Below are 72,089 nucleotides of genomic sequence, written 5' to 3'. Positions count from 1 at the left end.
TTTGTAGTTATTTAGTTGCTTTCATGAGCAAAGAAAAGAGGATTCCTTTAGCTAATCAACTTTCTATTAACTCTTTTCTCCAGGCTTATAGTAAGACTGTGCATACTACTGCATAGAGTATACCTTTTATTTTGTACATATCTCCATGGTTCAGAGCTTTTTATAGAAATATATTTATTACATTCTTTATTAGCTAATGTCTAGTGTAATTATAGGTTACATGTTACCTGCTTACCAAATAAAAAAGACATGTGGCAGAGTATTTACATTTTCAGTGGAAATTTTGAACCTGAGAACTTGTTTCTAGCTCTTCATTTTTTAAAGTGATGTTGTAAAAGTGAAAACAGGCCACTTTTGCAGGAAACAAAATCAGAGACTGATTTCAGTTGTCAGATTAAAGCACTTCTAGAAAGGTCTTGTGTCTTAGTGCTGTTTTGTCAGCTTTGAGCTGTAGGGAGGGCGGACTTGGTTCCTTCTCAATCAGGCAAGGTGCTGGGCACCTTCCATTCCCCCTCATTGCAGGGACTAAAAGAGTCTACGTGCCATGATGCTTTTTGTGGTTGTGTAGTTTGACAGTAACTGTGGTATTTCAGAAGTTTATTAGGAATATTTCAATGAGCTTCAGAAAAATAGAAAATTACATATTCTATGATTAATTTTATGTACATATTTAAATACATATAAAATTGTAATTTAAATGTAGGTATCTGAGTACAGTAGATTGGAATTCTAAAGCTAAAGAGGGAGTACAGACAAAAAGCAGAAAAATGTCAGTAGCAAAAGCAGAAAATACGGAGCTTCTTTTTTCTTCCTCCACAGCAATTATCAAATACCTGCTCTAACCACTTGGAAGCTGTTTCAGAATGCAAGCACCCTCAGTATTACCAAGTTATAGCAGTATTACCATAACCCCCCTCACTTATGGTAGGTAGAAGAGTCCAGTGTAGAAAGTCACACCCACTTTATATGACTGAGAAACATCCCAGCATGAATCCTTTTTTTGATGGTCAATGCTTCTATTTTCTTTCCAACCCTCTTGGAAGTCAGAAAACAAATGGATGCTGATATCAGCAGAAGCAGGCATACCCACTGAGAATAAAACTTACTGTTTCTCTAAGCCTTGGGAAGCTAGGGAGCATATTTGCATTCTCTGAGTAAAGGGCTACAATGTGCAGCCTCACAAGCTGCATACTGAAGCCTGGTTGTTCACATAAACAAGATGAAAACCAGGTAAATAAGTACTCTCTTTGTGGTACATTTCTCTTTGAATCGTCTAGTAAATATTTACTAATTTAACTCTCAGTGGGGAAATTAGGGTAGCAATTTTGTTTGTTTGCTTTGGTGCAGAGGCTCAAAGGAAAAAAGTCAGTTTAGAGCAAGTGATTCTCTTAATTATATGCTTGGGCCTGTTGCTTTGAGTGTTTAAGTTACCAGTTAATTTACACAGGTCAAGGCTTGTTCTTACTGAGTTCTGTGTTGTCTGGGAGGGTCTTGGCATCCAACTGTTTATAAGGTCATGTTGGGACACCTAGCCCCTCATCTGGCTGGGTTTTTCTTTGGATTTTCTTTCCTGCTGAGCAATAATAGATTTTAAATTTTCTTTTGGTCACATACAGGTTTATCACTGCTAAAGAACAGCATTTTCAATTTGAATTAATCACAGTGATAGCTAACTATCAAACAAATATTAATGATTTACAACACATCTCTGAAACAATGAGTTATTATTTCTGCAGTACAGATAAAAGGCTTAAACCAGAGACAGAAAAATGCTAATTTTTGCCTGTGCTTATGCAACTTTAGAAACTTTAGACCACCTCCTGCTCCTCTTTCTAATAGTTGTAAGTGTCCAGAAGTTTTGAAAATAAGTTCCTTTGTGTTGTGAGTTGAGCAATGTTATACAGAAAGTTTGGGACAAAACATAGTTTTCTGGCTAGTGCATTAGTCACAAGACCATCCTTTCTTAAGATGTAAGACTGAAAAGGATCTCAGATGATCAGTGCATCTTTCTACAGTAGATTGTCTTGTTATGTAAACTGTTCCATAAAATGATTGATTTGCATCTTCAAATTGATCTTCAAATTGGTCAGTTATCTCTTCCCTTTCTCTGTTCCTTTCCTGTTTCCATAGAGGATTCTCGGCAGCAGGTGTGTTCCACTCTAGACTTCTCCTCCCTGATGGTTAGCACCTTACTGATTTCTAATCAGTAGATTAGAAGGTGCTAACTAATATGTACCTGGATTTTGTCTTACAGACTTTATCCTAAAAGTTTCCTTATTGTTGTTTGATCTCTGTGAGTATATGCAGGCACTACCACAGCTAACCTGATTCCCAAGCTCTTTCTGTCTTTACTTAGGGTGTAGAATTTAAATTCATTTGATTTAAAGTAATGGCTTTCCTCTGTGCCATTATCATTTAGATTTCATCTGCTTTGAATAAGGGTAGCCAGAATTATACACAGATGTGCTTAAACCCACACCTTATACTATATACCATTAAAACTTTAGATCTTTACTGGAAAGACCTTGCCAGATATAGCCTGTGTTCACATTAAACTGCATCTTCTATCTGGCTCGGTTCATGCTGTGGTTTACTATCACAGCCAACTTTTTCTCCTTCACTGTCATTGCTGACTAATGAGTTTTTCAGTACAGGTATGTTTATTAATCCCTAACAATAGGACCCTGCATATGTTAACTGTTTTCAACTGTATTTGTGGTTACAGCCTCCAGTGCAGTATATTTATTTGTGTAAGAAAGTTTGGGATTTGTTATATTTTGATTGCTTAATTTTATATTATTTGGTGCGATTGGTTTTAAACTTGGTTTATTGTCTAGAAATTTTAGTTTCCTAAGTTGCAAGTTTATGAGCCCAATAATAAAACCTGTATTTGAGGTTTTGGATCAAATGTCTGGTTTGTACAGTCATTCCATGAACTAAAATGGTCCAGTTCTGGCTGCTTACAGATCACCAGAGATAACCACAGTATTTGGATGCCTGGGTTGCATATATTCTTTCTAAACTAAACCAGGATTTTTGGATTCTGATTTTTTTTTTTTTTTTTTTTTACTTTGTTTTGTTTCTTTGGGGTTTTTTTTGTGGTCAAGAAAATGATATAGGGTAAAACCAAGACTGTTAAAAGTTTTAGTCTAAATCTCTCTTAAAACATACATTTAGGAGTATTTTGGCACTTCTTTTGCTTTCGATTGTGTGTTAACCACACAATACTATCAGGACTCTGGAACACTGGGTGCATTTCCTTGTTTCCTATTTTATTGCCTTGTTGAAGTGAATTCATTGAAATAGCTCCATTTTAGCCATCCCAACACAGAATTCTGAGATGTTCATCCTGGAAGCTAGTTGGGAAAAACTGATAGAATAAAACATTTGTCTATCATAATGAGAATCTGGGCTCTATTCCCCTCTGCTAGAATTGACCTTCTCCAGCTCTCTTGCCCCAAACACTCATTATCTCCTAAATGAAGGGGCTGTGACTTGTCTACCATTTCAAATTAAGTCAGGAGATTTTGCTCAGTGATGGAAACAGAAACTATTTAACATTAAACATTGGAAGAGATGACAGAGGGCAAACAAACACATACTTCAAGTAGTAAGGATGCTTCACTGTATGTCAATATAAAAAAAAGCAGAAATCACAAGACGTGTGCAAAAATTCTCTTTGTCTCTTTTCCCTTATCCTTGGGAATGTGTGTTAACATTGGTCCTGATTCATTAGGCACTTAAACACATCATTGAAACATTCTCTAAAAGTAATCAGATGCTGAAGTACTTCACCAAACCTTGGCTATAAACTTGGTAATTCCTGTTTTCAGCTTTGGCTGTTTTTTTAGTGTCACTTTTGAATACAGGGATCTTTTTGTCCAAGCCAGGGTGATTTCTGAAATGATAGATAGTGTTTCATTGTGCAACAGCCAGAACCCCATTAGGATGTAGCAATGTTTCAGGTTCTTACAAATGTGTTTTCAATAATAGATCTGAAAGAACAAAGGTGGTAAGTATCAGTGTCATCCTTCTAAAGACAGACTCAACTGATGTATGAGGGAGTTATAGCTCTCTGTTCTACAGAATAAGGGAGAAGCAGGCAGAATAGCCTTTTTAATCATCAATGCTGTTGGCAATAAACCAGTAGAGTGTCATTTTCCTTTATAATAAAACTGCTTTACTGGAAGAATTTTACAGTTAAATTTCCAAGTGGAAATAGCAAATTTCTGCCTTATGATGCCATCTTCTATCATAGGCAAAATAACTGCATTGGGATGCTCATTTGTATATTAAAATTTTAAGAACAATTAGGCAATAAAACAGAATCCCAAGGGAAACTGCTGAACTACCCCATTCTAGAGTATATATATATATTCATTAAAAGTGAGTTAGGTTAAAAGAAATCTGTTCTGGCATAATAGAAAGATATGGTCTTTACTTTCTCAGTAATTCTGTACAAATAGCTAGGTGAGGATCATGACATTTATGTGGTGTTCATTCTGTCTTGAAATAACATTGTAATTTTAAACAAGAAAGCATTTGTTTACAGTAACACATGATTGTAAACAAATGCTGTTTATGCTGTAAAGTGTTAGGATTACATAATATAACTAATTGATCATGGGTATTCAGCAATGTTGTGTTTAACCTTTGATCAGGCATCATGTATATGATTCACTGATTCTATCTCTTGCTCAAGTTGCCCCAGTTGCTTATTTTTATGAGAAGGAAATGATTTACTGTGTATCAACTGTTAAAGCAGGTATGTATTTATTGGACAGGGGGATTTAGAAAGCTATAGCCCAAAGATCTTTGCTGTTAGCACCATCTGGAACTGCATGTGTTTTTCACCACATGGTGCAAGACAAAAGCTATACATCCCTTCTTTGTCAGCATCCTGGTTGTATCCACTCCTTTTCAGTGGGACTATCTTTAATAGGAGCAAAGAAGGCACAAGAAAACATTAATGACAGAATAATGGAAGACACAGAAAGGAGAGGCAATTACCTGCATGACTTCTTCTATTGTACTCTATTTCTTGTTACAAACCACCAGTCTGGAGCTTTTCAACCAGATCCCACTCAAAAAGACTTGGTTTTGTAGTGTGAAATGCTATGGTATCTGTCTAAGCATGAAGCACAGGGAAACTGTGACTCTGAAATGATCTGTGAATTTAAAAGGGAAAAACAACTCTCTGAGCTCTCCCATATGGTCTAGTGGCAAAAAGACCTAGTAGAACACGGAGGTAGAGAAAATAAAAGGAGGGAAGTGATCTTACTTCTGTATGTGGCTTTGGTGATAGAAAACTTCGTCCGGTTCTTGTTTCCAAATTTTAGTATGGATTTTTTAAAAAACTGTAGTGACTAGAGAAATAAATCTGATGTGCTCTTAGGATCATAGAAAGTCTTTCACAATGGGTAATTGGGAGCTTTGTCTGCTTAGTTCATCAAAAGAAAGATTGAAATTTGTCAAAGTTACGCTTGGCAAGAACTTGTGGAGAAGTAAAATAACAGATGCAAAGGGGGTGGCCCAAAGCCATGTCAGAGCAATTAGCTAGAAGTTAAAGAGATTAAACAGGACATAATCATATATGTCAGCTAAAGAGAATGATTTTCATTATGATTATTATGATTATTATTAATAACAATCTTAATAACAATAATAATATAATGATCCTTTTTGATCTTATGATGTATCTAACCCCAAAAGGAAATCATAAACTAGGGAGGAAGAAAGAATACTTACAAACTTATACCCAGTTTATTCTACTTAACTTATGTGTATGTATATTTTTATTTATGCTTACCAGCTTGGCTGTTTTTTCTTCTTAGACAAATATGAGCTCTTCAAAGTCCAGAGGCTGAGTAGGAATAGTAAAATGAATGGTATTGTCTTGCAACTAGTGTCAATGTCTGTTTCTTCTACTTTGCTCTTCATTGTCTTTTTGACTACATCATTTAGCAAAGAAATCATTGCCTTGGGCTCCTTTCTGCAAGATGCTAGACTCCTTCTTTCCATTAACTTTTAGAGAGGGCTGAGGTTGTGAAATATCATGCAACATCCATCCCTAATTAATCATTTTGAAAACCATCATAAAAAAGGTTATGGTGACATGATATCACATGTCTACATGAAGAATATAATTAAACATTGAACTACTAGGTCAAAAAAGTATAATGTGAAAACAAGTTATGTGGAATGCAGGAAACCCTAAACTGAATAATGGGCTTGCCTTTAGTACAGTGACTGTGAAGTGTTCTACATCAAGCTAGGGAATTGTCTTAATACTTTCTGTCTTAATTAGATGTTTCTGGTATATTGACTGTACAGTGATTTCATGGGATGATACAAGTGTATGTAGATCTGGAATTTATTTTGGTATAGCATATCCTAGAATCAGAAGAATGTTTAAAATACAGTAAAAAACTGAGAAGTTACTTACCCAATGACACTGTATGAGCTCTGTGGCACAGATATTTTCATTTTTAATGCACACCATCTTGGAGTTACCCACAAATATGGTGTACAGTCAAGTTTTTCAATGGCCAATTGGTGCCCATCAAAGAAATTCTTCCCTACATCTTCAATTATATTAAATTGAAAGCCCTTACTAAAGGGAAAAGTTGAAACAGGAGTTAGTCCAAACTAGACCACTGGGACTGTGTTCATTATGGCTGCCAAATGACAGGCTAATCCTGCTTTGGGTAGGTTATAAAAACCTTTCTTAGGAGGAGTAGAGAAAAAAGATGTGAGATAATTATGGGTCTTCAACTATGATGGAGAGACCTTTGTCTTTATGTGATTGGCTAATGGAATGTCAGAGAAAACGAAATCTGCAAGAATCAGTTTAAGTCAAAGTTAAAGAGATATCATACTGAAGGATATTCCCATTCAGGAAAGCTGTAGGAAAGCATCTGTGAAGGTGGACACATTCACTATTGCACCAAAGTTTTCCTTGGCTCCAGCAAATGTACTGGCATTTTTGACATTTGTGGTGATTCTGCTTTATAATATATGGTGGACTTGGCAGTGCTAGGTTAATGGTTGGACTTGAACATCTTAAAGGTCTTTGCCAATCTAAACGATTCTATGATTGTGTGATACTATTCTATAAATAAGTCTGGTTCTTGGTAATTTCATTGCATTTTCTCCTTCCAGTTGCTTTCCTCTGTTTCAAATAATTGATGAAACAACCTTTGCAATTGTTCTTGCACACACTGATTTGTCTCTAGTTAGAAAAAAACCCCAGTGTTTTAAGTTAGTGTAACTGAAATGTAATGGATGTTACTGAGGTGCAATGGCAGTATTTGGAAATCTTCTAGCTTTTGTATGAGTTAAACAATGTGATAGGGAGTAAGCATTCCTGAATGTTCTCTTTTTAATGAAGTTAATCCTGATTTTACTTTGCAGTGTAAAAGGAGGCAGGGTCCATTTACTTTCGGCTTAGTGTTTGAACTGTGTCATCTGTAAAATTCTTGGCAACAGATGCACAGTAGTGCTTGGTATACTAAGTATACTAAGCATAACTACTCTTCTAGTAACTGCTAGCACTGCTAAAAAGTATCTTATCTTTGACCTATATAAAACTGAGCTATGGTTAATTTACAGTAAAGAATGGTCTCAGATTTCTTTCTGTGTGACTGAGACATAAGTTTCAAGTATATCTTGTTTATAAATATGCTGTGATAATGTGCCATCTACTTGCAAATGAGGATTACTGCTTACACTTGGAGCTATGATAGTCATTGCAGCCTGAAGAGAAGTTACAGAATATAGGCTTTTAAAAAATTGTTTGATATATTGTCACAAAAGCCATTTGGGACATTTGTCAGCTGAGGAGGAAATGGACATAAGGGTGGAATTACAAAAGTTTTATTTCATGATCATGAGATGCCCCCCACCACCACCGTGAGGGAAGGAAGGTATCCATAGGGATTTTCTAGGAGTTTATATACAGCTTGAAATAAAATGCTAAGCATAATTATCCAATAGTACACAGACACACTTTAGTCCTCTCCAGTCACATCCAGTTCCTTTGAAGTATTCTTAGGCATCCTGTGTTGTGCTGACTGTGCAGTCTGGTTGTTAACACATAACCTTCTGAGGTCCAGATGTTCCCCTTCACTTGCCAAACATGAGTAATTGTTTATTCATCTTCTCCTTAGGGCACCCTGCTTATGTCCCTTCTCAGGTTTGTTATCTGGCAGTCTAGGCTCAGCAGTTAACCCTTTGTCACATACTTTAGCTGAAAATGTCCACAGCGTTCCAGATAAGTACTCCTATGGACTTGTAGAGGTCTGTAAACTAATTCTGAAGGGTCACAGGAAGTATTTAAGAAAAATAAGTCTGTATAAACCATACAATATTATATACACACCATGTGGGAAATTTCTAAAAAATATTTTACACTTTTTGTGGATAGATAAAATGTACTATTTTGCAAACAACAGAAAAGGAGGGATGCCTTTTTGAAAGCATTACTCACTAGAAGAAGGAAGTCACTTGCACTAATACCTCACAGAGCACATTATTCTGCTAACAGAAGGCACTTAATAGTAATTTGGTCCGGCTGTGTGATGTAGTATTCACAGCCTCTAAAATGCCTGCATGCACAGAGATGTCCTTCTGCACCAGTCAGCCCAATGAATCTCAGGTGCACAGATCTGCTTTATCCCAGTGAAAATTTCACAGAGAAGTTTGAAGATTTTATTTACTAAGTTTCATTATTACAGAAACAAACTAATGGCACTGCCATGCCATTAGAAGATGAAGAGGGAGCTTTTGTAGGTTGCAATCATAATTTTTCATCCCATCTCAGCAATTTTTATTACTTGAAAGTTTCTGTTACTGCTGTAATAGACCTTACTAAAACAGATGTGGAAATATAAACCTATTGACATTCTTTCTAGCTGTGAAATATTAAGCTAATCCCCCAATATTGCTTTATATGAAAACTGTGCAACAAATATAATTCTGTCTTAGTCTGGATAGACTGACCTGTGTGACCTGGATATATGAAGGGCACAACTAGATTGAGCAACTACAAACAGTCTGATTATCAGGAACAAAGAACAATTGTACTTCTTTAACTAACACCAGAACACAGTCATAGCAAATCATTAAATACACTTTCTTCTTGGCTATGCTTACATGGGAATGCCTTTTTTAAAAAATCTATTTTATTGGAGTTCTTTTTTGAAAGTAGTTTCACAAAGTAACAAGATATAAATACCATGCTTCCCATTTGTCAGCTTTTCAGTCCTCATCTTAGATCTTCTGAAATTACTGGACAATTTATACCAAATCTATCAGTGGTGGTTTCTTTTTATGAGACTTCATTTTGTTTGCATTGTAATAGAATAGGTGGCTGGATAATGGAAGCCAGTAAGTGAATCCAAGGGAGGAAGAACTACAGCATGAGTTGTTAACCTGGACTTTATAAGAAAGCCTCTACATGGGGAGAGATTTATGAATTTTCCTACTTCAGATGGATATCACACCTTTCTAAACAGCAGAGAATGCAACTGTGAAAGAGAAATACATCAGAACTCTGCAATTTTAGGCTCATCTACTCAGGTAACTACTTACCCTTAAATATAACCTTACATTTTCTTTATGATAAGTGTCATTCTTCGCCTTCTGTTTAGATTGGTTAAAGGACTGTGAAAAGGGAAGCAGCTTCACTATTTCCAGTAGAACAAGTGGGAACGTTAAGTGCCTAGAAGGAGTTTGGCCAGCATTTATATTGCACTCATTAGTAAAGTGGCTGAGATACACACAGATTTAACAAAAATTGGTCATAATATAGCATGTGATTTTCACAGAACTCATAGGTTTCATATGAAAATGGAGAACAAAAAATAACATTTCTCTTTCAATCCCCTCAGACTTGCCGTAATGCTTTTTTCTGGGATATCTAATATATGCCATCCTTTTTATTGTGGTACCACAAATCATATCAAATAATATATTCTGATCTTTCAATATTTTTGAGTCATTTTGATTAACATATTTATCTTTTCTCCTTGAAAATACTTCATTAAAGTACTTTGTCACCTCACAACAATTGTAGTAACTCATTTATTATGTTGTGTATTATAGACTATATTTCGTTCCCAAATGATAATTCATAATAGTGACTACAAATGGGCTCTGAATGCTGGATTATTTTGCCTAAATAGACTGGGACTTCCATTAGGAAGATTCAGAGAGTATTTTTGGGCCCATTGTCTTACAGACTCAAAATCTAGAATAAGATCAGAATGCTCTGGTTCTGGATAATAGATTGGTCCTTCTAGAAGGTGAGCAAAGCAAGGCTCAAAACCTTCAAAAGGCACAGGGGTTGGGGGTTTTTTTGATTCTTCAGTGAATCCAGCTTGAAATTTTGGCAGGTAATTGATGGCTACAGGGCTTTGTTGTTGGCAAATATATTTTGGTATGTAAGAAACCGCATTTTGTGCCTCATTGTATTTTGATTGTTTCTTTTCTACTGTCATTTTTTGAGATTGCCTTGCTTTATTTAGCTGTTCTTTAAAAAAATCTTAGTACAAATCTGGTTCTGATATAAACACAGCTCACACAATCTTTCGTTCTATCTTTGTCATAATTTTACTCCTTTTCAATGATTTACTTGTTGTCTTAAGATTAGAAGATGCTGGCTTTATTGTGTAAAAAAATATTCAATTTTCAATAGCATTTTTGCCCCATGGAGGTATTTTTTGCAAAACCAGCCCAGTGCTGAGAACAGTGAGTTTTTTTCTGCTGTTATCTGAACAATTCCAGAAAAATATGTATTGAACAGAATCTAAAAAATATGTATTTTTTGATCACTACTGCATGAAGTATAGTCCAGAGTTTGAAGCATACAGCACACTGAAACCTTATTTCCTCAGAATCATATTCATAGACATGCTGGTCAGTCCCTTCTTTTATCATTACCTGGGCAATATTAGAGTAATTTCTCACTACAAATGTGTGAACAGCATTTATATTTGTTATTTAGCCTTTCCAGCTGTAAATCGGGAAACATGGGAGGGCATGAAGCAATGCCAGGGAGAAGTGGGGAGCACTGTGAATGACTGATGAACCTAGCCACAGTAATTTCTGTTTTCCAGACTTTTTTCCTTTTAGAATTTGGTACCATTTTACTCCTTCATCTCTTCCCTGCTTTTGCTCCCCAACTAATTTCTTTGCCATCTTTTAATCAGCCTTCCTCATGCTACTTTTAGATTTCTTCTTGAAGTTTTATTCTTAGAGAACATGTTTGTCTGTGGCAGATAGAGAGTCCTTGTGCTGTGTAATAGCTTACTTCCCTTCTCGGTAACTGGATGGAGAGGGTGGTGTTTCAATGCACTCTCTGACTGCCAGCAGCTGATATAGTATTAACAAATCTAACAGATGCAGTTGGTAGTGTAGATAACGATCTGCTGGACAAAGAAAATATATGTGTAGCATGGCCAGGGATCTCTTTTACTACCTGTAAGGGAATCTGTCTTGGTTTTGATCCCTCTGGTGGAACATGGGGGTGAGTAACACTGAACATAGCTTTTCCAGGTGTAAGAGCTGTAAGGACAACTGTGTGGAAAGGTATCTGAATGTTTCTGTGTAACGAGATGAAGCCAGCATTTTTCCACTGATCAGTTTGAATCTACTAATTGGATAGGGGATGGTTCTTAAGACAAGGATGCCCTGCTCTCCAGGAAAAACTGAGAGGCTGTTCATAGAATTTTTCTTTTCTGGGAACATCAGCAAGGTGCTGTGATAATGAAGCAAGTGTTAGATCTCATATCTGTGGCTCATACCATGCAGTCTGTGAGCTTGGTGATTTTGCAGAGATCCCTCAGACCCTCCTGCTTACTCTCCCACCACTAGAGCTCCAACTGGCTGTGCAGAGGCTGCGGCAGATCACTGCCCCGCCCTGCGTCCCCCGGCAGCAGAGGCCAATGCGATGCTGGCAGCTGAGTACTAGATGTTTCAATCCTGATTTTAAAAACAGTAGAATCTGCAATGAGTCACTCTTGTAGATAGCCTGACTTAGAATCTTATTTTGTTCTGACCTTTCCCTGTATTCTTCTTTGCTGACTATATCTGTTAATCTTGCTGTCTTTGGAATATATATGTTGCTGTCACCTCATTTTGCCAGGTGATACATTATGAAGTTTTATCTTATTGTCCCTTTAACATTGCTATCTTAACAGCAAACTCCCGTCTCCAAGACTGACCACTTTCTGGACTATAGTTTTTGTGTGCCTGTACTTTATCTTTTCTCTTATATTCTGATGTGAATAGATCCTAAATTTGTTGTAAGATCTGAAGGATGGATCTGTTCCAGGTGTCATAAACAGATACCTCTAATAAACTGTCTGGTTTTTTTGCTAAGAGCATTAATGTCATCTAAATAGCCATGCTGGTGGGACCAATATTTCAGCATCTACTGTCCACCATTATTTCTTTTCTGCTTGTGATTCATTTTGCACACTTGCAGATTGCTTGCTCAGTCAGGTGGAGCCTCTGTTGTTGATAGTGGTTGTCTAGTTTAAAGAAATCTGTTATAATTAGCACACATCTGTCAGGAACATTTTGTTTATTATTGAGAAAACACCTCATCCTCTGAAAGAATAAAAAGGTTCATTAGAAGCACTGTGCTTTGAAGTAATAATGCTCAGTGATGCATTCTATTACAAACCATAACATTAAACAAGACATATTTGAAGATGCATTTTTCTTGTGAAAATTTACATCATCCCAAGCCCTACTTATGCATTTCTTGATCTGATTGTTTGGGTGACCTTGACGTGGATGATCAGAATTTTTCTTCATATCTCTCGAAGCAAATCAATGAAAATGGCTGAATGCTTCAGTATGATTTTTTTTTTTTTCCTAATCAGGGAATAGAGGAGAAATTAAGATTGGTAAGGTGTACAAGAAGTAATTGTCCATCTCTGCTGCCTAGCTAGTCAGCCTGCAGTGTGAACGAGACAAAAAATTGATTTGCAGATGCCTGTTATGCAAGTTTAATCATAAACTTTTTGACGGTCAGTAATTTTGGGGGTGTTTTTTGAAAACTAGATTTTGCAAATTCTTACTATGGATTATCCTCTTCCAACACCTTCCCTAATTTTTAACCAAGTGTTCACAGATTTTCATTTGGAGTTCCCCTCTGTATCAATAGAATTTGAAGGTGCTTAGCATGATTTGCCATGCTGTTGAGATAGGCAGCAACTGGAGCAAACCTTTAGTACTACATTTTCTTCTGCTTGGTTTCAGCTGTTTACAAATACAGACCCAAGACTTGCAGATGAATTGTTAAGGGCAGCTTCATATCCCTGTGGATAGTCTCACTAATCTTGTCAGATGACATCAGGTGAGAATTCATTTCAGACATCTGAAACATCTGTAGGATCAGGACAACAAATTGCAACTCAGGAATGTATTTTTTAAAATAATTGTTTGTTTGCCATGAGAGAGTAAGGAGATAAATTGGCAGCAAAAGGAGTCATATCTCATCTATCTTTTCTGTTTAATAATTTCCCGTAATGTCTGCTAAACCAAGGAAATAGTCTGCAAACTCTGAATCCCATTTCCAGAGAGATGCTGACCTCATTTATTCTCCTGAGACAGGAACAAGAGGGAGAACTGGGTTGCCTCACCTTGAGAAAAGGTCAGGTGCCTCTGACGTGAATATTCTAAGAATGGAGTCAAAAGAATCAGTACTCTCCCAAAAGGAAAGAGAAACAGAGAAAAGTGTGTCCAAAATTTACAACCTCTATATTTATTTGACAGAGAACCTACCTGCTGCTCTGAAAGCATCTTATTAAACTATTCTATCAGCTTCCTTCTGAGGGAATGTCAGAGTAAGAACAGTCATGATAATGGAATAGTATTTCTTCTCCCAAGCTGTGCTTTTTTTCAGTTTCTGTTTCCAATTCTAGATACTTCCTTGTCTTTGACAGAACAGGTGGTGATTTCCTAAAACTCAGAAAAATAAAAAGTGGATGGTGTGATGCACCAGAACAGTCCTTTTTTTCTATTCAGTTTTGTCATACAAACTCCAGCCTGCTCATGCCTAGGCTCAAAGTTGGGATGGGATTCACAGTCTATCTCACTCATTATCTTTTCATCTTACTCTTTATAACAAATACTCTTTTGATAAATTATGCAAGGATACATAGTACATGCCTTTCTTCTTCTGTCTGGCACTCCATACTAAAAATTTTCAGGAGAAGTTTACTCTTGTTGATTCCTACAGACTCCTGCAATGATGAGTGTGAGGAAACCACATTTTAACAATTATTTTCACGGCAACACCACCAATTTGTCACTACTCCTCATCTGATGATATTATTCTGTCCTAATGATTCCACAGCATCTCTTAGGCTAATAGCTCTAGACACATCACTGGAAGTCAATGTAAGAATTATAAGGGAAGAATATGAACAAGCAAAGTGATGCATACCTCTTGCCAATGTTGCGCATAACTGACAGCATGTCCTTGTCCTGTTTAGGCTCAGAACTGGTCATCTCCAAATCCTGTTCAAAACAATGGGGGTTTCTGGCATTGCACATAATATACTGTGATAATAAGAGGATTTTTTTCTTTATGGCACTTCCAGTATCAGTTTGGTTAGAAAATAGTATATTTGATTTTACTACTCTGAAGTGATATTTTGTTATTTAAGCCCCAAAATACAACAAACAAACAAACCAACTAAATGACATCATGCTTATTTTTGAATGTAGTTGTGTAAAAGTAGGGCATGATGGAACATTAATGTTAGTGATTGACAGTACAAAGGGTACAAGGATCAGCAGGCTCTGAGTTTTGTCAGTTTTCCCCTTGCTGAAGGTATCACCATCATCAGATGCAGTCAGGTCCCTTGCTGTCCAGGTCTATTTTGGATCAAGGCTGTATGCTAATCATTTTTATTCTTGCACAACTCTTTCATATATTTCCTCTTCTCTTGCTATTTTGGTGACTGAGCAAGCCTTTCTCCCTGTGCTGGTTCCGTATTTGCAGGTACAATGGAACAGATGGAATAAACCAAAGGTCGCTGCAGCAGAAAATCACTGTTTCATATTATGGTAATGAGTAAAAAGGTTTGTGGTTTATGGTTGCCTTTTTTGTGTGTTGCATAGTAGCAAGGTTGTAGAAAACATTCTGTAAGCTGCACAAGCTCTTGAGTCAGAGCTCATGGAAGTTGAGAGGAATCTTCCTACTGATTTAAATAGCTTTGTATGAAGCCTCACATTTAAGTTAGTCATGATGTAAATGTTTTACAGGCATTTAATCTGTCTTATCTAATTGAACATCTTTCTGTTCCTCATTGCTCTTTTCATGTCCACTATCTTTCAAGATAAGGAACTGTTACACGCATGCACGCTCTGTCCCAAGAAACATTTCTATTATGCTCAACTACTTTGTAGAGTTGTACCAAGTAATGCATTAGCCACAGATAGAAACTGTGCTCCTTTTAATTCAGTCACAAGCAAAATTTCTAGTGGGGGTCAAAATTTTTTTGCCCAGGCATATGTTTTATTTATAATGTTTTTGCCCAAGTATGCATTTTGTTTTTAATATTCACCTAGGTTTGAATGAACAGCTCAGCACAGCCCAGTCACTGTGGCTTGCATATAAATTTAATCACAAAAGTTTTCATTAGGTTCTATTAAGTCAATTAGCAGCAGCGATTAAACTATCAAATAAATTTATTTCTATGTGTCTACAGAAGAAAGGGATGAGGAGTCCCATAAATGTCTCAAATGTAGTTCACTTATCAGTGTTCCATACTTCTTGCGTTCTGACACTTCCACTAGCTCTTACAAAACATACTTATCTAATCATAAAACTATCAGTTGTGTGTGACTACAGATATGAGCATCAAGGGAAGAACTAGAGCAACATATTTATTCCTGTTCTGTAACAATGACCAGAATGACTGACTTAATTAATCAGTTCACTTGATTTCCTGAATTCATGTGTCTTCTGATCTTGTTTTTGGAGCAAGGAACAAGAAATAATGATGAATTTTCTTCTAGATGTTGCATTAGTATGTTTTATAGGAGACTGAAACAAACCCAAATTTATGTAGTGTTCCATGCTTAAAAGAAAATTGTGAAATCAACTAGCTCTGTGAAGTACTTTGCCATTTATAACTAAAGATGGTATATCAGGTTCAGGTATCATCATATGTTAACAGTAGCAGTTTTTTCCATCTTTTTACTTTTACTGAACTTACCAACTTGTAAAGATTTAATTTCTTTCCCCAGTTCTCTAGAATGAAAATGGTTCTTTAAAATCTCTTATGTTCTTTGCAATTCAGGACTTGTAATAAGATACCAGCAAGTCTGGAACAAGATTCTGCTGCTGCTCCAAAACATTTGGCCTGAGTCTCTGTTCTGCACTTTGCAATCATTTACATCAGAATGATAGCAATAGCACCTAAATTTTCTTGCAGTGAAAAATTGCTTGACTCACATGTTTTAAATAAGGACTGAAGCAGTTTATTGACTTATTAGCAACACTTAATTAACGAACAATCAGTGGACTGTATCTTCAGTATCAGTATCAGTAATGCAGTAGATAAACCACAATACTCAGTATTGAAAATACTAAAATATAGGTACAATTTTCTAAACACCTTTCTATACTGAATCCCAGAAAGTTCTAATCCCTGCCATGTCCACCATGATGTGAACCTACCCCACTGGAGTGCAGGTTCCCCTATTTACACGCACCTCCTGTTGGAGATGTGGGTACTCCAGTTTTATGTGAACCTGTGCCAGTTCCTACAATCCCCTAACACACGCGCAGGTGAAAAGAACACACCACAGATGCACATACGCACACCTGAGGTGTGGGTGTCTACAAGTTGCACCTTGTATTGTCTGTCCATTATCTGAGTGCGGGCTGCTCACAGCATCCAGTGGGAATGATTGGATCTGTCAGACCTACATAGAGAATGCAATGCAGGTGTGATGACTTCTGACACAAAACCAAGTTTTGACTACTGCTTTGTTCACATGTGTCTCTCCCCACTGTTACAAATATTCATGCTTCTTTTGTAACTGTTTACACTCACACTCTTACCTTGCCAGCCATTGTCATCCAGGCCATGTTACTAAGAGGGGGCTGTGCAGATTCACCCACAACTTGCTTTGGAATATGTGGCAGGGGCCAAATGTGTTGGCAGCTATAATCATAGAAGAATTCACTGCTTAATTGTTTTTATCAGAGTCCAGTTGTAGGACCAAGGACACTGTGTATTTAGTTGAGAATAAGGCAATATACCTGTTGGTCCCTAACATTCTAACAACTCCAGTTGCAGAATTTTGAGTCCATTCCTAATGTCACATTCAGGTTCCCTTCTGGGCTTATTGCCCTCCTTCATTTTATACTTTCTTTTGCTAATTGTTTTGAGTAGTATTTCTGTTCTTGCAACACTAGGAATCAGGTCACCGCACTACACAGAGCTGTCATCTCTAGCAGTATAATATACTTCACACCATGCTGAGTTGCTAATCCCGCTGCTTCCATGTAGTCAGTGGAAATAGCATCACATAACAAATTATTAGCATGAAACATTCTTGGAATTTTTCATCCAGGTTTCATCATGACCTGTCAATCATAGGTGTTTTAAAAGTAGATGACTGTGAATAACCTGAACCTCACATCCAATTTGATAAACTGCAGGCATTCCTGGGTACTGTCCTAATTGACAGCACCAGTGATATTGAAGCCCATAGAGGGCAAATTTCTTCAAAAATTCAGAGGAGACACTTCATTCATTGACTTTATAATCCAAGCTGTTAGGCAGAAACATGTGATTGTTTCTGTAGAGATGAGTATGACCTAATCATCCAGATGCCTTATTTCATTAGAGATAATGGAGAATGGGAATCTAGACCTCCTGTTCAGAAATCTCAGTCAATGATTTGAAGTGTAAGCTAGAACCAATTGATAGATATGAGTATAGATAGATGCATAGACAGGTAGACATATACAAACACTTTTCCGTTCATTTTTATCAACTAAAGCTTGTCAAAACCAGTAATTAAGCAATAACCTAAATTTTTTAAACAAAGGATGCTGTGTGGGTTTTTTTTTTTCCTTGGGTATGTGCTTTTTAAATTGGCACAAAGCAGAACCCTTAATTGAATTCTTGCAGGTATGAAGATGCTGGATGTTCGGTTGTGGCAGTATTTACTGAGAAGGGAACTGTCCTGGTCCATTCTTGGACTTCTCAATAAGGTTGTTCATGCAGTAAAACTGTCTGCACTCTTTTATGTCTTTACCTAAAAACTGCTAGACAATATAATATTTATCTGGAAGACCAGAACTGTGAATGTGCAGAAAATGTGTATTGCTCTAGGGACATACACATTTTAGAGCAGGAGTGATAGTTTTTTATACCTGTAAGCCCCAAATGAATCTCTACAAACTCAATTAATTTTCAGGAGATTGATTGAAAGCCCACAGAAGCTTCCTCTTGACTTTGGTGACATTTGCTTCATGTTCAAAGGATAAAATGGCCATATATTTCAGTTTTAGTGGAATTTCTGTTTACACAGGGCAAATTGGGATTCCAGAAATATCTTTAGTAAACATATATATGTCTGCATATGTTTTATTGCAAAATATTAGTTTACAAATATTTACTTATGCTTGAATTTTCTATGTATTTATGTGGAATCACTCAAACAGTGGAATAACATTTAATGCATGGAAAAATATTTTGAGTGAATGCTTTGGAGTGAAAAAAACCCAGTTTTCCCTCTTTTTCTCATATATCGAAGAACTTGGTAAGATTGTTGTTCAAAGCAAATTTTAGTAGCAGTTGACTGATGTTTCATGCTTGAACTTAGTGAAGACACTAAGCTACTGTGAGGAGAAGAGTCATGCATATAAGACTGATTTAATGCATGGCATTCTAAAATTATTCCAGTTATTTATTTCGATAGAACAATGACAGAAAGAAAAACACTTCAGTTTTTAGTCCAGCAATGTAATGATGCTTGTGCCTGAAGGAGTGCTAAGCATTGGAAAGTTAAATTTGAAAGAAACTATATGGACATTAATAGAGAAATCTGCCTGTAAACAATTCTTTAACATTAAGTGAACCAAAACCAGGCTGACAGGCTGAATAAACAAATGCAAACTGAATGCACATTAGTCTATGCTTCATTCATTACACTAGACAGTTCAATTATAATCTGAAAGCCTTATAGACCCGTTAACACAATTATTGTCCACTGACTTTGTGGATATATGCAAAATGCCTCTTTTGTGGAGAATCTTGAATATGGTAAGAAGCATAAGTTGGTTTTACCAACTCCAGAAGAGTGACACCATGCATATGTCTGGACTTTCATTTGGTTCTTTAAGATCTCTTGGATATAAAATGAAATTTCACTTTCATTTAGTGAAAAGATTAAAAGATTAGGAAGATTAATGCTTTTAAACTGTGGAAATATGACTTTTAAAATCTATGTGCAATTGGAGAATGAGTTCTTTAATTACAAATATTGTCCTATTCTGTCCTCAGTCCCTGTTTTCAAAATGCTTGTAATTTACTCCTAAGTTACAATTTATCTGGGAAAGAATAGATGTGTCAACATTGACTCATGTGAAAATACACATCTGTTACATTTTATGCATTTTGCATGAAATTCACTCTTTGACCCTTTTCGTGCATTCCTGGTGTGGTGTCATCAACCTCTGTTGTTGGCAGGGCAGGCCTCTGCATCCTTTCTCTGGGAACCCAGCTGCTTGATGCAACTTGCTGCCTCAGTTAGGTCTCACACAAGCTGGAGTGTGTATTTCTTTAGGAGGACTGCTTATTCAAAGAAGCAGTGTTAAATTCTTCCCATTTCACCTTTGAGCCGTGGCCCTACTTGGCCAGCTCCCCAGAAATGCCCCAAATCCCTGATCAGAAATGAACTTTTTTTCCCTGCCTTCTTCCTTCTCCACACATGACCACATGATTCTTAGTGCACTGAATAAAAAGTAATTCAATGTTCTGTAGATAATTGCAGTCAGTGAAATTCCTCCTTCTCTTTACTGATAAGGGCAGGTTACCTCTCAACAGCTGTTCAGTTGCAAAATGTATTTCCTCTGGGCATTGTGGAAGAGCTCTGAGTTTTGCAAGTTTGTAAAATATACTCAAACTTTATTTTCATGAAGTCCTCTGGCCTGAATGTTAAATACATCCTATCAGTACAGTAGCTACAAAATTTAGTAGCAAATATTTGTAGTAGTGCTATAAATAATTATTTTTGTACCATTGTCATAATTATTTATTTAGAGTATAAGTTGGAAAGCATTGCATGTATATATTGATAGAAATAAAACCTTTCACTTGACCAACTCATATAGTTAAAACCAACAGATAACCTTTGATCCAATTCTCAATTTACATGGTATTTAATATTACTAATATGAGTGAAAAGTCATTATCAGTTCCTCTTGATTTGTATAGCAGATGGGAAAACTATTGATGATACATTAAAAAATGTCAAAAGCCAGTGATGACAACCTGTCATTGCATTTCATTGCATTTGTATAAAGATCTCTGATTGCTGTTGTGATTCAGTGACACTGAATAGGCCGCTATGCATAAGACAGCCAAGATTTGACTCTAGAAATTGCACCTCTACCATCTAGGCTTGCTAACGCTGCCTTAAGAGTTCTATGAAATAGCTACATATGAAGTCCACTTCTATTGCCCTTCTCTTAATCATGCTTCCAGCATTGTGGAGGTACATACCAGACTGGTAAGACTAGGTGCAGCTCTGGTTGAAGTCCTGCCATTTTTAATTATTCACAGGTTCTTAAATAGAACAAAATAATGCATATGAGCATTTCTGGCTGTAAAGCCAGTTTTCATCCTGAACTCCAGAGAACCTACTTAGAGTGGGAAATGTGACATTTGAACCTCCATCATTTCCATCAACAGTTGCTATAAAGACATTTGAGTGAGATAACTAACTCAGAAATACTGATTCATTTTTAACGTCTCTCCTGACATCAATATTTTTCCAGAGTTTTAATATTTACTGTTTCATATATGGACAAAATAAAACAGAAAAAGAAAAGTTTCTTGGAACTAGGATGTTGGGGTTTTTTTAATATAGACTAGTTTGCTCTCATGGTAGGGCAGTAATCCTATTTCTGAAAAGATCTAAAATTCTGAGAAATCTAAAATGACTGAAGCCTGAGTGATGCTTTTAAATACAGAAAATTTAAGAGATGTGTGATAAGGGATAAAAAACTTCTATGATTGATAAGGGCATTTAGTATAAGGACTCAGTTCTCAAAGTAAATTCATGTGAAAAATGATGAAGATGATGAAACAGTCTTCTCATAGAACTATACTATTTTTACAACACCCTTAATTCCTTATTCACCAGTAACTGTTCCAGAATTAAATACCCACCTAGCTCTTGGCAAATAAGAATACATTGTAATGAATCTTGGATGAATTTAACACTGGAGAGTTGTAACTTTATCAATACTATATGCATTGAGCATCTTCTTGGTAGCTGGATTAGAGTGACCAGTTTTCAGTCTGAGAGAGTTTCTTGTGTGTCTGTTTCTCTGAGGAAAGATCTTAATATGAAGTTACGCAGTTATTCACCTGAGACTTCAATGCCTGAAAAAGAGCAATCTGAAAAGAGGTATTACAGACCTGTCTACGTCAGGCTATGAAGATGAACGGTGAATTGTAATAAAATGTTTTCTGTTTTTCTTGCTTTTTGGTTTTCCCGGTAAGTTTTCATTGTTTTTCTACTGGAGCTGGTAAAAACCAGGCCATTATTTAAATAGAAGTTTGAATTTAATAGCTTAATCTTTGACAATATTTCAACTCTGTTTTCAAAGGGACTGAGAGCCAGCATGTCAAAGAGGTTCTGGAACTCGGAGATATGAACAGGCACATCACAGCTTTCAAATCTAATAGGACATCTGTAGGTCAAGTCACTTACCTGCCATTCCACTATTTTATGATTTTCTCAATCAGTTAAGGATAATTGACAGCTTTGCCTACAGAGTTAGAAATTCTGTCTTCTTTATGTACAGATTGTATTCATATTCTCTACAGAACTTAATCTGGACTAGTTAATGTGGTGGAAATCCCCAGAGTTAGCAGCCCTGCATCTGCTAATAATTTTTGTGGGATATTCAAGGACCATGAGTGACTGACTGAAATCCTCAGTAAAGTAGTTGCATAATCATTTTATTATGTTTGGAATAATGGGTAGCTACTACCACTGATAGTTTGATTTCAAAGAACAGATCTCCTCCCTTGAGGCGGCTAGACAATTTCATTTTTATCTCAGCAGCAGGATCCAGCTTTTCTATCAAAGTGTTATGCTAATTCCAGTAGGTAAAAAAATAAATTGCAAAGCAGCTCCTTAGAACATCTCTTTGTTTGAGTTCTTTGCCCTAGTGGACATTAGTTCCCACAGATGACCTTTTAAAAAGAGGAGGCAATCTATTTTTTCAAAAAATATTTTTCAGCACAGATCCTCTAGCTGTATGTCTCTGTGTACAGTGTAAGCAAACAAAACAAAGTTTTCCTTACCTAGTTTAATTTATGATAGCTATTATCTGCTAGTCCTCTAAAGTATGGCTTGTCTTAAACTGCTTTTATGACAGGTGCTCATTTTCCATGATTGATGTTTTGTCTGTTTCAGGAAAATGTTAGAGGTTAGCTTCAATTCCAGACAGAAAGAGGTTTATACAAACAGAAATAGAAAAACAAGTAACTATTTCTGGCTCTGCTGTAAGGTCTTTCTGTCCTAATTCAGAATTTGAAATAACAAGTATAACAATGTCATCTGCTTTCTTAACATCATTGCGTGCAGGCAAATGTTGACAATAAACAGAAAAAAGCAGTAATCTGTGATTGTATGTAACAATATTTCTGGCATACTGGGGAAAGCACTTATTTCGTGAGATATAGAGGATATTTACAATAAAACTTTTAAGCCTGTGGAGACTTTTAACAGGAGGATTTCCCCAGCCTGAAGTCAAGCATTATCCTGGACAAGGGCTTTATGATTCTTTTGAGTCTTCTTTCTGTTTTTTTGTTTGGTTGTTTGTTTGGGATTTTTTTACCAGAGATGTACTGTGGATCCTATATTGCAAAATACTTACCTTCAATAGGTATAGATTTTTCACAAACACAATTATGGCAGTGGCTATTTCTTTTTCTATTTTAATATATTGATTGTGTTTCTTCTTGGGTCCTGGGCTAAACTCTCATAAACTTGGGTGATGAATTTGGATACAAGCCAGAATGTGGAAGTTAGTGGCACTGATTAATTATTTCTTCCTTTTAATGCTCTGTAGGCAGATATTCACACTTATCAATCCTGAGGACCACTGCACGTTCAGCACTGACCATGGAATACTGGTCTCACATTTGAGAGAAATGTAAGGAGTCTAGGAGTGTGTAGTAAAGTCCTCTGACTTATTCTGCAAAGAGGGGTAACCAGGAAGCAGTGATGGGAAACAAGACTCCTAATTTGTAGTAGAATCCTGGTTGCTCTAATCTTTTCAGTAAGCACTTGTATTATTTAGGTAAACTCTGCAGATGATCAAGACTCATGTGCCAGAAATGCCCAGATAATACTCTTTCTACCACCTTCACTTTGTGAATGGCTCAGTGCTTGGAGCATGTACCCCAAAAGATATGTTTCTTGGTGAAGAACAATAGGATGAAGTACCGAAAAACCTGAAGCCGCAGCATAGTCTTCTTTGAAGGCACATATCTACAAATCAGTTCATACTTCAAGAGGATTTATGAGTGCCTTCCTGATATGAACTCTTACAGAGGCACTCTTGCCTGCGGGGCCACTTGGAGTGGTCATGCTCCTTTGCAGTTTGCTCTCTGTTGATCAACAACTGATACATGTAGCCATTGAACAATTCTCTCCCACCTGTAGGCTAAGGATTGTTGTGTGAACCTTTGGTTCCTTGTGCTCTGCTCCTTTCCAGTGGTTCCTACCACTGACTTGTATTCTGGTTCTGAAGCCAGGCCCTAACAGTCAGTGAACTCTTCTTATTTCTGAAAGCACATTACAACAGTAATTGTTTCTGTTGTCTCTGCTTTCCCTTGGAATTTCAAATCAAGCTCCTTATCTTCAAATTAGTACCTGACTTTGGGATGGCAACTGCCAGTGATAATTTATTTCTGTTTATGTATCCTTGACTATCTTTGCAGCAAGGGTAGAGATGCAGGTGTAAAAAAAAAATGCCTCTTTGAAAGACAGAATTCAAGCAGGACTTGTCCTGTGACTGAGGAATAAAATCCCTCCTGGGAACTGAGATATTAAAAAATCTCATTAACTTCTGCCTCAGGTGTAAAGATGTTACTTTGATATTGTCTTCTCTAAAGCAAAGAAACAGCAAGTGGTATCTCTGGGGGAAAAAGTAACACCCCCAAAAAAGAATTCCCTCTCAAAAAAGTGCAAAATGCTACCACAACACTGCAGTGTATAAATTTTCCCCAGGAAAGAGCTGCTAGTCATGTTGCACTGGATTGGAATACACCCTAAATATGTACAGTAACAGAATCTGTATGCAGTAGTATCCCTCTTTCCGCCTCCCTCTTTTCTTTCCTCTGAAATTCTCTTCCTGTCAGCACATGAATCTGCCATGAAACCAGACCAGACATGATGTTCCTTTTTCTGCTTTTCTTCTGGATGTACCGTTTCTTCTGAATCTAGTCACTCTTCTTCATTTTTTGTTTTTCTTACCACAGCCTCCACAGAAGTTTTGGAAAGGAAATAAAGAAATTGATACTATAGAATCATAGAATGGTTTGGGTTGGAAAGGACCTTAAAGATATATAGTTCCACCCCCCTGCCATGGGCAGGGACAGCTTCCACTAGACCAGGTTGCTCAAAGCCCCGTCCAACCTGGCCTTGAACACTTCCAGGGAGGGGGCAGCCACAACTTCTCTATAGGCCAAGGCAAGACTGAAATGGAAATGTCTTGCCTCCAAAGGAAGCCTAATACAAATTATTTTGCTTGTGGTAGTGTGTTTTCAATTTGGATGTGAAACTTTTGGTCATGTGTAGGAGCGAATACTTACTTTGCAAATACTCAGCAAAGCTACCATGTTGGCTTAGTATGTTTGGCTGGAAGGGATAGGCAGTACAACCACTATGAATGGTGCTTAGGATTTTAGAGTCAGCATCTTTCACAAGGAGTCCCTCCAGAAAGAGTCAGGTTCTTTCTTTTTTTTTTTTTTTTTTTTTTGTCGAAAGTGCAGTGTCAGTTATACATCTAGCTGTACAATCCAGGTTTTTGTGGACTCCTTTGCAATATTTCTGTTTGCTGTTTCACACAGTTATATAGCCAATTACTTCATGTGTTACTGTTATGTCAAATAAATGACCAGATAAAGTTTAAAGAGAAAATAAGAGTGTTTCAGTTGTTATATTTGACAGTCAAGTCCAAGAATGACTTCATTTTTTTATGTTTGACTTACCTGTTGTTTGTAAATGGGTTTTATGAGCTTCCTCAAGTTCTCTTTGTTGTGAAAACTGTCCTTTCCTTCCGCTTTCCCACCATAATTCTTTCCATATGAGGTTTATATTACCATGCATGTCCCTTGATTTTCTGTCAAACTTTGTTCAGCCTGATGTGTTTGGCTCATGAAGTGTGGGAATAGTATAAAATATATTTTATATAATATTAACTGTCAGTATACTGTCACTGAAGAATATTGGCATCTTTACAGCTCAGAATAAAATACTGGGACAGATGCTATAAGATTAATTGCAGTTCATGGACTCCTACAAAAATTTGAGGGAAAATCCCTTGGCTTGAAGACAAGGACATGCTTAAGAATGGAGCTTGATTCACTGAAGCCATCAGTGTAAATTATTAGTGGTTTACTCATTTTGAAAACTGGCATAAGCTTTATTCATTTTCTCAATAAAATTGTTATTCGATTTGAAATAAGAAGTCAATGAAATTTAAAATCAATACAAGTAAAATTAGAATATATAACTGTACATTCTTGCCATCCTCAACTCACAAATTTATCCTGCTTATATAAGGATAATTCCGTATTTCTATCCATAGTCTTTTCTAGCCTTTTCCATTTTATTAGTAGTTATATTAGGATTATGATGGGGTTTCAAATGGGAGATAAGCAGTTATATCCACAGAACAAAATAAGTTATTGTGGAGGTTTGAACTCAGCTGGCAGCCAGATGCCACATGGCCAGCTGTTCACCTCCCCCTCCCCCCCCCCTCTGGTGAAATAAGGGAGGGACAAAAAGAAGAGAATTCGTAGGTTGAATAAAAAGAAAGAATTTACTAAATATAACAAGAGAGCAACAGTAACAATAGTGAGCCCCAAAAAAGAAACGGGTAAAATACAGCAGTGGCTTACTGAGAGCGGCGACCGCCCCTACAGCAACACACACCCGGGCTGGACCCGAAAATCCCATGCCAGCCCGAGAGAGCCCGCCCCCCTATATCCCTGGGCATGACATCACATGGTATGAAATACTCCAATGAAAGTTAACTCCATACTGGTCGAAACCAGGACAGTTATGATCAACTAATTTATTGGTGGAACTTTTAGGCTATGTAGTGAGGGTATTGAAATTTGGCATAGGTAGGCTACACAACCCATTTGGAAGCAGGATTGTGCATGATTTCCATGGTTTATGGCTGTCAAAGTCCAAGCCTAGGTGAGTCTTAAGGTAGACTGAATTCAATCATATTTAGTTACAGCAGTACTCAGATGCTGGATTTGAGTCTCCATTAAACTAACATAGGACATGCATGTTACAAAAATCCCTTCATGGAAGACCTTAGAGTCTAAATAAATCATGCAAACTAAAAGTGAAGCCATGATATTACTGTGCTCTAGAGGTGGGGAAACTGTAGTGTGTGGATCTAAACTGATCTACTCTCCAGTTGAAGAGCGTAGCAGAGCTGAGAATGTTTTGATCTCTGGTTTCGTGCAGTTACTACACACAACCATGACTTTATGTCATTATTCAAAAGGAGAGAATATTTTTAACATTTGAAAAACTTAATCTGGAGGATGTGGGGCAGAGAAGCCTTCATGTAATTATTTTAGAAACCTATAGTGTGTTCAAATGTGGGCCATAGAGATAACAGGGAGGAGATTAAAACGCAGTGTTCAGCACATGAAAAAGGGTAACAATCATCAACAGTTGTTTGAAACAGTATTTCATTCTATTTGGATTGGGGAATTATAAGACGTGAGTTAATAATAGAGTAAATTTTTTAAAAATTCTACTTTAAGTTTTCATCTCTTTTTCATTATCTTTAGTGCAAATTAGTGAGATTTTTTTGTTGTTTTTCCTGTTTCAGCTCATTGTCTGGTATTCGGTTAATCATGAAATGAAATTTCTTTCATTTAGATTTTGCTTGGGGAAGGATGATGAAGCAATTTTCTATTCAAAATTTGGAACATCATGTAATTTAGATGGATAATTATATAGCTTGATTTTCAGATATCACACATTTTTATGGGAATATGCAGAACACCCTGTGCATTGTAACCCACAGGCAGAAATTCATTTGCAAAAGCAAAATATCCAGTTGACTGAAATAGCTTAATTACAGGAAATCTTAAATAGGAAAACGTAACATTTTCTAATTATATTGTTTGAAAATTGTTTATCCAGCTATGGAAGTAGCTATTTTTTCTCAACTGTGGCATAAAGGAATCTTGACATTTTACTGTCAATATTAGTACATGGCTTTCTATGGCTCGAAGCTTTTCCTATTGTATATTCCATAAAAAATGAAGAAGTTTTTTTTTTTTTTTCTGGGAATCTTGACCCTTTGGAAAGCTGGAACCTACTTCATATTTTTTTGCACCTGAAGCTGTAAGAGCTTCTGGTACAGTACTTCCTTTTGATTACATGGCTGATAGGATGCTAGCTATACATTTTACTGTAGTACAGTGAGGTGGAAGACATGGTATAGGTTTTCCTTGGACTTCATCCAGGAATTATTACAAAGGCTTTGGTGACTGTGATAATAGTGGAAAACATTTAATCTCTTATGTTTGCTATATCTTTAAAAATAGAGATAATATTTTATTTGCCTCATGTCTAGCAGAACTGAGAAACTGGATTTAACTGCTAAACAGTAGGAACTTCAGGGCTTATTGTTCCTTTTGTTCTCTGTTATAGAAAAGCACTCCACATATTACATTTCTGAGGGGCTGTTTAAATAAGGCATGTGAAAACAAAAGCCCAACATCCTCATAAAGACATATCTGACCAATGTAGCCATCTAATTGGTCTCTCTGCTGTTCTCAAATATGTAATTTTTATTCTTTGCTTCTGCTCCAGTTTATCAGCACTGGGGAAAACATTTAGTTTCTCTAGGCGTCTATCTAAACTCAGACTACAACTGTGGAGCATAACAGATAAAATTTAAGTTGCATTCTGGGCAGCTGTGAATATATATTCTGTCCTTACCACTGTATACATGCTAGGACCAAATAATTTTCTTCTGTATAGAACAGAGATTTTTGCAGATGCTTATCTCAGGCATGCTTTCTGAAAGAAAGTAGAAGACAAAAAGTCTTAGTTCGTAGGATTCTCTTTGTAGGTTTTATAACTCATGTTTCCTTTTTTTTAATTTATGGGGAAAGCCAAATTGATTTGTTGAGCAACAGCAGTGTTAAATATGGCCCACGGTATAGAAAAATTATACTGTGTTTGATATATTGATCTTACGTCTGGACATTTGAGGCATTATATCACAATTTCAGTAATGTTTGTGTCTTGTCGGCAATATTTTATTGCTGGAACAAGACATTACATATACACAGTAATATTATTTATTGTTCATTGAGCCATAGAAGTTAGGAATAGAAAATGACCTATTAGATCATCCGGTCTATCTCTCCACAAAGGAAAGAACATCTCAGCAAGTGCAACTTGATGACAGCTAGATATATAATCATGACAAGAGTGCTATGACTCTAGAAAGGCAAATGTGCAGTCTTAATTCATTGTCCCAAAGCATGCAACTTTTTACAAGTTGATATACTGTATTGACCTATAGAATTATGTATATAGAAACTCAAAGAGTATTACATAATGTTGAATTTAACTTGGTTTTTGTATCATATCAAAATATAGAATTCAATTTAATATATAAATGATAATCAAATGGAGAAAAATTGATAAATCCATCATCTAGAATTTGCTTTTCTGGGAATACAGTTTTTCTGTAAGGTCTGAGCCAAAATCTGTCTGCTTTCCCTTACTAATGAGGTTTATTCTCAGCAATGAGGACTGTAAACAATATTAAGCTATAGTTTTAGTTTAAGATGCAACCAGTATTTTGTGCATGGTAGTTGCGTGCTTTTGTTAAATTTTCTTTGAATGCCTCTTCTGCAGTAAACAAAATTAAAACATTAATACAACTCCTATTAGAACAAGATAGATTTGCACTGGTGTTGTAAGGAGGATGGATTCCAGTCTTCAGAATATCTGAAAAGTCTCTCTCCACAGTCATCAACAGAATGGTAAACAAAAAAGAGTTTTCAAATATGAGAATAGATACTCATCTGTCCTTCAGAAAGATCTTTCCTTCCCTGCCCCAAACTGTAGACACAGCAAGTCAGAGAAGAAAGGCAGCATTTGCCCTACTTTCAACAGGGAGTAGTCAAGATGAAAAATTACTAATTAAAGTGTATTTTAGAAAGATTTTCATTAAAAAAAACCCAAAACAAACAAAACAAAGAAAAACTAAAAGACTGAGAACTTCCAAAGTATTCCTGGAGTAATGACACATGTCACTGTAAGTGGGTGAAAATGCTCTGTTTGTAAGTGCAAGAATTTGTGGTTTCCTATCAATAAGTGAATTCTGATATGAATACTAAACTTTTTGGTCTGAACAGCCAAACTTTTTATTTAGTAGTAAGATTAAAAGTATGTCATGGCTTCTATTATTTATAGAGCGAGCTGTTCTTTTTATTTAGGGAATGATTCAAGAATTTCACTCATTTTTAATAGTGCCTTAATCTGTAATATGACCTATTCATATTACTAGGACAAAATCCAGAACAAGGTATTTCTCAACATGTGTGAGGTTGACAGAATCATAACCTTATTAAGCATAATGGATAACTGTTGCAGTCCTTCCTGTGCTATTACTTTATTATTGGAGACTAACTAGAAGTAACTACTACTAACCCACTAAGATTTCAAAAATAAGGTTTTCCGAGAATTAATTTTGATAAAAATGATCTGCATTTTTTCTCTTTGTTTCTGTCTGATATTAAAAGTTCACATAATGATTGCTGATACCGTGGATGAGGATGGAATTTCTCATTGATTCCACACCAAAATATGTTAGGGGATGAAATCCCCACTTTTACCTTTTTACTTAAATATTTTGTTTTCTGTCAAAACAATTTTTGCAGATTTTTTTTATTTCAAATGCTGTCACCTGTAGAGAAAGCCACTTCTTTGAAGCTATGTCTTCAGTAACAGCTCTGTATCCCTCAGTTTTATACCTTGCAATTGCTAATATGCAAAGATGTTTGTGTGAACACCTCATGGAGAAAATGGTGTGACAAAAAAGTATAATTTATGCTGTATGGGCTCAGCTGGCATATGTGGCTTCAACACCTACAACTGTAAATTACGGTGCTAAGAATGTGTGTGTCTCATTCACTGTGAGCTTAGAAAAACTATTAGCAATTCTAAAATGGAGGATAAATCAGAGGACAAAAAAAGAAAATAGCCTTAGCTCCCCAGATTCAGAAATTTGACACAGGAGTCCTTTGGCGTGTCCCTCTTTTCTCATCCTTTCTGCACCTGGCTATTTTTTCTTTTTTTTTTCATTTTAAAATAAAATATGCACCATATTAAAAGTTGCTGTTATGTAAAACCAATCAGATCAAGCCTATGATTTCAGATATGTCTTCTGTTTATTAATTTCTATGTCTTCTGCTTACTCATTTCTAAAGAAAGCTCCTAGCACAAGAGCAAATGGGAATGTATTTGGAGTTTTGTATGCATGAGGACTTGAAGCTCATACCTTAGCTTGAGTTTCTTCCATTAAGCTTAATGAATTGAATTTGAATAGCAGTTTTAAGAGTCCCCCTGCTCCTCATCTCTCTGCCTGAAAAATGTTTGGCAACTTAATCTGGGAGTTTGCTAACCTTCTTGTCTACAGCCATTGTTTCTGAATGGCATACCTTTACTAAAGAAACCTGGGCAAATAATGCAAAATAAATGCTCTAGTTTTTACTTGAAAATTTTTTTAGCTACTCTCTCTCTCTTTCTTACATATAAATGATACATTCATCTGTTGTTAAATCATTTATGCAAGGGATCTTGAATTTTTAGAAAAGTTGAACCATTTCTAATTTGACTTACGCATTTCTTTACAAAGTAATGTTAAAAGGTCATCTACATGTATAGATCTTATTTAAGTTAGCAACTGCAGAAACAATCTAATTCAATGGAATTATTTTCCAGCAGAACTTGCAGAATGTATCCCTCATGAAAAATGAATGCGATTTTTCCATCTTATTTTGGTAGAAAATTAACTACAGCTCATTAGGATTTATAGGTCAATCACTCACAAAAACTAACAAGTAACAAGATATGGAGTCTAAAGGTACCCAACCGACAGCAGTAGCTGGTGTGATATTCCTGAATTTGTACCAGGGAAAGATTGTAGTATCTGGTATTTATGCATGAGATACTGTTGCTGTCAAGATCCTGTTTTCTCAGAAGGTTTTTCCACGGTTCTCCTGGAGCAATTGCTGGCTTGTACAGTCTGTGGCACGGAGCCTAATATAATCTGGGCCTATTGATGATACTGTTACACAACCGCACTTGAAATAAAGATGAAAGGGAATATCCCATATGTACAGGGTTCTTGTCATTATTTTTTGCTCATAAATGTTCATAAATGTATGCATCTCTTGTTTGCAGATTAGAGGGTAAATCTCTAACTCCTAATTTTATTTGCACTTTCATGTGTGTCCCATAGGGAGGGAAAGCACAGAAACAATCCTAGTATGGATATATGATGTTGCTTATTAGCACAGCTGCCCTTGGTAGATAACCTGAAAAAGTGTATGTCATCATCTTTTCTCCAAGCATTTGATAATCTGCTAATGGAGTATAACCCTCTACTGGAAAAGAGTATATGCTGCACTTCCAGAAAGGACTATAGAAACTGCTTCTGGCCATTTCACCACCATTTAAAACCACCTGTTTGAAGAATCAGAGACCCAGCCATACAGATGGACATGAGCAACTAAATTAGACTTATGAATCTAGCAAGGTGCTTCATGAAAACCCTGTCTAACATTTAGGGAACCTCTTAATGTTTAGGCAAGAGGTACTTGAATCTTCACCAGGAACCTGTAGTTTTGTTCTTGCATGTGCCCCATTGGACTACCATCCTGGCTGAATTGCTCAGCGGGAAACTTCTGTGTAATTCTGGCATTAGTCTCCCAGAGAATTGCACTTTTCAATCTTAATCTTGTTTTAATGTCAGCTTTCAGATGTGTAATTTCCAGGCTAAACAAACATGCAAAACTAAACTGAGTTGTTTGACACAGCATCATTCTAACAACTACCATCAGCAGAGCTGAAACCTTTTCAGGCCAACAGCTGCTACTTCAGTTAATTAAGTATTAAGAGCAGCAGCTGGTTGTTGTCTTTCATGGAGACCAGGAAGTGGTATAGGACATGTGCTTTGGCATGGTATCTAACAGATCTTTGCAGGTCAGGTTTAGAAATCTTGGTTTCATGTAATTAATGTATTGCAGTTGCACTTCCCATAATTTGTTCAGATTTGATACCTTTTAGTTTATTTCATTCATAATTTTTGAGCCCAAATTTGCTACTCCAACCCCAATATTTTACCTGCTTGGAGGATACAATTTTCACTTCTCAGGCACCTCATGCCAGTTCCAGTCTTTAGGTCTAGTAATCATCCTCCCAGCGTGGCAAATATTTCTTAGATGGAATACATCCAGGCCCATCTCTAGGCGTGTAATACAGGTGCCAGACTTAAGTGTAACCAGCTTGTACTCTCCTCTGTTTAGTCACTAGAGAGAGATATCTCCAGAGGATAATTATGATAATCTAAGAATACTTACAGATCTTTGATTGTATAAGGAGCCTGCAACAACTGTACTCCTAAGTGGACAAGTATCTTCAATTAGGAGGGTCAAATTCTGTCTACAGGCCCTATTTACTTTATTGCTTTTCCAGTACACTGCGTTCTCATTGTTCTATCATTTACCCTTCTTTATGTTGCCTGAAGTCATGAAGACAATTCATTGAAAAAAACCCCCAGGATTAGCATCCTTTTTTTCTGCCCATTCAAGAACCTAGCCTGGAGTGAACAGTCATCAGAAGAAAAATCCTTCTGTATTCTTATCAGCTTGATTCCAAACCTAGTTGTGTTAGAAGAACAAAACTTCTAAGTATAGGAAGAAACAAAGTGCATGGAAAACAGTAGGCTTGTCTATATGTTGAATAATGATCTTCACTTCTCTGGAATCAGTGGAAGACAGTAAACCTAATTAATGTGGGCTAGTACTGGCAGCAGGCTTTTAACCTTTAGATTAAAACTATGATCAAGACAGCACCCACTGTTTGGTAGGTAAGGTTTCCATTACAACACACAAAAAAGTTGAATCTTCAGCTTAATAAAATGACAAAAAGGAAAATGAACTCTTAAAAAATTCATTGAAAATTCTGTGCTAAAATCACCTTAGCATATATACTGAGTATTATGTAAATCTAGTTGCCTAACTGCACCATTTTTATGTGACTGAAAACTTGCAGGAGGCTTTGTTTAAATATGCACATCAATTTTTATTACCTGTATAAGTGACAAGAGTCTATGCAAAGCCATAGGAGGTGATAAATACACTACTGTATTACATTTCCTAGTATGTAGCCACATATATCATCCAGGGATAGGACAATGGCATGTCCTTCATGATTTTACTTCTAGCTGCTGTCATAAATACTCCTGCTGAGTGCTAGCAGTAGAGAAGGCTGAGCACGATTCATCGCATCTTTCCAGTCATACAGGAATTTCCAAATTGCAGCAGATCCAATTAGTATCTTGAAAACTCTGATATATATACTGCAGATACTGTAATCTCTGCACATCTTTGAATTCCAGCTGTGTACTGTCAGCAGTGAAGCCTGTTGCCTGCAGACTCCAAATGTACAATAATATTTTGAGGCATAGTAAAATGTTGTGACCACTTTCTGAAAGTGTCTGTTAGTTTGTAGGTACAAGACTTCACTGGGCAACAAGCAATGCTCTATTATTGGTCCAGTCATGGAGGAAAATGATTTGGCTTCTTGATCAGTGCTTTGTAGGAATAAATCTTCTTGCAAAATACTATGTTTGTGTAAACAGGAAGTGGCACAATCAAATCCTAAAAGTCTGAGTTCCTTAGGCAGTTACTGTCTGAAGTACCCACCATAATGACATGACTGACTTTGGGATTTATGACTTCTACTACTACATAACATAAAAGGAAATATCTTTTATAAATCTATAAGATTGTTGGCATGGCACATTTAAGACAAAGATTTGGCTGAAAATATGAATCTTGCATTAGCTTCATAGATCAAACTTCCAAGGTAACAAATTCTGAAAACAGAAATTGCACCCTGGAATCATCTAGCCTACAGTCACAGAACCTGCACACAAACAATATTAGAAGGAGTCTCCTACCTGATGCCAGCCATTGCGTTGAGACAGGCAATGCTTTTTAATGTCACAGACAAAAAACAATACTTAGCTAAAATTGGCTACTGGTTTATGTGGAAAATAAATACTCTTTAACTTAACTCCTAACTAGGAGGATGCATCAAACTGGGAACCAGGGGACAAAGGTGTTCCACCTGATATTTTTGAGTGTGCAGCATTGGTACATTCTGCATAATTAACTCATCCCAGTTATCTCTGAAGGAAAATCTGCCAAACCCATGTGCTTAATTAAATCATTGCATAGTTCCTATGCAACACTTCCCTGGGAACTGGAATTTGAAATCAGAATTTTTGTTTCCCTGTATTCTACAGCTGAATAAAAATGAATAAGCTTGTACCCACACAAACAAATGTGCATAATGTGCCTGTAGATGCTGGTCAATAAAATGACCGAGTACCTCTTTCAGCTTGAGTGTCTAAGCCATGGCTGCTGCCTTACTGGGAATGACTTCATACAGCACAGAACAGAAATTTGAAAGTTGGACAGGATTTCACATTTGCCTGTTTTTCAGTTCTTGAATATTTCTATAATTTTAATATTGAGGAGAAAGAAACAATAACACTGAGACCTTCCTTTCTATATATAAGAAATTGGTGTAATCTGTGATGATGAACCAAGCAGAGGATGTATATTTCATATTTTACCAGAGGCCAAGAGGTATGCCAGCTAAGAATTTTTTTTAAATGTTGACAAACTTTTGTTGACAAGACAGGAAGCTGTCTTCTGTATCATCAGAAGTGGGAATTTATCAGTCAGCCTCTTCTTTCCTTAAATAAGCAAAAATTCCATTAACTTCAAGACTGGGATTTTACCACTGTGTTTATAGAGGAAATTTAATACAATATGAAAAATAATGAGAAAAAATTAACATCTTTAAAGATTTATGCTGAGGGATTGTTTCAAGAACTTAGTTGTTATAATAATTATTCCTTAGAAACTGTAGCAGACTTACCTGAAGATTCCCAATAAGTTACATTTCTATTCACAGATTTGTGATGTCAGTTGGAAAAGAATACAATAAATTCTTCACACCTAAAGGGTAATATATTTTTCTTTTAAGTAAAAAATGAAATCCGTCTTAATAGAGGAATTGCTACTGCAGCTGTGTAATTACAATGAAGCTAACATGACAGGAAAAACACACAACAGAGCTGATTCTTTCATGGTGTCACTTTTAATCTGACTACCTGAATTAAAATCAATATCAGTAAGAATACTTGACCTTAGGATCCCAAGTACACCTTATTGTTAATGTTCATAAAGTAAGGAAGAAATGAGGTAAATGAGGTAACCTTGTATAAATCTGTGAAATCTATGTCTGATCCTCACAACTTTATCTCCCTATAGTCATTCAGTAGCTTTTAGAGAAAATGAATATTTATTTCAAACTAAGAAAAAGAAAAGTTTGGAAACTGTTTATTCATAATTACACTGCTTCCTCTCTGAAATTCCTGCCTAAAGTTGTTCTGCCTGCAAAGTACTTATATCTGTAGAGATGTTCCACTTTCTTACTACACAAGTGGTGCAAATAATTTGGCCATTCTTTAGATTATTAAGTCTTTTCTTTAGCATTATTTTTCCTTTTCTCTGTGATAACATCCTATTTTGTTATGATACTTTGTCAGTATTTCCATTAGAAAGACCCTTGTTTTGGTACGTTACATTTTAAAACATCTGCTTGGTTTAACAAGAAGTCTTATTACACATAATTAATGTCTTCAGTGAACAGTTCACAGTCATCACATGTTGCAAAAGCTCCAGTACGTAAATTTTGGGTTTCTAAGTGGCATGTGAGGTTACTTGTCAAATTCCAAGCTGATATAATGCCACTGAATTCAATAGAAATACACTTAGTATAAATATGGGTCATTTGTTTCATCACTCAATAATAATATAGATGCCCTCTAAAAATCTTGTTGTACCTTATCACTTTCTTTTGGGTCACAGATCTGAGATGTGTAAATTTTTGTATACTTGGCTCAAGATACCTTTGTCCTAACTCTCCAGAGACATTGAAATCTGTAACCCCAGTCAAAATCTGTGGGCTTTCAGTCCGTAAGACTCTTAAGCTGGATATTCCATAGATGCAGTGCTGAACATATTATTACTATTTTTTGAAAATTTGGATCCTAACTTGCAGGTTTTTGCTTGTGTTGCAAGTTTGTTGCAAGGGGATAGACACATAGTATAAGCAATACAAGGAATAAGGAAGGCAACTTGGAACAAGCGAACTATAAAATAATAAAGCTTCACTTGGGAGGAAATAACTGCTTTCATATTAAATGTGCTCTTGTTCTGTGTCACATACTAAACTGACACAGCATACAAAAGGGAAAAAGCTTTTTAGGTCACTTAGGAGATATTTATTTGCCTACAGCTGTAATTTCATTAGAATGCTAGAAGCTCCAGTTGAAGATTATGAAGTTAAAAGAAATGAGGGAATAAAAATCATGGTACATGAATGAAATGACAGGAAAAAAACAACCAATGGTTCCTTTGTGGCTATGTCAAGCCATTAATCTAGAGCTGTTGTTAGGTGACCATAGTTCTTCAACCTCCTGGTATCACTGAAGCAAACAATTAAATGTCTTAGCTGTATTTTTTTCTCTTTCTAACACCTAGAACTGTACCTGAGCTTTGAATGCTTTTTCCATATTTTGTTGGGAAAGATTTCTGATCTGCATAACAATGTTAGAAAGAAGAATTTGTACATACATTATGGCACATATGAACATGGAAACTTTTAAGCTGTCTCTGAAGGTTTTTACAAATATCTTAAAAACCAATGTACTGTAGGAAGCTTCAAAGAGGAAAGCATTAATAAATCCCTAGGTGTATAAGTAGCCGTTATCATGAAAGATTTAGTCGATTCAAATGTGTGAGGGCACATTGTTTTCACTACAGTGGTCAGCAGGATTACCTGGGTATTCCTGCTGGCTGCTTGTTTCTTTCAGTGTCTGAACAAAACTAGCGACACTAAAATGGAAGGTATTTGTATGAAAGGTAACAATTTTCAGTTTAGGATATAAAGAATCTGTCTCAGATAGAAAAATGCATTTCAGTGCTCCTGTAAATAGGAAAATCTTCTCATTGCAATGAAATGTCTTGGGTAAATGGCAGGAATATCTGTCACTTTAAAAGTATGGACAGAAGCAGATTGTTTTCTATTCTGTGGTTCTTTCCCTGCACATTTCTAGTAGTGCAAATCATTGCCAAAGCAGCTGTACTTCTCAAAACAATTGATTTTGCCTTTGGGAACTTTCCACACAGGAACAAGGTATGGTAGTTATTTCTTACAGTAGTCCTCTCCATAACCTTATCACGGGAAATATTTTGAGACTGAACTACTATGGCTTCATTGATCTTTCAACAGGATGATGTCATAGTCTATTGCTGTCCCACAGCTGCTCTAAACTAGGACCAGAAAGCTACCAGGGCTTTGGTCAGTATAAAAGCTGCCCCATGGGCAGAAGCAGTCTACTCCTTTGTTGTTCACTCAAGTAAACCCAGAGAGGAAAATTTTTTCAAGAAAAAAATTTAGATGCTTAGAGCAATTGCCACAAGATATTTATATGCTAATTGTGGATGATGTCTTTCTTACATTCATGGATGTAAATAGCAGTGAATCACATGAAGGTTAAGTACATAGCTGGGCAAAACTGATGACGAAAAAAATATTGTATACACACTGTTAAGGAGTTTGACAGATATCTCCCATTCCCCAAAGATCTTCTCAAAACCATTAAACCTCTTCAAGAGAGAAAGTGTTTTCATTGACTGTGGTGTCATACTCATCAGAACAACAAACTAAAGATAAATGAAAACATGAGATTTATTTTCTTTAAAAAACCCTCAATCATAGAAATAGGAAACAAATTGTCAGAATTCTTTCTCATAAATTTGCTGGGACTTCCCTTAAGAAGAAACTTTAGACAGATAGCAGCCTGGGTAGCTCCTACCAAGTAGAAGAATTTTAATAAATAATTCTTTCTCTCTAAGCTGCCCCCTGACTTTCTGATCCAAGCTAGATCAGGCTGGTTATAGATGGCCACCAATGCCAGAGTGGTTCTTGTCAAATCTGACCTTCTGATGGAGCATCTGACAGTGGTGCACATTACCTCTACCTCTGAACTGAGCTGCTGTGCTTTTATCGGTCTTTCTGTCCTTGTAGCTTCTTCATATTTGGCAAGGTATCAGTCTGTTTTTCCTTGTGATCCATATTGGTTTATGTAACTTGTTGGAAAGCAGCACATCATCTGATTTTATAGATCTCAAAGTGGGTGTTCTGGGGAGATAGGCATCCTGAAAGACAAAACCATGTCCTCACGATCAGACTGTAAGTCTCTGCAAGAGTACTGTGTATAAGAACTGAGAGTACAGGTGGATGAGCAAGCAGCTGCAGCAAGGATGAATATCATCTTTGTTCCTGCCACCTGCTATGCCAATTTAGAAATAACTCTGTAAACATGCCTACAGAGCATAGGAGATTTCATTGAATATCTGAATGTGACACATCGCTGATGCTTTACTTCTGATGGCTAATAAAGGTCATATTATATTTGATGATCTAGCAGCTGAGATGTAAGAAAGCAAAAAGGTTTGTATTGTTCAGGCACCACCAAGTTAGGTTCTGTTCTCACAGAAACTTCCAAAATTGTGAAACCACTGTTTTTATTAGGGCTACCTCTGGATGACAACTGTATAACTGAAAAAGCAATTCTCTGATTTTGTATAGCTCAGGCCCAATACTGTATCCTGCAGGCAGGCTTGTTTCTTAGTTGATCTTAAGGTTTTATGGAAACAGACAACCTCTGATACTGTACGCAATGAATATAGAAATTGCCCAATCATCTCTTTATTAGCTTATACACAGATAAATTACAGAGACTCAAAAGGCCTTAAAAATACCACTGCTAATGTCAGCATCAGTACAGTGTTTTCTCCTACATGTGTGCAGTAATGCTATGGGGAAGTCTGGGAGGTCAGATGCTGTGGCTGTTCTGAGTTCTGCCTGATATGCATATCAGCAATGTGGATGTTCTGTTGGCCCAATGACAGAGTATCTGTTGTGCAAGAAAAGTGCTGCCAAAAGCAGTTCTTCTGTTCTTAAACATGGAGGATTGGTGCTGCAAAAACCTTGGGTAGAAGTGACAGGGGGTATGTGGGAGTTCCTCTGCAGCTCCACTGGTACTGTTCCAGTCACATCCATTCCACAGTGGGTGGACTGGAAGTGCTGTACCAGATACAGTAAAGGTCTCAGAGTGACTTATTAGTGGAATACAGGAGTTAAGGAGGTTGGTAGATTGTAAAGCTTCTATTAAAAATGGTTTACCTATGTTCTTAATTCTTCCAATAAATATTTATGAGGGTCTGAAAAGTGTCAGGCTAAATGTCAGGTCAAGAACATTTGGGGCTCATTTATATGTCATTCATGTCTACCTTCACTCATTTTTCTCTTGTTCCTATGTCCTTTATACAACTACACTCCTGGATTCATAATCTCTTTTTCTCTTGAAGATAGCTGCTGTTAACTTGTGCTGAATTTCTGCAGAGTATTAGGTATAAGGAGACATGTATTTTTCTATATTGCAACTTCAGTGATGTAATAAACTGCTGATTTGTATAAAAGTGGTTTTTTTAAATGAGATTCTTTGAGGAATTGCTATAGAATACAGCAGAATTTACTTGAGAAGTATTAATAAAAGGAATAAAACCAACAGCTATAGGCCTTTAATACAAGAAGTGTTTCAGGAATGTTTTATTGCTTCTTGGATATTATTTAGTAGAGAATTATAAACTCTATAACTGAACAATACATAGACAGTATCATTGGACTATATTGCATAAGCTGGGCACATTCCATAAGCTGCATTTCTTTCAAACTGTACTAGATTTTTTGCTAAAAAGCATTTACATTATGAATGTGCTACTGTCTTGTTAACTCAGAAAAGTTATATGTCCACTCAAAGAGGGTGTATTGTAGGGCTTCTTGAATGTTACCCTGTCATAAGAAATCCTGTTTACACAGTACTTCCTTGGATCTAGGTATGCAACTCGATTTTGTGGTTGAAAACCACAAGAAAATAAAATTATTTTAGATTTGAAAATAACATGACTAACTGGTGTTATTCTAAGTCGTTAACAATATTTTAACAATCATGATTTACAGTTAATACTCATTTTTTGTGTCAAGAGGCCTCAAACTAAAATTGGAGCCTTTTATGTAGATGTTATATGCTGTCAAAAAATTGTTCCCTTCATCTCTGCAAGCACTGGGGATGAGGTGATTCTTTTCATGATTCTTTTATATGACTACCATAATATTAGAGGAAATAGGGAGGATTTTTTTTCAGTTGTTCCAGGGAGGAGAATGAGATATTGAAATTACAAGTCATTCTCAGTACTAGGAAAACTAAACATAAAATATCCATGAGTACACCTTACCAGTGTAACAATCAGAGTGGTGAGAGTTGGAAACAGCTTCCCAATAATAATCAGAGTAGTGGTGGAAAACCTTAACTACTTTAAAGTGGTATGTCATCGCCTCATGAAAAACATTGCATGATGTAATTGCCTGTGAAAGCAGAACCTATGAACTTGGCAGTCCCCTCTAGTCCCAAGGCCATTTTTTGTTTCTTTTAGCATATGATTCCCGCTTTTAAGTGGATGCAAATTTTCACCAAAGAAGGTACCATATGACACCATACACTCCACCATATTGTGGGCTAAGCAAAGGCAAAGGGACCATATATTGCCTCAGCTTGTGCTAGACCATGTGAAAATGCCCCATATTTTATTCATCAACCATGTTTTGTCATGGTTTCTGTAGGAATGGAAGAACAAGGTTGTTATGATTAAACTTAATTTAACAGCATAGTCACTGCTGGGTAGTGATGATTTTCCTCATCCACATTCAGGTGAACAGAATACATCTTATTAGCTATGCTTGTTTCAGACTTTATATGCTGGGCTGGCTTTGATGAGAAGATTCAAATCCTGTCTTGAATAGAAATTGTTTTACCATATCTGCTGGCCAGAAATCAGTCAAGACTGCCCAACCGTCATTTTGGTAAAAACTGCCAATTTCAGTTGCATTTGATGTGGTGTCATAGAAGAGACCTATGTCCATTACTAATCCTTGTATTTACCTGGTCTCCTGGCAAATAACTCTTGAAAACCAATTAGCATTGGTTATTGTCTTCCAAACCCAAAGGTTTATCGTACATGCTTTAGCTGCTGTACATCCATTCACAAAAAGCACAATGCTGTTCTTAAAAGAGACAGAAAGTTGGCAACATTTTTTATCTTGAAGAGTTCTATAGGCTCATATGATGGAAACAGTTTATTTCCTCTCTTTGGACAGAATCGTTTCTGGTAGGGTACTGGCACCTTATTCCTGAAAAAACAAGGGCTATCAAGATGCTCAGTGAAAGCCGCAATATTTTTTTCTTTTAAAAACTGAGAAATTACCTGTGTAGGATTCAGATTAACAAAAAGGGAAAAAAAAGATTTTTTTGTGTAAGAGGAAGACATTTTCAGTGAATCAAATTAAGACAGACAAAATACAGGACTGAGCGTAAGGAAGAGACTTCCACTCCTGATCTTAGTTGTTCCATCTGATCTAGGGAGCAGCATTTAAATAGTCATTGCTGTGGATTCACAGTCTGTAGAACAGGACTAGTACTTTACCTGAGGAGGATGTAGGTCTTTTATTTCAACTTACCAAAACACTTTTGGTATTTTAGATGATATAAAAGCTAAAACTGAAAAATCTACTTTCCTTGCATCAGGTATTTGCTGTTCTAACATACAGTCAATTTTATCATACATATTCTCGTGTTTTGATCAGCAGTGTTGTATAAATTATTTCTATTTGACACCTCCTTCCTTATTTTTATTGAAAAGGGATTGTTTCCATGTATCATGAAATACATTCTTCTATTGGCATGTGTGTTTACATCTCACTGCTTGTATCAGAAGCTATATCAAATAGACAAAGTTGAAATTTTTTACAAGTACATGCTCTGTAGATCTCATTAGAGTGTTTACGGCAAGGTAGTTTAAGCTGAGCTTGCACTTTATTTGCATTTGGTTTATACTGGCATTTGAAGAATAGGGTTTTGCTGGCAGAAACATTCACAGAAAGTGAATGTTAATGCTACATGAAGGAATATCTGCAGAATTTGCAGAATTTCAAAAAGCTGCTGTTGTATCTGCTTCAAGTGTTGGGAAACAGGGAACTACTGACATATAATATTTATACAGTATATTACAGGTTTTGAATATTTGTGACCAATTCCCTATGGAAAGAGTGTTCAAAACAGGAAAAAAATGTGATCAGTTCTGAAGAATCTGGAAATAAAAGAAAAAATCAATATCTTGCAAATTAGTCTTACTCACAAAGTAAAAGAAGTGGATCTCCTCTCCAAAGGCCATTTTATTTTGTAAACCTCTGTTGGTCACCAGGATTAACGAAAGGATGGACTGGAAGTTTCTGTCAGAACAAAGACTGAGTAAGAACTGATCAGTGAGGTGCTGCAGTACAGCAGAGCTTCTTACTATTCTCCTCTTGTTTCAGTCTTCTGTTGTGCTACTGTCTTCAACATTGCAGTGCAAAATTGTTTGGCAGTTTGACTAAGAATAAGAAAGAAACCACTTTGCATAATCACTAGTTTCACATAAACTACAACTTACCCCAGAGGTGATCTCTTCTAGAAAGCTGATTTTCTTTCATTTTCTCAATGTATACCCAAGCTTCATAGTAAAGAATCTGCAGCATTGACGATGCGAAGGTGCTATGCAAGTACAGATAATCATGATGACTATTTAAAAAGAATGTTATATCATACAAAGCTCTAGCAAGCCTTTGATCAGTTTATCCAGCACTATCTTACCTGTTTTTGTGACAAAAATAGTATTTCTTCACTAGTTCATTCAAATTGGGATGACATTTATAACTTTATTCTGTTCTTTGTTTTGCAAAGAGCTGGAATAATGAAAGAATTTCTGCCTGTCAAATACTCTTCTGTTCTTTATTCACAAAACTCCCAGTTATGCCCGTAAGATTTACAGTGATGGTGGGAGGCAATAAGAGATTTTAATTAATATTTCAGTATTTAGCAGAGTATGGCTTAGAGATTCTCATCTGCCTTCAGCCGTGCTAACTGAAGGAAATGAGACTTGTATGTGCACATTTGTGGGTGAATTTGGTAAAAATTATATAGATCCTTACTGAAACACTCTTCAGAAGCATAAATCTCATTGTTGCATAGAAGTTGCTACACTGTCACTAGAGTGCCTGATAAATGTGTCAATAAGCCATCTGTGCTCCTTTCTCAGTGTGAATGGCTCAGTGAGCCCAATTTTGCCTTCTGAATAAAACAGATTGGTCTCCCACTGTTGTCACAAAATCATCCATTTTACTGTTCCACCCTTCTCTTCTGACTGAGTCCACAAACTCCTAACAGTAGCTCCAACCTCTCCTGCAGGTAGCACTCATTATCCCACTCGGTCAATCTTTATTTTTTCCATTGAGCCCTGGAGCTAAGCATAAACTAGCTTCTTTTTCCCCACCAAGTAAAAAGCATTAATGCCAGATAAGTCACACATCAGACATCTACTCCATACTCACTTTCATTTAGTCTCCAGATACCTTGAAAAGATAGATAACACTCATCTGAAACAAGCTGGTGGGTGGAAAGGATGACATAGTTGCCACTGCCTTTTCATCTTTTGGAGTATTATAGTAGTGGATTAGTTGATATCAATCATACAGAGTTATGTGCAATATATGTTTTTTCTATTTATTCTTGCAAGTAGATAAAACAGAAGGTTTGTTGTATAAACTCAGTGTATAGTCATATGCAGTACCTTGTGGGAGTAGCTGTTAGCAGTTTGGAGTTTTAATTACTTATAATTTAATAGCTTGAAAACATCTATTCTGGAAGCTATTGAGTTTGTCTGAATTACACAATTTAGTTTTTAAAAGTTACGTGGATTTCTACAGCTGCACTGATTACATTTTTCATTTGCATGACAAGGTCAGGTACTTCTTTGTAAAACAGCATTTTATAATATGCAAGCAGCAAAACGAAAATCTCTTTGTAGGTTCTTATTGTTAGAGTCTTAAAGTCTGTATGGAAAGCTACAACCTTCTTAGAAGCAAATAATTATATTGTAAGCTGAACTGTATTAGAAGTCTACTAAAAAGCTCATACTCTCACAATGCTATTTTGATGTGGCATACATTTGTCAGATTATAGTGTCTTTAGATATCACTAACGAATTTTGTTTCACCAGTAAACCAACTGGAGAGAAATCACTGTCTTCACATGTGGCAGATATTTTACTGGAAGACCTACTGCCTACTTTGCACAGCTTCTTGCACAGTTACTGTCTCTGCATAAACATGAAATCCCACAAAAGAAAATGACGTGGTCTAGAAAGGTGATTTCTGCTGAGTAGATCCTTCCCCTGAGGCACTCCAAGCAACAAGCTGAATGAACGGTGCTGGCTCTGTGCAGGGCTGGTGTCAGAGCCTCTGCACTGTTCCCCTGCTCCAGTGCAGAGGTATCAAAATGACCCTGGACACAATCAGACACATCTCAGTGGACTCATTATTCTGGTTTCAGCACCAGTGTGACCACAACTGAGAGAAAAGAGGAGGAAAAGGAAGAGGCAGCATCCTTGCAGTGGCAAGAGGAGATCAGAAGCATAATCAGGAAAATTATAAGAGAAATCCTGAGGCTCAGGTAGACTCAGGAAGGACTGGTAGGTGTCAGAGGAGGGCTCAGGCACTAGGCAGACCTGGATTCACCTGACAGTTTTTTCAGCTGAGACCTGGCTATTGAAAAGATGAGAACCCAAGAACTAGCAGATCTAGGAGTGTGAAAAGATAGACCATGTACAGGCTAACTTGCCCCTTTCAATTTCTCCAGATATAAAATGAGAACGGTAATTTTTACTGACTTTATAAGCACATTGAAAAGTGTACATCAAATGTTTGCATGTCAGATTTTTCCTTAGATTATGCTTCCCAAATGGAGTTCTTTGCTTAATTTCCTCATGGCTTTCCTTACTTATGTGGAAACAGAACTGAATACTGAAATATTTACGGCTAGTTCAGAATGTGGACATTTCAGTTGTCTAATAAAGATGCTAATATATAACCGGATATGCCACACCTCAGCTTTTGGAAGTCCTCTCCCTCCTGCATTGCTTAAAGTATTCACTGAGATTTCCTTTAAATTATGCAGTGGCATGAGACTTGTGGAGCATTGATAATTATGAGGAGAATCAGCTATAAAATGATTGCTCTAAAATGCATATTACAGAATATATTTCTGTGCATCTGTGTGTGCCAGAACCTTCACCTGAGAAAAACAAAATTAATCTGTAATTGCACTGGAAACTGAAGAAATTGCTTTCAGACCAAATCAGTTGGGATTTACCAGGACTCACCGTGGTCATGTCAGACAAATTCAGATGGCTCCACAAGAGTTGCTCCCATATTCTTACATGGTTCTTACAAGGAAAAAGCCTGGAGAACAGATAGCTGCAGAAAGATCAAAAACACTGTGTGAGGAGAGCTGTGAGAAGCAGCTGCCATTAGAGCTTCTAAAGAGTGCTTCCAGTGAGGAGTTCACATTCAGAGTCCAGTCCTCCAGGTGGTATTTCTCAAAGCCTTACACGTGGGTGACCTGCATTCCTTAAATCTTCTTTAGGTAACCTGCGATGTTCAAACACACATATTTATGCAAACTGACAAACAGCAGACTGGGAGAAAACACAAATAATGCAGTATTCAAAGTTCAACAATTTTTCTGGTAAATGGAAATTATTGTAGCAGTTCAAGGTAGCCCATAGAGTTTTTTCTAATTCAGTTTTAATTACAGTATTACACAGTGAAGCTATGCTCAAGGAAGTATGAAAGAAGAGGCAGCATCAATGCAGTGGCAAGGGGAGGGCAAGGAAATTTTAACAGAAATTCTGAGGCTTGGATAGAATCAGAAAGGATTGGTAGATAACAGAGGAGGGAACCAGGAGTAGGCAGACCTGGATTCACTGAATCATGGGACACTGGTGTTTTTTTCAGCCTTTTGTCTGAGCTGAAACAGATGTTGTAAAGCTTTGGGGAGGATTGGTTGTTTTTTTTTTTTTTTCCTGAATCACTTTCCTGCTACTTTCCACTCCTATTTTTAGCAAAGCTCTTAACCAAGGAGATAAAGGTAATCAACCCACAGAATGAATATTGAATTGCTTTAAGAAGAATCCAAGTAGTAGTATGAATTTGACTAGACTTTTTTTTCCTTTGTATATACTTGGTAACTAGCTAATATAATGTAATAAGAATATTAAAGAATAAAGGCAGTGCATATCAACACACTTGGCAATGAGGAGTGTCATACTATTCAAAAAAGTGTGGTCAGTCTGTATGGCTTTAATGCTCTTAAAGATTTCTAAACCAGATAATGTGGTGGGAACAGTGTTTCTTTTGACTTCCTCAGTGGTGTTTTCCAGATCCTTTTAGGTCTAACTTTGAGATACTCTAGTGAACATTTCTCAAAGTGGCTGATCTGAGTGCCTGCTGTCAGTTACTTGTGGTGCTGCTTCACTTGCAATGATTTGTGCAGCTAGTAGCTGTCCTCCTTTTCATTGCTTAGCCAAACATCATGGGATTCTGGAAGTGAGAAACAAGGAACATGTGAAAAGAAAAAACAAAAAAATAATCTCTAGATATATGCAACCTCAGTGTTAAGATTTTCAAGGAGACCAAAATCTTCCCTTTGAATGAATATGTGTGCATGTATGCCACAGAGCAACAGTTTTAGCTCTGTAGTTAAGCCTGAACTGTGCTCTGTTTGGAGATCAGTGTTTCCATCTCTTGGTTATATGTGAAGAAAATTATGTATTGCTGCGTAAAACTGCTGCAAACTTCACCTCCTCTTTGAATAAGTGATGATTTTACAAGGAAGACTGTTTATTAGGTTTACATTTATTTTTAAAGTAGTTTCTTAAAGAAATTTAACATATTTTCCAGGCTTTTTACTATTCCAATTGATTTCATTAGAAATATTCAGGCATCTTGAATTTTCTAAATAATTTAAACACAGTGCAGTCACTGGCTGCATTGATAAAGCCTGTTTTTTTTCCCTAATTGTTAGTCTTTTTTTTGGTATTATTCCTAACTGAAATTATGTTCTGGAATAAAACGGACAACAATCTTTTTCACAGTTTCATTTTTCTTTCAAGATCTAGTTCTCTGTTTTATTCTTTAGACATTGCAGTATTTTTCCCCTCAGTTGAAGAACTGCTTGAAATATATTACATGTCTATCAATGCAACTGAAGTGCCAAGAAGTACAAAAATTTCACAACCTGTGAGTCTCCTTTTGAGCCATGAGGTCATTATGAGATATGATGCAACAAATTATGTTTGCAGTGTGCATGGGTACATTGGCCCAATTAGCATGTATTTTGAATTTGATCTACTCGGCAAAAATCTATATTTGTAGTAGCTCACGCAGAAGGATCTGGAAGTGCTTATATTGAGATGACATTTACTGTAGTATGGGTATTTACACAGTGGAAATGAACAGAGACTGGCATTACCAATACTAAAGGCAATAGAGCTAGGTGAAATATAGCAGCTATTTTGGAGAGCCATTAAATATTTGCAAGAAAGCAAAGGAGTAGCTACTGCAACATAAATGACTACAAGGTGGATTTAAGCAGGCAGACAGTAAATGATCCAGCCAAGGCAAGTTTTAAATTCTTGCAAAAAAAGGCCACACATGATTGGAGCTTAACTTGCACTTGACTGACAGGGCATAGGGGATATAGTTATAGAGTCATGAGACAGTATTAGATTGTACTGGAAATGTGAGACCATCTCAGGTCATCCTGGTCTTGACCATGCAGAGTATAGGCATGAAGTGCTGATGTAGAATCCTAAGGTAAAAATTGCCTGAAAGAGTCCAATCCCATCGTAAGGATGCAGTCCTGAACAGCTGCTGTCTACTGGTGGGAACTAGGTACAGCAGGGGAACAGGGGAACACCTACGTAGCTATTTCCTAGCATAGTGAGGATTATTAAAACCACTCTTTAGGAGTTCTGTCTCTTTTTCATATCTTTGTAGGACCAGTTTATGGAACAAGCAACTCCCTCAAATTATGGACCATTGACCCTGTTGAAAAGCTTTGCAGAAGTTTATGGATGAAATACTAAACCTAGGAACTGAACTTAGATGTAAGTTGATTGCCATTTATGTTCTGTTATAGAAATTTTCTTACTATTCAGAAAGCTTTTAGTGACCTTATTTGTAGGTTAGTAAAGATAAAGGCCTGTTAATTTAGAGCATTTTTTGGTTGTGAAAACTGTGTATAGATACTGATGAGGTTAGACTGTAATAATAACTAAAATGGTAGTAAGTCTGTTGTAAGTTTGTTGAAAATGATTTGCAAATCCATTTTAATCCCTTAGTTGATATGGTTCAGAACTGCTTACAGTCTGTATGCAATGTGGACCAAATAAAACATAAAAGGCATAACTCAGAGTGCTTTGCTCTGTGTGATATTTCTTAACAAAGTACCTCCCCATGTTCTAGAAATCTAATAAAAGGGACAGGTATTAATTAGGCCTTACAAATACATTCTTTTCTTCTAAGATGTTCTTTATGAGACAATTTTTGCCTGGACCTTCTGACTGCAGTCTACTAAAAGATCAGAGATAAAATCAAACCAGCTCTTCTTGCAGTATCCTTTAAATGTCAAGAAAGGGAAAGATATTTATTTGAGTGTATACCGCTGAGAAGTGAATGGCTCTGTCTTCTCTGCAACATGCCTTTAAGTAGATGAAGACAGCAATTAAAGCCTCCCCTTTATCTTTTCTGGACTTAACAAATCCATTTTTCTCAGCCTCCTTTCACAAGTAATATGCTCCAACTGCCTAATCACCTTAAAGGACCATTATATTGAATGCTACTTTTGCTGAGAGAATTGGGGAAATTGTTTTTTTTTACATTACCTAGTATCACTTGCAAGGGTTTCCTGCCTTTTTCAGAAGATCTTAAGTAAACCAGATGCATTGCCAATTAAACAAGAGAGCAAGATTTCATGAACATAGACTCACGCATTTCTAACTTATGCATAAGCATACTTGTGATTTCTGTGGGAGAAAAGAAATTCAGTTCTTAGCATCTTGCCTATTTATCTTCATAAAATCCATTATGACATATTTCATCTATATCCAAACTGGAACTCATTATAAACCAAGCCACTTTTAGAGCCAGCTAATAGAAAACATCTCAAATCCAGGATTTCTTTTTGCCGTATGTACTTACTGTGACTATCACAATGAAAAAGAGACTTCAAATGATGTAAGTCATGATTCAGAAACCCTCTTCCCCATAGTTTAGACAACAAAAAAATTGAACAGTGGCTGTGTTTTTCTTTGCTAGTGTTGGATTTCCAGTGGAATTGATTAGAAGAACCAATGATGAGGCAGTGACATTACTACAAAGATCTGTAGGTCTCTTCAACTAGATCTTCAACTAGATCAGGTTGTTTGAAGACCCATCCAGCCTGACCTTAAATGTTTCCACATATGGGGAATCTGAAACCTCTCTGGGCAACTTGTTCCAGTGGTTCACCACCCTTATCATAAAAAAATTTCTTCCTTATATCTAGTCTGAATCTACCTTTTTTAATTTAAAACCATTACCCCTTGTCCTATTGCTACAGGCCCTACTAAAAAGTCTGTCCTCATCTTTCTTATAAGCCCCCTCTAAGTATTGGTAGACCACAGTAAGGTCTCCCTGGAAAGATATAGAGCAGTAACCTATGGCGATTAGTACTCTCTGCCCTCACTATTTTCACTAAGAATACCAGCATCATATCTGAACCCTTGAGAATCCGTGAAATGTAGTGTGACAAACTGCTGCTTCTTCACAAGTAGGAAGAGGCTTGAAAGCATTATTTGTGTAAAGATGTGTCACCATTGCCTAATTGCAATACATGCAGGTTGAATTTCTGATAGAATGTCTTACCCTGTGATTTCAGGAGTAAGCAAAGCACAGATACACTAGCACATGTGTCATGAAGTGTCCTTCTTCAATTGGCAGTCTAGTGAATGATGGTGAGACCTTTTTTGACATTACCAGTTTCCCTTCCTCTCACCAGTAACCAGAGAAGACTATTCACTGTAGACAGGAGCATGAGATTTCTTGCTGGGGTTACCCTTCTGGGCTTTTTAGGTTCTTTTATTTTCCCCTCTGTTTTGGATAGGAAGTCAAGGAAGCAAGAAAATAAAAGCATCGGCCAAAGTTTACTGAGGCAAAGAAAACACTGCGACGCTGAGGGCATGGGGAACAGAACAGGAAGATGGTCTTAAAATCCATCTCTTTCAAGCTGTGGAAGGGAAATTTTAATTTGGAATTGTGTCTCACTCTCTGAAGTGATAGATCATCTAAAGCTCTCCATATATAATGGCTTTTGAAAAGTAAAAGACTTTAATTCTTGCTCTCTGTTACCTTACAGGCAAGTATAGAAATCTTTCTGAATATATCCTTGACAGAAGGTCATTTTCAGAACAGTGCTTTTTTCAGGTAGTTGTTCTTCAAGGGCTGAAGAAATTTTCACTTCAGAGATTTGTGGCCTCACAATAACCTCAGGTTGATTCAGGAGCTTTAACAGAGGTTTCTATTTTCTTGACTTAAAGAATAACAGCAAAGAGATTGTGCTTAGAATCAGTTAGTGTTTTAATGTGTCTGATTAACTTCATAAATGTTGATTATTTATTTCTGGTTGCAAAAGCTACAGATGCTTAATACAGCACTTTTTACTTGACATTTTTCTATGGCTTTTGGGATGGCTATTACTAAAAATGAAAGTCACAGAAGACAAAAAAATTGTAGATATGCATCATTCCCACTGACGTCTTTATTTAGATTGTTTTATGTCTGGAGGGCTTTGGTACATTTACACTCTCTTCTCAAGTCATGAAACAGATATTCACCTTTGGATTAAATTCAATTACAACAGTCATCTTTTCTCTGAAAAGCCAGATGAGCTTTTCTAAGATGATAATGACATTATAATGAGAACTACCAGCTTTTGCTAGAGAGCATATTAATACCCACATCCTTGATAGCAACTTAGTAAGTCAAATTGTTGCTAGCTAGAGATCTGATTACATGAAAGAAAATACATTCTAGAAGAAAAATACAAAAAATCCAGAAAGAAAATATTAGCGCTACTTTTTAAATCTTGATGCCTAACTGAAGGCACCAAAATCCATGTCTGAGAGCTGAAATATATTATTCAAATGTCAGAGGTGTGGTCCTGTATGTGAGCAAATATGAATACAAGTGTTTGATTTCCATCTTAATTACATACATTTGAAAATTTTGTCCAACACTTGCAGTCAACTATTCAACCAGTTCTGTAACTGACACTGGATATTCTACAGCACTGCCAATTAAATCACGAAGGTCAGCCAAACTACAGCTTGAAAAGTATCTTCACAATTAATCATGATGATTTACTTAATTCGGTTCTGCCTTACACATTTAGGCACTTTGGGAAGTTAATAGCTTTGCTGATTAGTGTAATAGAAACTGAAAAAATAGGTGTCTTTTATCTTTGATATATCTCTGCTAACACTCACTGTATTGTTCAATGCCTATAGATATTTAAATACCACATGAATAAATAGTCTTTTCTCACATGCACACTATTTGGCTTATGCTGTCTGCAAAGGTTTACTGGTAATCATATTAGAGAAATATACTTCTTTTAGTAGATAATCATATGAGGTCTTGTCAGAGACAATCTTATACAGATGTACTCCTCAAGAAGACAAGATGTTTGCACTCCTCAGAAAATCCATGTTGACAGTGTAGATATGTAGTTTCTCAATTAGGTGACTTCAGGGTGCTTGCTGTTTAGGTACTCCAAAGCAGAGTGATATCAGGAACAAGTTAGATAAAACAAGAGATGTGACTATTACCTCACAACCCACTACAAAAAGCTGACACGCACTTGTATTTAATTACCAGTCAGGTTGCATTTTTCAAGACTACCATCCCTGTTGGTACATTATTCATTTTGTAGCTCCACATGTGCTCAGTTAGGCTTGGATGTCCTTGAAGATTACTAGTACCAAAGCCTCTAGACTTGAAGGGATAAATCAGCTCTTAAAAACATTTCTTGTCTGTGCTGAGTAATGCTTGGTTAATAGGAACAAAAGCAGCCAGAGAACTGAAGAATCATGGTAATGGCTATCAGAAAGGCAGTGTTTGCCAATAAATATAAGCACTTCAACTCAAGTTTAAAGAAATGTCTACCTTCTATTCTTTAAAACAATAATTGATCAAAGTTGGTAATTTGTTGTTAGAAGCATTTTAAGTAGATGTGCTTCCAGGTTGAATTTCCCAGTCAGTGGGACTTCCCTGTCTAAACATACATACAATTTCCTTATTCTTTTTGTATATTTTACCTGGAAAAAGATTTCTTTAAAAGTAAGTGGTTGTGTGGGATAACATATCATTCACATAAAGACAAATGAAATTCTGAATACTATTGAAACAGAACAGTTGATTTTTTACACTCACTTAAGATTTTAGATTTTCTGAGATTTCAGAGGGAATGGTTTAGTAATCTCTCATTGTTAAAAACTTGCATCTTAACTGTAGTCTGAATCTCTCAACTATTTGCTTGTAGATTTTGGCTGTTGTTTTGCCTTTGTCCCTCTTTTAGAGTATTTTAGTTTTTTAAGTTTTATTCCCTCTGTAGAGTCTTATAGACTCTGGTTATATCACCTCTTACTAACAGTTTTATACAAGTTGAATGGACTTCTTTACAGTTGTAGGTCTGAAGCAGATTTCCATTCAGTTTTTCACTGGTGCAAATGAAAAATGTAAGATACAAAACAACAGAAGCCAAGCCCTGTGAAGTTTAAAAATGTCTCAGTAAAGTGAGAGACTGACCTTTCAACATTTTTCACTGTTAACATCCTTTGAAATTTTATCCACAGTTTGGTAACTCCATCTATGGCTTGGATATTACTGTACCCAAATGTGCTTTTGAACACCTACATCTAAGTACAAAGTGGGGTACGGTCCCAGTGTTCACGAGCTTCTTCTCTGCTCCTGATACCCACTGAAAGGAAAGGCAGGCACACAGGCCACATGGGAGTGTCAGCATACTCCAAACAGGTGACAGATATGGATGATCACAGTGCACACCGTGTTTGCTTCCCAAGGGCAAATAGCAGACCCAGCTCTTGTTTTTTTGTTTTCTTGGCAGATGGTTCAAATACCATTAACTGACAACTGTTGGCCACTGCTGTATTTTGAAATTGGAGATGACCTTTTATTTTACTACACAGCAGTGGCTCCACTTTTCAGTCAAGCAGGATCCAATCTGAAGTGAATAAAACTCAGGAACTTTAGTAGACATTGTGATGAACTGAAGCCAATTATGGGCAATCTTGGGTCAAAACCTAAACAGTCATAGACTCTCTAATGGCTACAGGATCAAAGTAATAAGTTTTGCAAGATTTGCAAAATTAGAGTACAAACCTATGAGGATCATATATTATGGACTATATAATGTGTTTACCTAAAAGTGAATGTCCTGAAACAAGTAAGTTTTTGCCCAGTTTCAGTTGTGATATCAACATGATAATTAGTGTCTTCCAAGGATATTAAAGGGTGGATAGGATCTAGCATATCTTTTAAAATTAGTATTTATGTGACTGAAATACTCAATTTATATTCTATATACCTTTTTACATAGGTCTACAGTATGTTTTATCACCAGTTAAAACATTTTATGATTCTCCTGTTTTAGCCACTTTGAAATAAAGCAGAATGACAAAACATGATTTTGATCATTTTCTGTGTTTATCTTCCTTCTTAAAATGTATGCACATGCCATTTAATATCAGCAGATGATATTGTGTCATCAGACTTTAAGCAGAACTTCTGATTGAAATCAATAGGGAGCATACGTAAATGTCGATGACATAATATCACTCAGTGAAACTAGCAAAAAGACTAGCACATCATATGTGAGCATGATTAGTTTTATGTTATTATTGCAGTTGTTAAATGTGCTGTGTCATGAATGTTAACAGTGAAACAGATAATTGGAATTTTATACCTATATTTTGAAAAGCAGTTATGAAATGACTACCTTATGTCATGACTGTAAAACTTATAAAGTGCACTAATTAGATGAAGTCAGGAATGGAGACTCAAGTTTTACACAGTTATCACTGTATTCATGCTTTTTCTAGTTTGTTCCTCAAATAAGGCCTCTCATGAAAATGTGAGTAAGCAATATGTAGTGGTACATATGTATACATGTATATTCACTGGATAATATAGATAAGGCTGAAAGAGTATCAAGATATCATCTCATTGATCTTCCACAGCCTAACATGATTCCTGAATGATTATACAACCATTTTCAAAATGATAGGGATTCCTCAACCAGGCAATTGCTTAGGCTCTCCTATTAAAGGCGCTTTCTAACACCTATTCTGAATATTTCTTGCTGTAATTTAAATCTATTTCTGTAAATCATATTCAGAGTAAACTTGCTTGTTTGTTTATTCCCTTCTTTTTTTTATTTGCTCTTTTTTCTCCCTGTAGACCAGACCAATTTCTTTCCACTATAGCTTGTAGATCATTTTGGGACCCCAGATGATGTTTTCTTCTATGCAGTCTTTTCAGTTATTCTGCATATTCTGTGCATTACACTCCTCAACAGTCAGCCTCATAATCCAGGTGGGGCTTTACCAGTCTTTAGCAGAGTGAAATAAGTGATTTATGAGTGTTATAGACAATAACTGGTAAAAATTGTACATTTTTTTTTTTTTATGGCATCACGTTGTTGACATATGTTCAGTTGCTGAACTACATTATGTCTCACATCCTTTCTCGAGGAATGCTCTTTACATGATTTACCTTCTTCAGAACTTGTGGAATAACATTCAACTAAATAGTGAAGGAGGAAATTAGTGGACGGTGTTACCTCAGTTGCACTATGTATTTTCATTTCTGCATTGATAATGTATTGCAGAATTGCTTTGTTCAAGGTCAGGCTGTCTGTCTCTTTGGATGTCTTCTGAGTATTGGCTTCTCACTTTTATTCCTGTCCTTCTTTGTCCCCTCTTCTAATGCTGGGTGTTTACTTTAAAGAACTTTCTAGCAGTGTAGTTTTGACCTTAATACAACTTTTTATTGTTCAAATTTTACCTCAAAGCCTCAGTCAGAACTTTAATAAAGAAGACTTTAAAATTATAGAAAAGTTATTAAGTTTATTTTAATTGTTTTCCCTAGGCAAAGTTTCTAAATGGATAGATTAGCTACTGGCTGATACAGAAAATGAGGTGTCCTTAAAAGAAAGCAAAGCACTGTCTGTCTCAGGAAAGTGTGTGGATCAGAATAATCTACGGTGGTTTACCTGATACAAACTCATGCAAACTGAAAACAATAATCAGCTACTCCCTGGGTAGATGAATGTGAAACTGCACAGCTTTAGAGTAGCTTTGCATTTTCTACCACTGCAAGTGCTGATAGTCCCTAACCTACAACAGTTTTGGAGCAATAGGCAGTTCTTACTTGCATTTATGATGTGTGTTGGGAAGCAATAGTTTAGCTGGAAAATATCATAGGCAATCTATTGATCTGATCAACTGTAGAAAATAGGCACATCTTTGAATTAAACCCAATTATATCATGCTAGAATGTAGTCAGCTGAGGCAATTATTTTATCTTCTGTTGTTGCATAACTTGGTGTTCCCAACTTGGTAACAAGTAAACACATTTAATTTAGAATTTAAGAAGGAAAATTAATCACTTGCTATTTGACAAAATAATGTAAGTAATATTATAAACACAAACCATCCAAAAATAGATGCTAAATCAAGCTTTCATGAGTCAGAAATATGAGAATACAGATTGCCCAGCCTTGTGCCCAGAGAGTTTGATTTCCAAGCTCCATTCCAGCAATTAATATCATGGCACTGTCACCTTTCTGACCTTGACACTTGTCTGACTTCGCTAATAGTGACACAGTGGATATATCTTAATATTCAGACTTAACAGATAGTAGTAGGTCTTTCTACTTCCTGACTTGCTGATTTTCATCCTTACGATAGGATTTCATAAGTCAGCTTATACCACCTGAAATGGAGGCAGTAAGAATACTGATAACGTTGCATATCACTGTCTCCTGCAGTGACAACACCTGTTTACTTTTCCATCCCTGCTGGCACTGTACTTTCCACTTTTAGATGCTATTAAGTCAGCACTCTATACCAAACTGTTTTGTGAGACTGAACTGGCTCCTTTGCTATATCTGGCAGATCTTCCCTGGTGTAAAGTTTAGACTGAGAGAGTTTTCTAACTGAGCAGACAGTGAGTTGAGAAGTCTTTTTCTTCCCCTACTTAGTATGCTGCATATCTAGTCACAACAAAGTGATGAGCTCTATGTAATTGAAGTGTGCTAGGTGAAGATGATGTTGTAGGCCTGCTGAGAAGATTTTAGGGAACTCAGAATTGGAATAAATTCACTAGGAATGGGTAAACAAGTGCAGAAGGAAAAAAGCTCCAAAAAGCAAAAGTAAATCTTTAAGATTCATACTGAAGATGGTTAATGATTTATTTTCTAACTTATACTCTTCTAAAGTGAAAAGTATATTTGAAAATAGTATGAAATACATTTTAAATTAATATTTTTCCTTAATTGCCCCCTCTTTGAGGACACGTTTGTTTGTACTCATGAGCCCTACGTGAAATTGTTTATAGTACTGTCTACATTGTATGGTTGAGCCACTACGCCTGCAAATATATACGTGCAGTCTAGAAGATGCTCTTTGTTTTGCTTGGGTGTCTAAAGAAAAACAGTTTTGAAATTCCTATTGTACCAGAGTCTACAACAACAAATTCCTTACTGCTGCTGTCACCAAAGCACTGTCACTTCCATGGCAGGTATAAAACACCGTCTGACAGCATCGGAAAGAAGTGGAGGAATTAGTAGATACAGAAATGGAATTTTCTTATCACTGAAACTGATGACTGCACAGGTACATTCATGGTAAAGAGCAAGGAGTTGTCACTTTCAAATTGAATCATGCCACTCTGAACACAACTCATTGTACTCATTGACCTGCAGATTTGTTTGATATTATTCTATCTGCCTCATACAGTTTCTGCTTGAAACTGCACAGGCAAAATCATGCTCCTGGCATCCATCCTAGAAAAGTTATTCTCCGGAATTAGTGTGTCAGAAACCCACTTTCATAATTTGAATAGTACCGTGAATAAAATAAGCTTCAAATATAAAGTTCCATAGAGTTATGAAACATAAGGTGATATTCTGAATAGAAATTCTGTATATCCATGCTTACTTTATTAACTATTATTTACTGTTCTGTTTCATGCTTTTTCAATTAATATGGACTCGACTTCAGTTACAGTCTTTGCAATGAACTCAGAGCTACACTGTAGTTATTGTAGTTATGTAGTTATTGCATAGTTATTTCGTAAGATACTAGGCATCCTTCACTAGGACAAAGAGAGCTTTTGAACCATATGACTGAAAAACAGGGTAACTGATTTGTCCACATACCTTCAATTCACAAAACTTCAGTTCAAATTGGTGAGCGTTTGTGGTGGAACTCAGATGTATGAAAAAATGTATCACTTTTGAGTTACTAAGTTCAAATATTTTTATTACCTTGAATATGAAATTGCTGATATAACAGCATAAATCTGCTGACATTATAGAATAACTTCAAGGGATAAAGACAATTTCAAAAATAAATACATCTAGAATTATGTTAATACATCAGTGAAAATTTTCTATTTATACTGTAGATATTTTCTTCCAGTCATAGGGGTATTGCAAATGTTTTGAAGTGAAATTTTCCTTGAGGTCAGTTCTCTTTGCTTTCTACAGACCATCTTTCTGTTCCCTAAGAATCTACCTTTTTAAAACAGCTCATATTTTTTTACTGGTTTTGGCTCCATGGCAAACATTTCCAGCAGTGACCCTTTCCCAAACACATTACTGAAATCCTGTCTTCTCTGAAGACCTTGGGAAATTTTATCATAGATTTTGATTGGGATAGACTGTTATCTCTTAATATCTATGAAATGGATAATAATGACATGAAATTCAATATTACTAAATACTACATAATTATTAGATTTTGGAATGTAACGATTATACACTGTTGCAATATTAATCTATTTTTAGAAGAATATGGGTATCTCATGGATATTCTTTGGCTAGTTTAACTATCCATTAATTCTTGTATTGACTAATTGAACTGCCTAACAATGCCTGCTCTCAACTATGCCAGAGAAATTTCTGATTTTTTTTAAGTGAAATTTTTCTGCAATTTTCATATACATGTGCAATATTGTTTGTGCTAAGCTGCTGTTGTAAATGGGTAGACTGAGATGATTTTGAAAGTATGCTTTCTTTCAAACCTGCATTTACCAACATCTTGTCACGATAACATCTGTCTAAATATTTTCAGAAACATGATTACAAATAGTTGTTATGTTACCTTTTTCCCTTTGCAAATGGCTGCAAGTGTGAGAAGTAATAGCTGAAGTCTACGGTGAGTTTTCATATTTTTCACAGAGTAGTAAGCTTCTCATAGGAAAACAACTGACTGAAATGCTTACTCTTTCCCCAACCTTTTCTTTACAGTATGTGGTATTTCTTCTGTAAATACCAACTTGAATGAAATATATCCTGCCATTTGGAGAATGCACTGGAGTGGGAATAACAATCATGATATGTTTACTATGATAAATGAGCTGCTTGAAATAAGTGTTAGGTTTTACATTATCATATTGACTCTGGTTCAATTTCCTATCCTCAGAAAGCTAAAAGTCATTGAAAGGCTGTTTAGTTTTTAAATTAAGTGGATTAGTGACAATCTCGTTAATATTTAGGTGTGCAAGTTTTCACTTGCCAAAGAGATAATCTACAGATTCTAGTGCATGGCATTTAAATTTGCCAGGCTATATAGATTAAGGCTGGTAGTCTTGGTCCTTACAGTTGGTTAAGTTAGATGGAGCAATACAACTTTAGAGGGCCTAGAATTAATTGATACTGAGAACAGGAAAGCCAAAGAATATAATCTGTTTCTCTTATGACCAAAACCTTTCTTGGGACATAAAGCATTTATATGACTGAATTCATTACAGTGAAAAGTGCGTTCATCACATAGAATGAAAAGGAATTTTTTTTTTCTACTTTTCAGGAATCTTTTTAGATGGTATACTTGTTTCTGCTTTTCCCACCTTTCCTCTCTAGGCTAATTATGGGGTTTGTTTGAGTGCTTTCGTGTTGTCTAGAGAGGAATCTTATTCCTCCTGTACAAAATGTTATGCTTTTTAAGTTTAAAGCATGTTTTAAATATTAAAAATCTGAAATACTTTAAGGTTGAAAGCTAGCTCTATGTCATTGAACTATTTAAAAGGTGATGATCTGTGATTTACTTCTAGTCTTACACTGTTGCAAACATGTCATGTGTTCTTCTAATATGAAGTAAAAATTACTTACCAAGAAGTTCCTACCTACTTGCTGTTTGTGTTTTAAGTAAATATTTCTCCTTAAAATATACTTCTTTTTAAGGTTGATCTAGTGTTTTTGAAAGTCATTGATCAATAATACAAACAATGAAAGCTCCTCTGAGCATTTCTGTGACTATCTTCGAGGGGTTGTTTTCTGTTGTTGTAATGTATTGTTGGGTTAGTAAGAGAGGACTGTAATCTACAGAAAGGGTAAATCTTGGGTAAGAGTAACCCATTTTTCATCCTGCTCAAACTACATCTCTTTTATTCTTGATCTCAGGAAAAGTAATCTGTGGAAAAATTAGATGCAAAAAAAAGGGTTAGATAAATTGTTTAATGCAGCTGCTATGGAGAATTCACACTGGAGAATCATAGTGACTGAAATTAATCCTTTTACACTGTTTTCTGTGGTGCAAAGTATAAGTCGAAGCCATTTGGCTATTCTTTATTCAGCACTGCATTAAATCAAGGAATAAATAATTAATGTGTTTTTCTCTTTAGCATGAAACATGGTGATTACAAAAAGAAAAAGAACTCCAAGATGTAGAAAGATGATTTTGAATGCTAATGAACGTTGCAGAAAAGATTTTCAGAAATAGGAGCTGTGGCACAGTAGATACAAGGAGCTTTGCAGGAAAATGTAAGGTTCTCAGTGAAATGATCTTAAATGGGACACAGGCAAAAGTGGCACAGTAACACTATACAATGCTGTGTTTCTGTTTCTAGAGTTCCTAGAGAGAAGGGCACAGATGAACCAGAGAAAATGGACCATAGAACTCAGCTAGTTTTGAGAAACTAATAGGACCAGATTTGATTGCCACAACAGTCTGTGACAACTGTAGTGTAACAGACTAACACAAAATTTTGCTTAGTCACAGAACAGGATATTAAAAAAATTTTCTGTGTGACAGAAGTTGGTTATGTGATTTTGCTCATGTTAAATGATGCTGCACTACAAGAAATGTATAAGACAAATAGTTTAAACATCTTTAGGCCATATATATACAAGTATATAATGATATATGTATGTATGCTACCTGTATACATCTATCTCTGTTCTCATGGTTGTCTATAGCATTTCTTCAGTGAGCCAATTCTATAGCAAATGCTATGGTTTAACAGGCAAACATTGATTAAATTCAAGTCTATTGATACTATTGCTCATCCATGTTACTTTTTATTAAAATCTTGGTTGGACAAATTATGTACATTCAGGTCATTAAGTCATAATTCAGTGCTAGAACATTCTTAAATTAGTATGATTATTAAAGGATATAAATATCCTTTAAATGAGAGTATTATGCTGTCAAAGAGAGTGTTTTGAATGGTGTTTATTTTCAGAGTAAAACTACATTTCTGATTTCCTCAGTAGGGTGGCATCAGTGCACTCATTGAATATCACATGGACTATATTTGTTTTCTTTTTAAATATATGGTGAATGTAAGTATTTGTAAGTGTAATGCAAAGGAACAATGCTATTAGAAATGTTTTGCATGGTTCTATTAAACAGTGATTGCATTACAGCAAACACAAAATCTTGTGTTTCAAGTTGTTTACCTATTCACTCTTTCTTCTTAATGGCTGATCAAGTCTTCATTCTTCAGGTTTTTTAGACTTGTCCAATAGCCTTCACATCTTTGAAGCAGAGCATTTGAAGCTGAGCACTGTTGAAGTGATAGGCTGAATCAATATTTTATCAGTTTGGTAAATGTTTTTATGTATAAGTACATGTCAGAGAATATCTTTCTTTTCTAGAACATCAAGCTTTATTCATTGTCGTGTTTGCACAAAAGTATTTTTTTTCCCCAACTATTTTTAGATAAACTGAGCTTCTGATTTTGATGTGGTAAAGAATAAATTGGGTCTTATTTGTGAAGCAATTTGTCTCTGACCCAGTTTTCAAAGTAAATTCAATTAATTTTTCATGCTGAAATGACAGAGTTTGTGATTACATAGCTCTATGCATTTGCAGTACCTTTTGACCTTGCTTTTCATTAATGCGGACATTTCACCTATACTTAGTATGACATTCAGCTACTATGAAGTTATTCTAAATACTATTAAGAGACTTTCTTGGAAGGGACTTTTGGAGGGCATCGTAAACATCGTGCTCACAGAGCAGCTAACTGCTCAGTCAGAGCACCTCAGGGCCTTGTGCACAGGAGTTCTGAGTCCATTGACAGAGATTCCACAACCTTTCTGGGCAGCCAGGTCCAGTGTTTAAGCACACCTTTTGGGGAATTTTTTTCCTTCTATTTAGAATTTCCCTTTCTGCAACTTGTGAGTGTTGCCTCTACTCCTTTCACTGTGCACTTCCAAGAAGATTCTGGCTTTTTCCATACATTTTCTCCATAGCCATCCACTTGGTAACTGAAAACTACAATTAGATTCCCCTCTTAACCTTCTCTTCTTCAGACTGAACAGATACAACTCCCTTCGCTCTTCCCATACATCATATTGTCACATGCTTAAGCCCCTTAGCCACCATGGTAACAATCCACTGGATTCCTTCTAGTTTGTCAGTGTCTTTCTGGGTTGCTGAGGACCTCAAAGTAGACACAGTACACTCAAAAGGGTATAATATCCACTTACTGAATAGTATATCTTCCAAAAGCGCAGTTTACTGGGAGAAAGACCTCTTACAACTGTCCTATAAACATGAAAATATTTCTAGGTCTTCTTTTATTCTGTTAATTTCTACCAGAAATATCCTTTGTCTCTGCAGGATTATGAATTATATTAATCATTTGTCATTGCTTTTGCATTTTGATTCCCTTTATGACATAAAGACATGGTGTCTTTCCTTATTTTGATTCATTAGCAATACTGAAAGGTCCCGTGGAGCCAAGGTTTGCGAGCTAAAGCAGTATCAAACTGTACTGTGACAGTAGTCGGTATTTCAAACACTGACTTGCTGATAAGCCACTCTGCATTTCTACCTGGCTAATCAGGTTTCTTAGCAAGTGAAGCTCTGTAGCTAGCACAATGTGTGTTATTGCTATACTAATTTCACTTTAAATTTGATTTTTATCCAATACCGAAACAAACTTTTGTGCCTCTTATTTCTTCCTAATAGAAGCTGCTATAGCAAAACTTAGCCTAGTAAAGAGACCTCATTTCACCTTGCCTCAATCCCAATGCTGCAATTAACAGTACAGAAATGTGTAAGGCATAGGCAATGAAATAAAAACGTGTTTATTCATCAACAAAAGTAGTCATAGGCCTTCTGTATTCAGGGTCCATCTTCTAAACATGAGGCAATTAATATCAAGAAGGCGATAATCCTTCTGTTTATCTGCTTTTAAATTCCTTCTACTATTTTGTTCATCTGCTATGGATGCTTCTGGATAGCCAGAGGACACTTGGGAGCATTCTCCCTTTTGTGGGTAGAAAAAGGGCACCACTTTCACACATTGCTGCCTTTTTTTCAGGGGGTGTGAAGATCTATAGGTAGCAAGACAAAGTGACAGTCTAGTTTCTTTCTCCAAACCTGTGGGTGGAGCCAGTGTGTGTTATTGCAGAGACTGGTATTGTCAAGCATTGCCCTGGCCAATCTGAGTTCCCAGAGTCCACATAACTGAAGACACTTCTCAAAGAAACTTCACAAGTTTAGTTCTTATAGTGGCTGTTCCACTGGAAGGCTGCAGCCAACACTAGAAGATGGATTCCCAGCAGGATGGATCTTATCTGCTGAGAAGTGGAGCTTCAGATCTTTTCAGCTGGAATTAAGTAACAGTCTGAGAGAATTTGAAGAAAGGTTCAAGTTAGTCTCAATTTCTATTTCATCCATCATTTGTTTCTATACATGAAAGAAGGGGTACAGGGGATTTTTTGAACTTGCTTTGTGCCATTGCAAGGACATTCTTCTCAGAAGTGGAGTTGATATGGGAATATTCAATCAGCATATTTGCATAGTTTGCTAGGTTGATATTGCACTGTATGAAATGATGTTTGCCTGTCTAGTTTCTAGAGGATAGGTTATCCCCCAACTCTAGCATTAACTGGCAAGCTTGTTGGCAGCCTCAGAAAAGGACCAAATAGCACTCAGGTATGGAGCTTAAAATGCCATCTCCTTCCCGCACTGAGCCCTCAAGCGTGGGACTTACAGGAGAAATGTGGCTGCTGTGTTTTCTCTCTTCTATGGATAAACACAGCTTCAGCTCAAACCTGGTAGTTTTTGAAACCAGGGATTCTCTGGAAATAGCATGATTAAAGAAGCAGGATATTGATAGTCAGCTGCTAGCTTCCTGCTGAGAAGTGAAAAGGGCCTTTTGGAAAAATAAGACATGACATTAGCTCAGGAAGTCTCTAAAATCTTTACAATGAAGAAAGAGAAAAACGGGAGGCAAACACTGAAAAGCATAAAGATAGTCCCCAGCCTACACATGTAATTAAAGATAAATTTGGCTTTTTTTGTATTTTTCATTTTGCTATCATTCATGTTTCCATAAACAAATAGCATATGTGAAAAATTTTCAGATTATGGATGGTCTGTGAACTATGTGGTTTAGATAATCACTGCCTCTTTTTTCTTTTTTGTAATATCTAATAGGTCTGCTAAGTTCTTACTAGCTACATAGATTTTTTTAATCAATAGTTAATTAGTAATGTTGATAATAAACAATGATAGCTAATTTTGGTAAACTCCTCAGGCTGCAGTGGATATTTTCAGTAGATTTAAAAAATTTCATTGATTGCTGCTGCTTTTTTTTTTTTTTTTTTAATCCCCTAAATCTCTTATAGTCTGTATTTTAAATTACATCATCTGGAGTGAAACACACATCATTATTACTCTTGCCCAGACATTGTCTTGAGAGTTGTTGTGACTATTCCCTTCAATACAATAGATAGTGAGAATGAATTCTTCACTCCCTAAACCATGCTCATACCACGGGAGACAGGAGATAACATCACATTTCTGTGTCAGAGGAAAAAACACAATTCTACAACCCCCAGCCTGTACAAGTCTTTTTTACTATGCATCTGACAGCATTGAACATGTGTATTGACTTACTGTTCTCTTGTTGTTCTATCCTTGGGTCTTTCCTGATGAGGCACTGAAAAAATTATGTGTGGTTATATTGTGGACAAAATGTCTGGGGGATTAGCTACCAACTGCCCAGTTATGATAAAACCAGAAACTGCCTTGAACCTGACTTCTGTTTGTCCTAAAAAACATTTCTTATCACATTAAACTGAAATGGGATTAAACCGGTCTAAATGTGGAGTTCACAAACATACCTCAGATAAAAAGTAGGCAGTTATCAAAACTTCCAGATCTGTTTGGAAGTACTGGGTCAGCTCAATTTTATTTTGTGGGAGAAGAGATTGCTATGCTCTTTTTCCTTGAACGCAGATACCAAGAGTCGTATTTCTATTCCCTGCTGAATCGAATTAAGCAGAAACAAAGAAAATGTGCTCTACTTCATCAAACCTCTTTATCTGAGCTTTCTCTTCAAAACTTATCACTGTCATGTCCTCTGACAGCATACCTCACACTAGCAGCATTTTATCAGATTTTTTACTATCTTTTAAAGGAAAGCTGGAATCACTTAAAGGGCCATTGCCAATTTAAAAACAATGTATTTTCTCAATTTTTAAAATTACTCTTAGTTCCAAACAATGGCTAATAGTGTTGAAAAGGAGATAACCAAAAGAAAGAATCAGTCATTCATATGCAGTATATTTGCCTTTATGTCTGACAGATTCTTTGCCTCTTCCAGGTGTTACTGGGGGCCACACAACAACAAAGGAATGATACACTCTTTAAAGTAAAGATAGGGAAGTATGCCTTTTTTAGAAAAGTAAGTACAGGATGCATGCAAATGTTTTCAAGGCAAACCAAGAAAGAAGAGATTGTAGGCAGGGGTACAAATGGTGAGGCAAAGAAATAAACAGAGATACTGGCAGTAAATGGGTAGGGATTGAGGAGTTTATTCTAGGAGGAAAGGGTAAAGATTAGAAGAGAAAAAGAGTGAGGCCATGAAATTGGTCCATCTCCTGCATTTGTAGTGGGAACTGTGGGGGATGGAATTTTGTCCTTATATGAGTATTTGAACCTCTCCGATGACCATGTGGAACTTGGGATCTGGGGATGTGTGACCTTTAGGATAGTCTGAGCCCTTCACTCTGCAGGGTACCCATTGCAGATTTACCTTCACCATAACAAGGAGACTGGGCAGGCAAAAGTAGTACTCAGCCCCATCTCTAGCTACACAAACACCGTCAAGCTCTAATGCCACTCACACCACAGTTTTCATGTGTTTTGTTTTACGTCATGAAAGAGTAAAGATCCTTGATGATGCTGTACTTTGTTGCTTGTAACTCTAGTTGGCTGATGTTTCTAGTGTGAATCATCATGATTATGAATTCTGAATTACTACTTTCTGTGAATATGGCATAATCTTCCTTTTGAGTACATGCCAGAACATAGCTAAAATACAAAACAAAGAATATAAGAAGGCAGAATTTCAAGGAAAGGATACTGAAGTCACCTGAATTTGTTTTCCCTGTTACCCAGCTTCATTGTATATTACCATTTTAGTGGTCCTGGTTTTCTCACATGAGTCTAGTTGTTCTCAGCTTTGAAGGACAAAAGAGTAATTAATTTAGTCAAATCTAAAGATCTGTTGAGAAGAAAAGGTAGGTAAATTGTCAGTATGATAAAAGATGAAATTAATTTCTGACAAATCCATAGTAATGCAGGTTAGATGCTATTTGTAGGCATTGCTGAGTTTTAAATGATGATATACTGAAGTATAGACATAAGAATTACTGTTTCCAAATGAAGGCAAGCCTCTAGTGGCATGCAGCAGCACTTACTGAGGGAAAGATAAGTATTAAGAATGAAACAGAAATAATCCTGAAATTAAATACTTAGTAATTGTGCTTAATAAATTGCATGTGCTATCATAAGGAATATTATATGAAGTTTTCATAAATAGGCAAAATGTAATAGAAGTTTTATTTTTGTACTAGGAGATGAAAAATTGGAGCTGTTTAGTCTGGAGAAATGATTAATAAAGGAAATACATTGTAAGAATTTAAAATAATGGACATTGTAGAACAGTGTTTTGTAGAAGAGAAATGAAAGTTTTCTTCATTTTAATAAAACAGAAATAATGAAGATTAAACTTACAGCAAAAAATAAGATTCATGATGAAAAATGCATGAAACTGCAGACAAGGAAGTGAGTAAATGGATATGGAAAGGAGCTGTGGCTTGGATTCCTTGAATTCAAGCTACTGTCAGTTGGACATCACAGAATGATGTTTTGGCACTAGTATTTCATGTTATGCTTGGTAATTTCATGAAGGAGGCTGAGACCTAGCTAGTTTCCAACATCATAGATAAAGTTAGTGAGGAACAGGTGTCCTCGACTGGGCTGACGCAAACTCTGAGGCAGTCGCTGTGAATCCTGACGCATGGATAGTCAGTCCTGCAACAGTCAATTGTGAGTCAAGTTTGCTGATTGTCTAGAAGTGGATAGAAAGAGAGGCAGATCATCAAAGGGCAAAGCAACTAGAACAAGCAGCCACAAATTTTTGGGCAAAATACTGTGAGTGTCATTTTCCTTTCATCTCTATGTAAGAAAGAGACAATTCAGTGGTGCATGAACATGCCTAGTTTTTTATAATACCTTTGGTCTATACAGCAGCATCAAGAAGAGAATTCTTTCTGCTGTCCTTCACGAGTGCTCAGAGATTACTCCATAACAGTAAAATATCCATGAATTTCCCCCTCCCTGTCTATTTCTGAGTAGTTCTCAGAGAGAATACAATTTCTTTGAATGTGTTGTCATTTGCCAAGGAAGGAAGTAAAAATGTATTATTATACTAATATTAAGTACCTGTCCCAGACTTTGCCCTTTCCCATGTCACAGCCCACCTTATGCCTTTCTTCATTTTTCAATTTGTTGTGCTTCTTTGCTCACTGAGAGCTGCCCCCACAGTCTCTTCTGCTTTTAATCTTTTCTATCCTTCCCTTTGTACTATGGTCACTTCACCTCAGTTGTACATCTACAAATCAAAGCGGTTTGGTATGCCAACAAAGCAAAGACATAACTGTATTCATTCATGCACATGGCATTGTGAAAGCCACAGAGAACTCTTGTTACTCTCTCTCCTCCTACCAGCACAGTCCTTAGGACTGCAGATGATTGCAATTGATATAAAGAGATTCAGTTCACACTTAATATCACTCCATGACCTTTCAAGAGCATCACACACATTGCCTAACTGAACCTTACCGCCCTGCCAAAGCAGTTTGTTTTGACTGTTCCTGTTTTTTAGAGGAACAAAATGGACCTGCTTCCATTCACAGTACATCAGTAGCACAGATCAACTCAGAACCAAGATGTTTCGGCAATAGCTGACTATAACCACCAGGTTATATTCTCTCCTATATGCAAACCTAGACTGCAAACAGAGCCTCAGCTGAAACCACACTCCCTCAGACTAAGTACAGATACTGCAGTACAGAACAGACTCCCTCTCTTTCCACGTATTCACTACACTTTGCAAACATTAACTAATTAGTTAATCTGAGGTCCCACTTAAAACCAAGATCCTTTTTTTAGAATCTGATTTAAAGCTAATTAATTAAGATGAGTTTCTGCCTTATTAAGATCATCATAATAAGAACGTTATTTTGATTAGTCTGACACTGCCCTCTCTCTCTCTCTCTCTCATTTTTTAACTCTGAATTCAGTATCATACTTGATGGAAGAGTAAAAATTGCTTGTTGACAATTTCACAGGGAATAAGAGCAGCAGACATCAAGTTTGCACTCATCAAACCAGTACAGCAATTGGGTTTCCCCATATACTGTGATACCCAGGGTACTTTTTCTTGATAGTATTAATAAAGGCCCACTTCTCCCCTCATTTACATCCAACATTGCATCCAATTCAAGTGGGCTTTCATAATCCTCTGGAACATTCTTTCTAAGTAGCCAAAGCTTCTCTATATTTCTAGTCTCAAAAGCACAAAATTCCCTCACAATATTTGAAGGAAAACCCACAGAAGGTATATCAATCCTCACTTCTGGTGAGGAGAGAAAACAATGGAGGGACCTGCTTACATATGTATGAGGCATTATGTTCTCAGAAAGCTTAAACCCTAGATGCTGCTGCAAACTGAGCCCACTAAATGCTTGTCTTCTTTTTTTTTTTCCACCTAAATTCACTCCCCACCAGGTTATTACCTTCCTGTACTACTGGTATGATAAGGTAGTCACTCTGTGACCTGCCTTAGAATGAAGGATTAAAAAAGCAAGTAAACAAGTAATGATCTAGAAAAACATGAGTCAGCAATATAGAGTGCTTAATGCAGACTTTCAATGTAATCTTATAGATTACGAAGGAAGGAAAAATTCTTTTTTGCGGTACATTTCCACTAGTCTGCATGGGCTGCATACATACACTTTCAAATGGACAATTTTTCAGTAAACTTTATCACTGTCCAGTGTCAATAAAATAATGAGGTTGCTCCTTTTTTTAAATTGGCCTCGTGACAACGGGGTGAGTTTTCCAAGTCATATGCTGCATGGGACTCCTCTGCGGCCTCTTGGACGGTAGTAATAAATGAGTGCCCACGAGCAATTCTTTCCTTAAGCATAGCTTTTCACTTTACAAAGTCCCAGGCTTACCATTACAGTATCTTTAACATCAGCCAAGGATCATTTATAGATCAAGAGTTTGGCTGTCTCATCTTTTCCCTTGGTTTAACTTCCTTTTTTTGTTTTTTGTTTTTCTTCTCTGATGGGAGAGATCAGGAGGTAGGGTTCTCTTCCCTTTGCCACTGTTCTATAGGAACAGGCTGTTCCCCTCTTTCTTTGCCTTTCTCAATATGTCTTTATTTCTTTACATTTTGTTTATCACCTTTTTAATGTGCAATAAACTTTACCTATCACATATCCAGCAGAACGTTCAATGTACATGCAGCTTCTTAGATTCATAACTTCCACCTAACTGGAAACTTCAAATAGACTTCATGCAAGGCATATTAATGCAGATGTTAGAGGAGCTCTGTTACCAGTGGCAAAGCATTCACAAAACAACTGTTACATCTTTGACCTCAAGAAACATTTTCAAAATATCATTAGAAGGAAAACCTAAGAATTGAAGTTGATATTTTTTAGACACAAAAAATCATATACTTAGATCAAGGTTTTAGAATTTCCCTTGTGCCAAACATCTCTCATACCTCATTGCTCTGTAGGTGATAATTACTTCTTTTTCTGTATTTTCACAGGAGCTATTGAACTTTTCTTCTCCCTGCTTTGCTAACATATCACCCTAGCTTACTCCTACCTCTTTTTTTTCAGACTGATGAATGTAATTAAATTAAACTCAGGGCAATTTTTCACAAGCTATTTGAAGTTTGTTGTTTCTGTTTTCTGACCTGAAAAAAAAAAAGTCTGTGCAAAAATGCTTGTCTGTTTTTTCCATCTGTATCAGCTGGTCTAAAAAAATGCAGTTCTCCATTCAAACTATGACTGCCATATGTTCTCTCCTCATGGAGAGACCTTCACTGATTTTGGTAAAAATGAGATTACTTTTTTTGCCCTAATCTAGTTATGACCATATAAACCAGGACTATTCATTTGGAGGCCAGCAAGACAGTTCCATCTGGTCTCTCTTCTTCCAGTAGTACTTGTATATAACCTCTAAAGATTTATTTGCCATCTGGCCAATGAATAAACTATTACAATACAATCTGGCATCCCGTTTATGATAAATTGGGTAGTCCTACAATATTCTGTTGTTTTGCTGATTAAGGATACCAGTTAAACTTGGACACCAGAGTGAAAAGAGTAGGTGTATTTCACTGGTGATAACCAAATAATGTAACAGAGTAAAACATGCAGTAAGAAAAAGCAGAGTAATGCACCTAAAGCAACAAACAGGAAAATACAGGGTAATGCATCAAATCGTTACTACCTGAGAGAAAGAATAGTGATTAAGAAAGATACATCACCCCTTGCATACGTTACCATCATCCAGATCCACAGTCGCTGGGGAGCCCTGGTTACAGCGAGGATTTGGAGAGCCTGTCCCGGCAAGTGGGAAATCCTACGCGGTGCGTCCACCCGTAGGTGAGGCTTCCAAAGTCGCTGTGAGCGGGTCCAGCCTTACATACCCAAAAATCAGCAAGCCAGAATAGCTGGCACCTTTGTTTTGAGTGGAAAATTTCTGGTTTCATTCTCCTGTTGGATTCCACCCAAAGCCTGGCCAGGGCTCATGGGGGGAAACCAAGGGAGTTTCTAACAAGGCCAAATACTTGAGTTCTCAGCCTTGAACAAGGCTAAGCAAGGGAAGTTGGATACATTCTCTCAGCATTTCGTCCTCACTACTGATTATATTCTAAGCTGCATCTTTCACTAGTGAGCTTACATACTTTGTTAATGATTACATACTAAGTTAGCAGCTTTGGCACGGGGCCTGTTGTTCAGGCTTCAGTATTTCAATGCTTTAGCACTTTTTACATCAGCATAAGTGGGTTGTTATAACTTAGTACAATACCTACTAGCACAATGGTTATCAGTTATAAAATATACAGGATTCATCTATAGGTCAACTCTGGCTTGGGCCTGTTGTCCAAGCCTTAGCACTTTATCTGTGAATCTTAGAGTAGGACCATGACCTAACAACAACAGGGGGGAGGAATCTTGTGGGCACTGGGATGAAGCAGTGGCA

At 36.4% G+C, this 72,089-nt stretch overlaps 1 long non-coding RNA gene across 1 annotated transcript; it reads right to left on the bottom strand.

Annotated features, from left to right (window-relative positions):
* Positions 1-38,540: 38,540 nt before the first annotated feature.
* LOC141941840 (uncharacterized) lies at positions 38,541-71,499 on the bottom strand. The gene is made up of 4 exons (XR_012628440.1): positions 71,371-71,499; positions 46,248-46,341; positions 43,482-43,582; positions 38,541-39,089 (listed from the first exon to the last, which is right to left on the bottom strand). It is a non-coding gene; the product is annotated as an uncharacterized LOC141941840 (long non-coding RNA).
* Positions 71,500-72,089: the final 590 nt, after the last annotated feature.

Source organism: Strix uralensis, chromosome 3, assembly GCF_047716275.1.
Source record: "Strix uralensis isolate ZFMK-TIS-50842 chromosome 3, bStrUra1, whole genome shotgun sequence".
Taxonomy (NCBI): Eukaryota; Metazoa; Chordata; class Aves; order Strigiformes; family Strigidae; genus Strix; species Strix uralensis.
This window is presented reverse-complemented; position numbering and strand designations above follow the sequence as displayed.